This window comes from Glycine max, chromosome 13 (genome assembly GCF_000004515.6).
Source record: "Glycine max cultivar Williams 82 chromosome 13, Glycine_max_v4.0, whole genome shotgun sequence".
Classification (NCBI taxonomy): domain Eukaryota; kingdom Viridiplantae; phylum Streptophyta; class Magnoliopsida; order Fabales; family Fabaceae; genus Glycine; species Glycine max.
In genome coordinates this window covers 44,231,432-44,291,520 of record NC_038249.2, presented here as the reverse complement: position 1 = coordinate 44,291,520, position 60,089 = coordinate 44,231,432, and the positions used below count along the sequence as shown (strand labels likewise).

Sequence of the window (60,089 nt, the reverse complement as noted above, 5' to 3'; positions counted from 1 at the left end):
CTAGGGAGTGTAGAAGTCGGTAGACTATCGATCAATTGGAACCTTATTTAAGGATGTACCGTATAAGAGACCCTTATATACACATTGTGGCACCTGTTATGACAAAAAGGACTTTTCATGAATAGCATTGGTATAAAAATATATTATAAAGAATAAATAACGATTTCAATTTCTAAAAGTGTATAGCTTTGATGTCGCTTTTATGTGTGTAAATATTTTTAGATCGTATAATTTTATTAATAATCATGTATAAATAATATAATAAATTTATTACTAGATAGTTTAAATATAAAATGATTTTTCATTAGTATATTTAAAAAAATAAAAAAGTTGAAATGAGACCTAAGACTCTCATCTAATTGACTTTTGTGGTAGTCATTACTCTAACAATAACTGGCATCAGAATCAATGATTTGATTTGATAATTAACTTAAATGAGTAAGTTGACCTTAATAGATCTATGAACATGAGATCTCTTATAATAAAAATAGTTGTGACAGGCGAGTCCATGCATGAAGGTCAGGAAGTGGGTTGTAAGCATTGCAACGACACAAGGTAATATAACATGTTGAAAACAACAACTAGGCAAGCCAGAACAATAATGATTAAGCTCTAAGGGTCATCATGAAATACTCATGAATAAAAATGACTTCTCCTTCGATGGGAGACTATCATGTGAAAGACTCACACTTGAGGAGGAGTTTGTTAAAATACAAGTGTAAGATGAAATCCCACATCATATAGAAATTAGAAGATTGAACATCATATAAGTGAAGGAAAGACCATAAACATAAATTTTAAGATTTTGAGTTAAAATGTAATATCAGATTCATGTTTTTTTTTTCGTAAATACACATTTTCTCTCCTACTTTTTCCCAATCTACACTACTTTGTAATTCAATCTCCAATATACATTACTTGGGACTTTCTCTCTCCTTTTTATTTTTTTTAATTTAAGATATTATAAAATATAAATATTATATTATATAATTTTTTAATTGGTTTTAAAATTACTTATTTATTAAATTAAATTTTATAATTTTGTTTTTTATTTCTGTAAAGAAAAAATATACAGATAAAGAAAAACAAAAAAATGGATAAAATTAAAGTACAAATTTTTAGTTACTTCGTATGTACTTTTGTAATTAAATTTATGTGTTGTTGATATTTTTTTTATTATGATCGTTAATTAAAAAAAATAAAAAAATAGTTAGTAATATTAAAATAAACTAAAAAACACAGTAAAAATAATAATTGATATATCTATCTTATACAATAAACATAAAATTTCAAAGAGTGGTAACTGCTATACTGAAAATATTTATTGAAAATATATTTAAATAAAAATAATTAAAAATATCTTTAAAAATATTTATTTAACAGTTATTTTTTACTTAAGTGACAAGAATTGATATTTTTATTATTTATGACTTGCAGATATGGAAAAAAAATTAAAATATCCAAAAGATACTATAACTCTTAAATATGAGTTATTTTTTATAATAAAAATATATTGAAAATATCTTTAAAGATATTTAATTAGCAGTTATTTTTTGCTTAAATGATATGAATTGATATTTTTCTTATCTATGACTTGCAAATATGAAAAGAAAAGAAAAAAAATCTAAAAGATATAAAATAATATAAATAACCACTCATGCACAAAAACTTTTGGACACATCCCATTTCTTTTGCTTGCGCGTCACATTGCACAAAACTTTTTTTCGCGTAACTCAAACTGCAAACATTTAAAAAAACCACTCATGTTGGCTAGCGAGAATCTATTTTATATATTCTTTAAATTTTACTTTCAATCAAATTTTATAACGTAATAGATTGATTGAATGGTCACAAGTTATGCATATACTGAGAAGATGCACTGACGACATCTTAGGAATATCCGTGCCAATAAGACAAGTGCAACTAAATGGATCAATTACCCAAACAAAATTGGGTACAATGCTTCGATGAGGAAAAATATTGGAGACATATGACTATCAATTTGTCTGAGTCTGTTAATTCCATGTTAAAAAAATATAAGACATTTGGAGACGTATTTCAAAACCGCACACCTCTTTGCTATTAGAGATCAACAAACTCAGGCAATGATCAACGTCGGGTCACATTATTCTGAAGTCGTCTCTGATGCAATGAATAGCGGTCAACAAGAATCTAATACATACATTGTAAATGAATTCGACAGACACAATCACACTTTTATTATAACAGAGACTCGATCCCCACTTCAAACACCCAGACTACCTATAAGGTTTATAGTAATGTTATAATCTCAAAAGTGTGATTGTGGTGAATATTAGGCTAAACACTTACCATGTTCTCATGTCATGACTGTCTGTAAATTTATCAATATTGATCATATGAACCATGTGTCGATGTTATTCACTTTACAACACATCTTGCACGTCTACGAGAATTCCTTTGGTTTACTGCCACCCGAATCAATGTGGCAAGAATATGAATGAGATCAATGGGATCCTAATCCAAGGAGAAAGAGGACGGCAAATGGTCGTCCCGTTTCAAATCGAATTCCTACTAAGATGGACGAAGAAAAAAATGAACGAGAAAGTAGAAAAAAACGTGAAATTTGCCGGCAACATGGTCATAACAAAAACAATTGTCCTAACATATCTACATCTTAAGTTTTTCCTTAGCCAAGTGTAATTGTTTAAGCATTTTATTGACAATGCAATATAATGTTATTCTATAAATAATTTGTTAAACAAAAAATCTTATCATTTTTAATTAAATCTAATGACATAAACAAACTACTTATATTTAGTATTCTAATTATATTAAAAATAATTATATTATAAAATTCAGATTTTAAATAAAAATATTTACCTAAAAAATATGTTAAGTAAATTAAATAATAAAACAAAATAAATATATTTAATAATATCATTATATTTAAAAAAATTAAAAAACAAAACTATAAAATTTAATTTAATAAATAAATAATTTTAAAACCAATTAAAATTTTTATATAATATAATATTTATATTTTATAATATTTTAAATTAAAAAAAATCTCAAATAAAATATATTGAAAATTAAATTATAAAGTAGAGTACAGATTGAAAAATTTGTATAAATTTTTTTTATTTACCCATAAACATTGTTTAATTACTTCAAATATTGTTGTATCTTTGTAGCTAGGTCAGTTAGCTAAAGTCTACAATATGCACCATCTGCATCACCTGTCTTATTTTCTCGATTCTTGTGGCAGCAATGAAATTGGAAAGCTAAAAGGATTGTTTGTCCATATCTCTTTCCATTAACAATGATGATAAGTTTAACAGGACTTTAAGTATTTTTTTTAAAGAAAAAAATTGTAAGAAAGTAGAGCATAGCAACCAGTAGTATAAAAAATGAGAGAGAATTGCAACATGATCCGAAAATGGGAAATTAAGCCTATCAAAATACTATAAATGATCTGAAAAGTAAATGCCTTTGAAACATATAGTAGTTCCCTATGCGGAAGAGATGGTCAAAGATCTGGGTATAATTATAAAGCACCCCTAAAAAAAATATTAAAATATTTTTTCAGTTTTTTAGACAATTTTTTTTTCATGAATGCTACTTGGAGTAACCAATTAAAGTCCGAATCAATCAAACTAATTGTTCTGACAATTATTAAATTAATGATTGTTCTGATTTTAAAAGATTTTCTTTCAAATTAGTTGATATTTGTATCTTTGTAATCAACATATGTGTTCGAACTTGAAAGGATTAATTAGTAGATATTCTCTTTCTTATCTTAAATATATATATATATATATATATATTATATAACACATTAATTTAATTAATTATATTTAATTGTATCAATTTTAATTAAAAAATATTTTTTTATTTTATCATTCATTGAAATTTGATATCAAAAATAAAAATCATTCAAACTAATACCTTAATTAAATAAAAAATATTTTAGAGATAATAACATTAAATAAAATAAAGTTTCAAGAATTTTTTTTATATTTGAGGCAAAGATAAAAAAATGTAATTTTTTTTCTTGTATTTAAAACCAAAAGATGTACTTGAGAGTTGAGATAGTGAGTTTCACGTTATAACTTAAAGCAATCCGAAGGTCTCATCCATTGAGATATCTTTTCAAGTACGACCTTATAGGATTAAAAAATGTAGAAAATATAAATATTTTTTGACCGCAGAAAATATAAATGTCATTAATTCGACTGTTAATCATTAACACCATCTATCTATCCATGCTATCAATCTTCAATGTTGTCGTTTTTGTTTCTGGACTTCATGGAAAGGTTGAATGTCTTCTTACACTAATTTTTAGTGTGAATGTTACTTGACCTTTTTTTTTGGACTCGTATTTTTCAGTCGGATGGCTCAAAAACATCTTCAGTTTATATTGTGTTTAATGCTTGAGTAAAGATTAATAATCGGTAGAAATTCCACTTACATTTTTTCTCTTGACTATATTGAAATTGTATCTCTTTATTTTCTGACACTTGATAAATAAAAGATTTTTGCATTTTTGGGAGTTAACCAGTGTTTTATCTTGAGTGATACCCGCCGGAAGAGTTAACCCTCGTACCGAAAATGTTCCAATAAAATTCTTATAATCGAAAATTGTTGATGGGGGTTGAGTAGCTGGAAACAATCATGCTACATTATATTCATTCATTATCAACCTGACGATAAATTAAATTTACAAATGTTATCTAATCATCTTCCCGCTTTCTTTTAGTGGGAAATGACAAGCAGCTCAAATGAGCATAAATATCAACAGGTAGAAAAGAAAGTGGGTTGAGGAAAGATACAGATTAAAACACCTAAAGGCTCATCAAAAACACCCAAGAGAAAAAAGACGATGCCTTTGATCTCTTTCTCTTGGAAGTAATGTTTTTGTTTAGAAAGAAAGGAAAGAGGAAGCCAAGAAAAAGGATAAGAGGAGGAGGGAAAACAGAGCGCCGTACAATCATAGATTGATTGACCTACGTATAAACTTGAAAAGGGATGACCTATTTGCTTTGCGACTTATATACAGAGAAGAAGAGTTTATTAATGAAGGGTGATATAGCCTCAAGCAACGCCTTTGGACACTCCTCGTGGGGTAGATGGCCACATCCGGATATTGCAACCAGTCTCTGCACGTCAAATGGCCAAGACAAATATCAGCAAACTTTTAAAATTAAAATTGTCAAAGGAAGAAAGAAACCACTCCTATGAAGCACACCCTACCAAGCATGAATAAATAGACAATACTTACAGAATTTACAAATTTGCAGGCCATTGCTTGACAATATTTCATTGAGACAAGTGAATCTTCAGCACCGGCTATGACCAACACGGGAATGTCTTTTACAGCTTGTAGCAACAAGTCTGCATTTATTGCAGAAAGGAAGGTTTCCGATGACAATTTACCAATCTCGTGCAGTGCTTCATCCCATCCTTCTACATATAGTGGAGCCTAAACATTTATTTAAGAACAATTACAAATAACACAAGTCAATAAAATATTTCTCCAGAAGTGATAACAAAAGCGTAAGTGCCCTTTGCCAATTGAATTTCGTGGGTTAATTATATGGCATTTATCTCTACATTAAATTATAATTTTACATTCCACACAATTAATTATTTCTGCAGTTTGAAACTTACAAAGGAAAGAGCAGCTCCTATTCATATCTACATGTACCTTACCTTAAGGTACAAACATACCTTATATAGAGTCAAAACTTCTGTTGTCAGTTTGGTAGCATCATACCACGAACGCCGATTCACCACGTGGGTGATTTCTGTTCTTAGTAGTGGACGAACCAAATGTTTCTTTCCAAGTGAAGTATGCAGAAGGATTCTAGCAAAGGATGGAACTACTTCCCTTGACAAGCTAACATTTAACAATACAACCCCTTTCACTGTAACCTGAATGACACAAAACAAGCGTAACAACTTGATCAGATGTGAAACGCACATTAAACACAAAAATATAACCTTAAACATTAACAATTAGCTTGATCAGGCAGCTTTATGGAATGTGAGTAACATGACCAATGTAAGTGACAGCTTTACATATACAAAAATAAATATATTTACCATGGAATCCAGTTTATCTGTCTTGATCATTCTGTTGCATAATTAGCAACATGAGACATAATAGGTGTCTATATATGAATATGTATGCACATTTTGATATTACACATATCACGGATTCTACATGCCTAGTGATCATACGCATATCATGACAAAAATAAACTATTAGGACTACAAGAATAATATCATATTGCTTACTTTTCTTAACATAGTGTTGTTTGGATGGAAAAATTAAGGGAATCTCTGCTATTACAATACACACCAACTAACTTCTTTAGTTAATTAGACATGCTTTACAGGTATAGATAAAAGCTAAGCTGCACAATGCAGCTAATCGCATTGATGAAGTTATCTAATTAACATAAGAAAGAAAGCAGAAAGAAATACTCACGTTGAAAGAATTCATTGATGTTTGAACCCTCTTTGCAGCCATCAGAGCAAGCAACCCTCCATCATCATGACCAATTAGCACAACTGAAGAAAATCCAATCTCGGAACAGAAAGACAAAAGCAGATCAACCTGGAAACACACAGGTCAATCAGAAATGTGATTCAGATAAAACCCAGATAAAAAAACTAAACACAAGTGATTTTATAAATGCAAAGACAGTCAGTTGGATAATGGTGAGTCCCACATTGAGTAGAATAGGAAGTTTGATATGGTACTAAAGTCATGAGACTCCCCACCTAATGAATTAGCCTTTTGGGTTAGGCTATCTCATGTATTTAGGTGCTTTTATTCAGAGTTGAGCTATGGAAAAGGCTACCTGTGGACTAGATTAAGGTGTAATACTCAAATACTAATAGGTGAGTAAAGTTCCTAAAGTGTTGATAGGGTGAAGGCCACTGTTGGCTCTTTAAAGGAGGTGACAATGTTGAGTACCAGACTGAACCTGGTAAGAAGTTCATGTGGTACTTAAGTCATGAAGCTCCACCTAACAGACTAGATTCCTAGGCTAGGGCTTTCGTTGTGTGCTTAAGTCATAACATATTCCAGAATCTCCTCCAAAGGGAACTGGTACACACAACTAGAAACAATAAAATATTGAATGACTTCTATAACAACTCATACTAAGGATTCAGAGTAATCACCTGACTTTCAAGTTTATAAGGATTAGGCAGTTCTTTTTTCTCCCAGTCCTCCTGACTCAGTCTTGAAGTCAATCCCCAACCAGGCCTATCAAATGCAGCAACTGTGCAATTACTCTGCCGAGCTAGAGGTCCCATTACATGTCGCCAAGAGAAGACACCTCCACCAAACCCATGTATTAAAACAATACCTACTTGGCCAATGTCCTCTGAATTTTGCTCCAACTCTGATTTATATGTTTCCTCATCTTCATGAATTTCATCTAGATGCAAAACAGGGATATCTTCAGTAAGATGGGGAGAAGTTACTGGACCATCTAAAAGAGGAGCATACAAAGATGAGCCATGGAATTGATTGCTATAGCTCCTGTAGAGTTGCTGATGGACTTTTGGAGGTATAAAAGTCAATTGTCTATTTAATTTTGACAACCCCCCAGCCATTGATGAAGTGGAGCAAAATGCTGAGGATATGTTAAGTGGAGGTGAACCAGGTAGGCTGAGCTTGTAATGGAGAGTAAGACCTTGGCAGGGGATGAATAAGCTCTCCGGGTCTGCAAGTATTCTGATTGGCAGTTCTTCATCATGAGCTGCTCCAAAAGGCCTCCTTTTCATTTCACTGTCACTTTTTGGGGTTCTCCCCTCAGAGGGAACAGGAGACCGAGGGACCTTCTGATAGCCAGTAAAAACATTTTTGCATGAAAGGACCTGCTTAATTAGACAGAAACAAACAAATAGTATGTGTGTCATCAAAGTAATTACAACTGACCAATTTAAGCTTCTTCATGAATTCAGAAATTTTCTTTAAAATGGAGGGAAATATTCCCACCACCTAATTCCAAAGAATTCAGGGCAAGACCGAGATGATACTACGTGGCTGGAAAACCATTGCAAACTTACCGCTTCAGGGTCAACTCGATGAAACATGAGTTTCCTCCTTGCTCTAAAGCTGGTTCTGTAGGCAACCACAATATGGCCTAGAGCAAACGCAACTGACGAGAGGAACAAGACAGGCATTCCCCATGACTTCTTTAAATGAAGTCTCTGCCTTGTAGGGGAAACCGTAGCTTCTGCTTCAATCTGGGAATTTACAGTGAAAACACAAGCTTTGACTGAAAGGAGAACAATTGAAACAAAGGAAGACAGAGTCACAGTTCCAAGGTAAGGACCATGTGATAGAGCAGGACCATCACAAATGGAATAAACACCTGCATTCATTCAATCACACAAACAAACAAACAAAAATTCCAAAGTTAGAACGAAACTTTTTTAAATATACAAAAAAAACTAGGCTTATTAACACACAGACAGAGACGGTCCAACTATTGCTCCTCATACAGAGAATACAAATTGAAAAGAATATAAGAAATCATTCTGTGATAAATTCCAGCCAAACGGTATAAGAGAGGAGATAGTTCTGCTTTAATTTTAAGGAATACGAGAAATGATTTCAGAAAAAAATCTAATGAGCAGAAATATATATATAAAATAAAAAGGAACGAACAAAAGGTTGGTAGCCAAATTAAGCAACGTATCCTCCACCTTCAACATCATAAAAAGGACGAGAAAAAACGAGATGTTCCAACAAAGTAATACCAAGAGCAGAATGAATGATTCCTTCAAGAGAAAGACCATCATCATTGTGCCACGTCATAATGCAAGTAAAAAAGGCGAGGAATAACGGATCATACAGATAATGATGAAGGATCTTATGACCGAAACGAGAGGAATATCCGTCAAGGAGCTCTTGAAAGCGTAACGTCGTAAATGCTCCTTGAAGCCGTAGCACTTGACGCATGAGAAGCTCGAAATCAAAACGCAAGGGACGAGCACGTCCACAACGGCGACGAGCACCGGCAGCGACGTCACAAGCAGCGACGCCACCAATGCCGCCACGAAGAATACCGTCCGAACAAACCTCCGAAGCTTCTCCAAGCACTGCCCTCCCCTAGCGGCCATCATCGCAATTCAAACGACAGAAAAATAGGGATCCGCCAGCCGGTAACGGTAACGGTTCCCGGTTTCGCTGGGCGGTTACGTCGCGTCGTTTTCTTCTTCTTCTTTTTTAAGAAAAATAATAATAATAATCGATTAATTAAATTAGTTGAGAGAGATCTCCGAATTCGAAATCCAACTGAAACCCTAGCTTAGCTAAATTCAACAAAGTGTTATCCGGCGGCGGCTCAAGGCCCATTCCCGGCGCCGGAAGTTCGGTGTTGCCGACACGATTGCGTGCGAGAAAAAAATAACGACATGAAATAAACGACGCTAGGGTTTCAGTGGGAAAAACGAGCAGAGGGAGAAAGAAAGAGAGAGAACGATGAAAAGCCCTCTCTCTGGTTTTTCACGAGTTTTGAAATCCCCTTCTTTCTTTGCCTTTCGCCTTCTCCAACCTTTTCTTTTTCTTCCTTTCTCTTCCCTCTCCCCTTCTTTTTGTTTTCCTCCTTCTCGTTTTTTTTTCCCCTTAATTTCTTTAATTTTGCCAGTAAATAAATATTTCTTTAACATAATTAATTAGTTCATTATAATCACTTGCGATGTTGGCGGACAAAAAATCATCATTGATTAATTAATTGAAACCTTATTAAAAGAGATCGACTTCAATACAAACTAATTTGCTAGTAATCAAATTTTATACTATAAATGTAAACTTTATTTATAAATAATATAATTAGGTATATTTTTTCTATTTCATAACGCATTTTTAAAAAATACATTAGATACAAATAATATTATCAAATTCTTTTTAAATATATATTTTTTATTTTCTTTGGTTGTTTAATTAATATTAAATATGATAATCAAATACATGATAGTATTGTTTATATCTATGTATTTTAAATAAAATAAAACAAAAGAAAGAAAAAAGATTTAAAAGTTAAAAAATATAAGAAAAAAAAACAACTAATTTAAAAGTAGTGGATGTAGTTGTTAAAAAATAAAAATAAACCAACGAAGGATAAAATTATCTAAAAAATGTGTACACCAAATGGATAATCTTCATTATTAATAGTTAGAGATATTCATTGTGATAAAATAATGATAAATTATTATTGAATTAATATTTTATTAACTTTTTAAGATTTTTTAGATTCAAAGTTTTGAACCTTTTTATTATTATATTTTTAATTTTCAATATAAAATTTCCATGAATGTTTTAAATCTATATTTATATTTCACATCACGTATATTTATAAACTCATGCATACTTAAAAAATATCATGCATGACACCAGATTTTTACTGGTCCGGTTTTCTCATAAATTTTAAATAAGTTTAATTAGTGATTTTAGTTCTTATATTTTAATTAATTTTTCAGTTTAGACCTCTATTTAAAAGTCATATGCTTTAATTTATGTATTTAGGTTTGACAAATCTTCTTACTAATGAGAATCTTGCTAAACTAATTAAGATTAGAGAAAAAATTTATCTTCTATCATAAATATAAAGATATAAAAATGTCCATTAAAATTAATAATTATTTATCATATGATAAGATATATAATATAATTTCTTAATTATACTATTTAAAAAAAAATAAGATTTAGATCCGATTTCACCTCTATCATTATCAAAGTTCAAGGTAAACTAATTTTAATTTAACAAATATTTCGATACATGCTCTTATTTCCAGTTTTCTATGTGGAGGAGGTTTTGTCAAATTTCGGTATAAACAATTTATATATGAACAATTTTTCTCTGTTTGGTAAAATAAACCATTTGGTAAAGAAAGCAAAAACAATGTAAAACCACCGCAAAATAAAGGCATAAGAGCTAACTAAAACTTAAAAAAAAATATAGGAAATAAAACAAAGTTTTAAATATAAAAGTTAATGAATGTATAACAACCAAATAATCAATTAAACCTTTCAAATATATCAGTAGATTGTTATATTAAAAAATCATTCTATTGTGGATGAAAGTTAAATTATTTTATTCATATATTGCGGTTCATTTATCATGATCATTCTTTGATTAGTAGGAGGCGATACTTGAACTAAATTATCATTAAAAATATGTTTAATTAAATTCAATTTTTCTTTGAAATAAAATAAAACCATTGCTCCTTCATAGTCTTATAAGCTTTGACCCAATTCGATATTTAACATAAACTAAGGGTTACCAAAAACATTGCTTAGATGCATGCCGCAAAAACAAATTAATAGCGCAAAAATTGTAGGCGAAGAACGGTGGAGAAGTCAATTTGTAAACTTTTTTAAATAATGCAAAAATACAAACGGCGATGTTCTTGAGCCCTGAAACGGTCTCTTCTAATTTTTAATTTGAATATAACAAGTACTTGGCCACGCATGCATGTTAACAAAGGTTTTGAAATTTTTAAATTTGTCACTGTTGTCATTTTACGGGATGCAGTAATAATTTATTCATTTTTTATTTAGACCTAAATTGCGTTGCGTTGGTAGCTAAGGTATGTTTGTTGAAGTTGTCTAAGTTCATTATTTTAAAAAGAAAATAAATCTCACTCCGATACGAAATTACAAAAGTTATCGTATTAAATATAAAATAATTATATTTCCAGCATGCTTGAAGAAAAATAATTATATTAAATATGAATATAAAATGAAAATGTTGAGGCTCAAATTTAAATTAAATAAGTTTGAGCTTATCAATAATTATAAAAGAAATTATGCACCCATAATATAAATATTCATCCAATTACACATCATGACACATTAATAATGCAAGATAGTGACAAGGATTGGTCCACTTGATGCAAATCTAATTGTGTTCATAGTTTACGTATGAAAAGAACGAATTATTTAATGGAATAACACCTATTTAAAAAAAATTTATGTGTAAAATTTCTTTAGAACATAAATAATCACACATTGAAGGTGAAATTAATCTCTAATTCAATGAGTGGGAAGATATTCATTATCTTTAACTTAGAATAAAAAATATATAAAATAATTTAATATTATTAAGTATAATAAAAATGTTAACTTTTATAATAATTAAATATATCAACAAATTCCATCAAAAAAATATGTATTAACAAATAATTTCTGATACCCGAAGAAAGAAAAATCTAATTTGTTAGCAATATTAAAAAAATACACTAACAAAAATATAACCATTAAACTCTTTTGATATTTATTATAAGATTAAAATTAAAAATATAATTTAATTATTTTTATAAGATTTAATTTATAATTTTTTATGTAACAATTACTTTTTTACAAAATATCGTTCATTAACATCAGTTATAAAATGATATGATAGTAAAAATAAATAATTTATTAATGTTTGTTAATTTTACATAGGGTTAGTTTAAGAAAAAAAATAAATCAAGATAAATTTATTTAATACTCTGAACTAAATTATTCCATATGTGTGAATTAATTAATTAAATCTGATAATAAAAAATGTAGAAATAAAGAGGGACAGGGAGTCCTCCAAGATGGTAACGGTTATAGGGACCAAAAATCAAACAATAGGGCGAAGCGGAGCCCACCAACTATGAGTCACCGTCACCACCACTCAGTCACAGCTTGTTCCGTTGCATTTCCTCTTTCTTCTCTCTCATCCTATGCTCCATAAAACAACAACAACAATATAGGAATTTCATTCTTGTCACTTAGCCCATGGATTCAAACATTATTAAACTTGAATGCTGAAGCTGTCCCTTGGTTACTACTTCAACGGCCTTTTTGCAACAATAATTAATAACATTCGAATTTTGTTTTAAGAATAAATAATACAAGTTTTTTTTTTTATTATTGTTATCTATCTGTAAACTGTCATGGATATTTATAATAAGAAAAACAAACTGACATTTCTATCAAAATTTTTAACGTCAAAATAAGAGAATAATTTTATACTTGTGTAATATTTTTTTGGTACATATAATAAATAACAGGAATGAAGATTTATTCTTTTGTATAGTATAATAAGTTTATTAAATTTGTTAACATTCAAATAAGAGAGAAGGGGATGCCTTTGTTTTTCAGAAACAACTAATTTATTAACATCCTTATTTTTAATATGAACGTTAGAACTTATTTGGAGTGCTTTTAAAAATTATATGATCAAATTGAAATAATTTAATAATTAGAAACTAAATCCAGTTTTTTTATTTTAAAAAAAGGTGACTAAAACTGTAATTTAGTTTTTTTATTTTTTATTTTTATGTACACACGCATGATTTGTAAGATGAATACTTGTACTATTTTCGGTTTATGGGTATGTTTTTAAAAGAAATTGTTTTGCTTACAAGTATTAGAATTCTACCTGAGTGTCACGTGTTAACTTTTTTACTTTGGTCTGCTCGCATGCGCGTTCTCTCAGGTATTAACTTTTCTTTCCATTTATTTTTCAATTCTCAGTATAGCTCATGAACATTACCTAAGGTTTTTCTTTATACACATTTGGGTGCCTAGAGGAAACTTTTATTCTTTAATGTTAAAGTATAGTTCCATTCTGCTACTCAGTTTTTCCTGATTATTTTTTATTTACACCATCCTGTGTTAATAAGAAATTGGTTAATTTAACTTCCCTTAATTTTTAATTATAATATTTTTCCTTAATTTTATAAATCTATAATTTTATTTCTCTAATAGATTATTAACTAATAATTATGATTATTAAAGATATTAAATTAATTATAAGTTAAATAAAATTTTACAAATCATTAAAAAACTTTAACATAAGGTTATTATTTAATGTGTTATTATCGGTGAAATTACATCTAACAGTAGAGATAAAAGAATTATTTGCGAAGAAGAAAAACAATATATTGTTATGAAAAATTAAGATTCATAATTTTTTGTTTCATTTTTAAATAATTAATAATTTTAATTAATTTATAATTAATTTAATAATTTAATTGATCATAATTATTTGTCAATAATTGATAGAGAAACCAAAATCATGAATTTATAAGATTAAAGAGATCAAATATTATAATTCAAATCTAAAAAAACCAAAATTATAAATTTAAAAATTAAAAGATAAAAATTATAATTTAACCTAATAAATAAATCATGGGTTAGTAGGGACTGATGATACTACTAGTATCTTTTATTTTAAAATAATACTCTTTTTTTCTGATAAAAAAAACGATAACAGTGTGTTTCAGTGTAAATTTAATTTTAAATGACATCAATCTTACAAAACTAATTGAAGTTGAATGCACAATAATTTATATCTCAATAATTATATTCTAAAAATAAGTTTATAACAAAACATAATATAAAATTATGAATATAACTTTTAAAATTATGATTACAAAATAAAAAATTATCATACATGATTACATTACATGTGATTAGATAAAATAAAAATTCAGAAAAATGATAATATAAGAAAAGGACGCAATCGAAATATATATAAATTAAATATTATTATATTCGTATCTTATTTTTCTCTTTATTTATTTACTAATGATTCAAAGAAAAGTGTAGAAAGTGAAAAGTTATCGCTTTATTTATTTCCGTATGAAAAATGGAGTTGGACTTGGACCCCATTTTGCATTCTTAGGCACATCACAGCATATAGCAAGTACCAAGATGTTTGTCAGGATAGGAGGCAATTATTAGTTTATTTTATATGCTCATACATAACATGAAAATAGAACAAATCATGAGGAATTGGTTTGCACGTTTCGCTGCCCAAATAAACACCATGGCATGTGTGATTCCACACTCTCATCTCTCCATCATCATGTGATGTGTCCAAAGATAATCGATTTTGGTAATATATTTTAGTTAATTTTTTATTTTTTTATTAATTAAAAATTTCATTTATTTATTTAATAAATAAACTTTTAAGTAATTTTTAATTTTTTTAAAACAATATTTATTTGAAATAATATTTTCAAGAAACCGACTTTTAATTTTTTTTATATTTTATTTTACTTTTGATATATATTTTTTTCTTATTTTATTTAAATAAATCATAATTTTATTATTTTTTTATCATGTTATATCTTTTAATTACTTCAATCATTAATTTTATTAAATATTTCTATTTTAATAAATTGATTTTTTTAACTTTTAACTTTTAATTAACAATAAATTTTTCAATTTTTAACTACTAACTAATTTTTTAAGTTAGTTTTGTGATAGATATCTTTTTATATGCTTAAGCCATAAATTTATCAATAGTATTTTTATTCATTTTTCTTTTTAAAATAGATGATTCGCTTTGAAAGTATGTAATCCAATTTGTTTGTGGTTGGGTGCGGTGCTGCGACTCCGTGTTCTCCTCCTCTTTACTTTCCTGTTTGATGACAGAATCCACACATGACACATGTAATGTAATCAAACACTGTTTTTCCGTTATAAAAACTGAAGAATCTCTTTTCTGCGGTAACATAATAGTGGCAACTTGGGAATCTACCTTTTACTTTCTCAATAGGCTATAAGAGTACTGTACTGACACTGTGCTCAATAATGGAATTGGAACTGGGTAAGTCCCTGGTATAAGCTCAGTGTCCATTTGTTAAATATATAACATATCTAACACAGTTTTAATGTAAAATTTGTTATTATAATTTATTTATTACATTTTTCAGTTATGTTTATCAGTTTAACACGAGTCTTGTAATTGTAAACTTATGTATCTAATTAAAATTGATATATTACATTAATAAATCATGTCAGTTCAATTTCATTTCATATATTACTTATTTACGATTAAATAAGTTATTCTATCAGAATTCTGGATGAGATGATTAAGATATTTTTTTCTCATAAACCCTGTTAGCAAGTTGCAAACCTCGAAAATAACGACGACACTGATTTGATATTTGATGCAATTTGTGTCGTATTTTTTTTTCCTCTCTCAATTATTAAAGTAATTGAAGTACTTTATATTCTCAGCATGAATTGATTTTGTTGATCATATTGGGCCATTTCATACTTTCTTTGTCTATACTAATACTATAAATTATATTATCACTCTTCAAATTGTACACTGTTAAATTTAGAAAGAAAGGGAAAAAAAATATATACATAGAAAGAATTTGGTAAAGTGAAAATAGGAATATATTTTAAGAGTTGTTTAACATTAAAATAATAAAAGAAAACGAAGATGTTTTCTTCTTAAATAGATAAATATATACCTATTAATAATACTAATAATAATAAAAATAAATTTTAGATAAAAAATAAAGTTATTTTAAGAAAGATGTAAAAAAATATCAGTTATCTCGTGTATTCAGCCACAGAAATTTACAAAAGAGTCGATATTGGATTTTAAAAATTAAAAAAATAAGCCTTCCAAAATAAATTTACATCATCATTCAATAATAGCTACTTATTTATCATGGTAGGATAAGTTTGTTGGTTTTTATCATGGTTATATTAAAACTCATATCAATAATAATAATATGTGAATGTTGATAAACTTATTTTATATCATAATGATTAAACTATTTTACTTTTATGGACCCAAATTGTATATAATTATTTTAAAACATCTTTAATACGAATTCTTGAGCTCAATAATTTATTTTCATCAAATCTACTATTATTTTCACCCAATAATTTTCTATGTTGAGTTCCAAGAGAAAAAACTTTCAAGAACTCCACTTTTATAGAAAATATTATTTTTTAATGTCATTTGAGAGAAAATAGAGGCTATATTTTTTTTGCTATGCAAGTAAAATCCAAAAACTCAAATTAGATTCTACCATTGGAATAAAAATGACAAAAATTATTGTATTCCATGTGATGTCATAGAATCCACAAAACATGATCCAAGAACCCAAAATGGATTCTTTTGCTAAAGATATTCTTACAATTGCACCCAAGGACCTAAATAAGATTTGATTACACAAAAAATTTGATTTATATAAAAAAAACTTAAATTCACTCTAAGTCTCTATAGTTTTGGGAATGTATAATTTTGATTCCTATAAAAATGTTATTGCACTTTTAATCCTCAATAATTATAAAAAGTGAACAATTTTAGTACAATATTAATATGTTATATAAAATTAAACATTAAATGTTATTATGATTATGATCGTGATTGATAACATGCATTATTAACTTATTTATATAAGGAATTAATAAGAACAAAATGTTTATACATCGATAGTATACAAAATTTTACAAATTCATATAATTATAATACATCATGTATGATAAGTTTATTAACTTTTAACATAATTATCTTAAAGTAATTTAAAAGGTGATTTATAATTGGATGACAATGTAATTTTTTTTAGACTATCGATGCATACACACTAATTATAAACTCAATTAATAATATCATAAAATATATGTAAAATTTTCTCTAATACATTTTAAAAATTATTTCTTTCAAATATTTTTACAATTTAAAATATTAAATAAAATTAAATTCTTTAATTTTAATATTATTAATTCCTTATGTAAAGAATATAGTCCTCACATAAGTTATCAATTATAGTCGCACTCACATCAACAATTTCTGTCTAATTTTGAATGGTAAAATAATGATAGATTAAAATTGCTCAATTTAAAAAATTTTAAATATCAAATATGAAATTAAATTATCATAAAAACCAAGATTTTCACCACAAGAATCAAAAGTGAATCTAAAAAAGAAGTTTCAATTTTTAAGCTTTCTTGGTCTAGTTATACAAGCAAAATATATTGATTTTATAGGAATGAATTATGTCTATAACCTGATGCTTAAATGATATCATAGTCTAACACAACAATTATTGTCAGATCTATATTGTCACTCTACTAAACAACTATCGAACCAACCATAAATATATATTCTTATAAATTTTATGTTTATATATCCCATCTTAAAATCCTCAAGAAGTTAATTTTGTAAGATTTAATTAAACCCGAAACTCACAATTCTAAGATAAAAAAATGTACTAAAGAACTTATCATTACCCACACAATTTTGCTCAATCAATCAAACTATATGCATTGGTGGGGAGGCGCAAGATGTGAAACTAGACAGCAAGCAGCAATTTTCGTTGACTCTATCTTTTTTTATGCTGTAATAATTGGTTGAGAGGAAGGAAAAAATGTGAATAATAGTAATTTTTGAATGAGGGAGTCGAAAAGAAAAAGAGAAAAATCTTTTTTAGATTTTTTTCTAATTTAAATTTCAAATTTTGTATTGTCTTTTACCTTTATCAAATACAAAATACCGTGATCCTTTCTTTTTTTTTTAAAAAAAAGTACTACGATCCGGAACAATTACATATGGTTTCAATTCAAAGTCTCTAAATCATTAATGTAAGTAAATAAAATGTTATGATGTATCAATTTTAACTCAATAAAACGAATAAATATTATAACCCAACAACTTAGTTCTAATACAGTTGTAAGTACGTACGGTTATAATTTGCTCGGTATGGGGTGGGTAGGGCCGTGCAATATGAAATATAGAATCTGTGGCTTTACGTATTCTACTTCCAAAGTTGATTATTCTAAAATCTCCTGGAATCAAGCAAATTATTTGCAGTAGTTATAAAGTATAAAATATGTGTCAAAATTAAGAAAAGAAATAAACCAAGCCAATAAAGTACTACAAGAAAATCTTGAGCTGGTGTCAGAATGAGGCCATTTTTCAACTCTCTCCATTACTTTTCCACTTCCAATGCCCAAAGTTTCAAACCTGAAAAATATTTTAACATCTAATCAAACTACTAGCATACAAACAAAAGTGAGTTGTACTGCCTGTACAGTTGTTATAATCTAATTAACGATATATATAGCGAGACAGATAGATAAAGTGTGGAATAATCCCCGTCTCTCTAGCAATAATTGTCGAAACAATGGAAGGATCTTTGTCCATCGCATTATTACATACAAACAATGAAGCAATGATACCCTTAAACATTTTCCTATCAGTTAACTATACTAATCTATGTTTTCTCTTTCCTTTTGAAGGTAAGCAAGAAGCTTAATTACACCGCAGGTAACACGCACATACCTTAGACTAGTAAGTATGTGTATGTGTAATGTGTTGGCATGGTCCCCTTTGTTATATTATATGCTTTACAGCAACCAAGTGCCACCATTTCTCAAGTATATATGCAAGTACTCCGACCTATTTGGATTGTTGTGCTTTCAACCCCTTGTATTATTGAATTTTTCATAATAATGTTCTTAGTAAAGACACTAACAATAAAACAATTCCAACACAAAGTCCAGGCCAGCTTTATCTTGTTCAGGAAATAATGATGACGACGTGCCTCATTTTCTGCAATATATTTTGGTTATTTATTTATTTAAATAATTATAAGACCTTCAAAAAAATCAACTTTAAAGTATCTAAATTATAAGAAGAAAAAAACTTATAATTAGGCAAACGTTGAGAGATATTATTTGGTTCTGTCCCCCATAGATAAAACATATATAAAGCAAGTCCAAGTAATTAACTTTATTTTTTATATTTTTTTGTCACTTTAGAATAGTCAAAATAGCTCTTGCATTTAGAACTAGCTAGTTCAGGTTGAAAAAACGAGAATTCTAGAAGATGACAAAGTTTAAGCATCTCAGTATTGTCTATTTGACGATAAATTATGTGCCACAAGACAGCGTAAGTCAGAAGACCAGCATCTTATTTGTTTTTTCAAACTTTGATGAGTTATAATCAGATTTCCTGCCAAAGTCAAGCCTATTTTAATAACTCGATTTAACCCCCTCCCCCCTACACATGATACATGGCTTCACATTTGAACAATTTACTTATATTATAACATTTTTTATTTTGTTGGTTCTAATTTCAATTTCAACGGCATTATAAATTAAAATGTAATTTTGCGCGTGAAAAGTTATACAATTTTTTTACTCTCTTCGTTCCTTGAATCTATCAAGAAATCCGTTGAGTGTATATATATTTTAAAACCTGTAGCTAAACACTTATGATATATACTTTTTTTTTTTTACAAGGACTTATGATATATAGTACTTGATACGACATTGATCGCTCTCAAGTCTAATATAGTTAAAATCACTGGCTTTCAGAGTGAAAAGTAACATAGTAATTACCACCCTCTTTTATACTTCTATTATAAAATGGATTTTTTCAAGTAGCTCGTTAAATACCTTAATTTATTTTATATCGATCGCATGTTAGGAAATATATTTAAGTTTGAAGAAACATCTTTCAAATGTAAAAATTATAACTATTAGGAGACATTAGTTTTACGGATTAATTTGTTTATTTTTGGAAATATTATTCTTAAAAATACAACATTATAATAACTTTTACTCACAAAGAGGACTTTATGTCACATGTAAAAAAACTTTTCCAACTCCCTCTTGCAAAAATAAATAATGCGTGAACACAAGAATGTGACTTTTTCAAAAATAAAATATATTTGTCAATATATTACATTATTTTCTAACAAATGCAGAAATAAATTTTCCAATCTCATGAAAAAAAATATCTGTGAAACAAACTTTTCCTTAATTTTGGAGAATTATATATCTGAAACATGAGAAATCACATAAAAAAAAGTGTGAAACAAAACATGCTAAACATTACTCCTGAAAGACACGAGTCATTTTCCAACTTTATTGCTTTCAAGGAACTTGCATATCGCCCTAGGTCCTGACTATCATATAGGAACGACCAAGTAAGAAACTAGAAAGTGTCGAATTCATCTACCAAATAGTAAAACACTAGCTATCATAAAGACAAAGACTTGGTGCTTAGTGTATGTGAGCAGCGGACGGAATTCATGGCCATGTCATAGGGTCGGTTGTACGGGTCGGGTCGGTTGTACGAAATCCTCTATTTTGATATATATATATATATATATATATATATATATATAGATAAGAAAAATATATAAAAGTATGAAATTAACTAAAATGATTTTACTCAATTAACATAAAAGAATTCATGTGAGTAAAAAGGTCACATTCGCTTTAATATTATCAGATAAAATTTATTAAAAAAAAATACAGCTCAAAACAAGGTCGTCAGAGTTTAGAAAAGAAATTTTGTTAAATCAATGAGGTAAAATAAAATAAAATAATATCATGTAATTAAAATAAAAACTCATCCTTAGTGTCACATCCTATGTGTTCCAAAGTTCTCTAGTGTGAGATTTTTTAAAGTCATTCACCTAGTCATTTGCTCCCACGAACACAAGGTTCAAAATCATCACAGGATCCAAACACACAGAGAGTGAGTTATCATATTTTTAAAAAAAATACAAATAAACACAGACGTGATCAAAATAAATTATAGAAGTATTTATAATATAATTCAACTTAATACAATCTACGTCACTTCACTACTTTATCATTTAAAATTCATTTTTCAATCATCAATCACACTACACATGAATCACACACTCGGTTTAAGACGAAATAACACTCATCAATTTCATAATAAACAATTAGCAAGCGTTATGCAACAATTATACCAAGACTCAAGCCTTGTAATGTGACATTATGTCAATGAAAAATCACACTGGGGCGCTTAGGAGTACGTAACAAGACACCCCACACAATAGGTATGTCAAGTCACTCACTGAGTAAAATCATAAGGTGACCAGTCAGACTCACTCTGTTTTGCGAGAATGCTCCAATCATATGAGGTCAACATAGGCTTAAAGGAGCACTCAAACCGAGTGTCTTCATCCTCAAGACCTAGATTCCGAAAAATTTGTTAGGGCTTTACCTTCCTGATTCAGGTCCAACCCCTAAAGCAATTTTTGCACGCAGACACTGCTCATGAATTATACAATACTCACCATCTCACACTCGTGTTTCAAACATATTACACTATAATTTAACACTTTAGGTTCCTAACTTGGAATCTTACACTTCTCCTTTTGCGCATAAATATTTTTCTCAAGGTAAACACCAGTCGGGTTATTCTATAATTCACAGCTCACAACACAAGTATTGTCACATCAAGTGTTAACCACACAATTATTCACAACCAAATATCATGTCCATAATTTAACATCTCATAATGTCACAATCCACCATCACATGTTTATATGTATCTCACAAATTAACACATGTTTAACTTTGCACTTATACTCAATCTCAATAATAATATTATAATCTCAAAGCAACATGTTATCTCACAATTCATCACATATTCAATTTATCACTTGTGCACAATTTTAATCACAATTTCATGATCTCAATATAACTATTTATCATGCTAATCTTATAAAAAACACAAACAAATTATACAAAAATGCTTTTCACAACACGGGGAGTAAAACCCCTCAAATAATTTCACATAATCATACTGGAAAAATTATGATACAATAAACATTTCAAAATAAACCTCAATTTGATCCTCTAAGGATCCCTACACATGTTCATTCTAATCCCAATTGCGATAAACTCATCCCTTACCTCTAAGTGGACTCATGTATGTAGTCCAGAAGTGATAATGACATCTCTAGAAGTTCCCTAATATTCCTCAATTTTGTTTCTTTATTTGCTCTGTTAGGATTTTCAAAAGTTAGAGAGAATAAGAAGAGATTGTAGCCTCCATTTCACTGTCAATGTGCGAGACTAATTTCTCTCTTCCAAAACATTATTTGGCAAATTCTAACAGTGAGAATGTGTAAAAATTGGTTCCAAAGATGATGTTCAAATTTCACAATGATCCAACGGTAAACAAATATGAAATCATAGTTTTAGCGGGACAAATTTTGAGTGTCTATAAGAAAAGAGATAGCTTAGTGCGAGAGACATCCCTTCCATCATAGACATTATCTCAAAAATTCCAATGGTGGGTGTGTGAAAATAAGTTCCGAACCTCGTGTTCAAATTTTACAACAATCCAACAGTTAACGAGTCTGGAATTATTATTTTATCAAGACAAGTTTGAGTGTATATGAGAAAAGAGAGAGGAGAGAAGGGAAAACAAATTTAAGAGAAACAAGAAGCATAGAGATGTATCGCCAGTCTGAAAGTTGACCCAATATATCCTTATTTATAATCAGCCTATTATTTATTTATTTGTTTTATAAAAAGAATTTTATTTTATTAAAAAAATAAAATAAAATTCTTTTTATAAAACAAATAAATAAATAATAGGCTGATTATAAATGAATAAATATTTTTTTTTATTTTCTTTCAAATCATTATTTTAATTAATAAATTTATTTCTTCTTATTTAACTATAAAAACTTTATCATTTTTCTAAAACTTTATTTATTTTTAAATAATTTTTTTACTTTATTTTACGGAAAAAAATGGATGTTACAGGTTGTATATTAAACTAAGCATTAATGTTTTTTTTGTGTTGAGGATTTGATAGTTGGAAACGTTTTCGTCATCATTTTATGGTTTGGGTTGTAGTCTAATGCAGTGATGAGATGCTAAATTGTGGCCCAAACAGAAGAATTTCCTAAAAGATGAGGTTGGAAAGAGGAAGGGAAGGTAATTACTAATTAGAGAAGTAATGGGCCAATTAAGACTGCTACTCAGTACCCTCCCCAATTGCCTGTTTTGCTTTTATATGCAACTATGTGTAAGGTATAGATATAGTGTGGATCTTTGAATTCCTTATTCAAGAGGTATAATTTTGAGATTGTACATAAGTATTATTCATTAAAGAACATAGTAGTGTTCTTTAAATAAGAAAGAAAGAAGAAAAAAGCATAGTAGTATATTTCTTCTGATTTTTTTAAAATAAAACAATTATAATAGTATATTGTTTTGTTTTTGTTTCCAAATATCTTTTGGTTATAAATTTTGTCACGTTTGTTCTGTGATGGAAATGTTAATTAATGTATGCTGAAAGTTTCTGTCTCAAATGTTTTTTTTCTTTTTCTTATAAAGATGATAATACATTGATATTGAACATGAAAGGAAAAAAGATGAGGGTGAGATATCTAAATGTGTCATGCTGCTATATGTATGCTAGAGGCTTTCGGGGAGTTTGTGCTGCCAAATTCTTTGGACTTGACATATCAACTTTATTTAAAGTTGGACACTAACTCGTTCCATTGAGGTTTCCATTAATAAAATTATATACTACTATATAAGTTCCCATTTTTAAGACTTTTTTTTTTACATACAAAACATTTAAATTAAGTTTTTACATAAAGAATTTAACAGTATTGTATCTCTCTATCGGCACCCAAACTCTAAACAATAGAGCCGAAGCCCAACTAGCAATGGCCCAATCAAACTCAATAGTCTACCCAAGAAAATAGTCAGTTGCTATATCCAGTCCCCTTATATACTAATACTTTCCATTCTTCTCAAATTTTCCCCTAACTACCCTTAAAACACACTCCTCCGTCTCTTTCTTTTCCAAAATATGTACACCCCCTTCCGTATAACTCTTTCAACAACCTAAGGACATGGCAGCACAAAACTAAGTCCTGCACTGCTAGCACATCTGCACAAGTTAATTATCCCTTGAACAAAGCAACAAGTTTTTGCTATTCATGGTAGATGTGGCATAACTCTTCAAAGAGGTGTCTATTTGCTCAAATACAAAAAAATGATTCACATGCATTTGGAGCTATGTCGGTTGAAGATGGAAAGGATGTAGGTGGTGCGTGATGAGCTAAGATAAAGGGTATCTCAAAGCCCAACAGCATAGAAGATTCTTTTATTCTGTATATGGTCCTCGACCGATTAGTTCACCTTTGTTTAATGAGTGAGAGAAAGAGTTATGCGGAAGGAGGGGAGTGTGCACATTTTTTTTGGAAAATAATTAAATTAGGGCAGAAAGAGATGGGGGAGTGTGTTATACTGGATAATTTGGAAAAAAAAAATGAGAAAGGAGAGTGTATTAGTATATAAGGGAATGTGGATATAACAATTACCAATAAATATGGGACAACTTTGTTGTGGGCATACCTACCTAATAAGGAACTCCACCAAAATGGTAGTGTAAATGAGTTCTCCCTCCCCCGTTTATAATCTAAGTATAAATGAGTTTAAATGTGAATTATTACATGTTCATGAATTAAATATTCAATTAAGTTCATTTACTTAGAGAAATAAATAAGGTTACTTTAAAGTTTGACTAAAATATTTAAATGAATATCCCAAGTTTATTTTTTATGGCTGAATATCCCAAAGATTTTAGGATTATTGTAATAAATATGTTGTATCAGTTTTAATCAAGGTTGTCAATTTATTTCCCCCAGCATAAAATAAAATCAAGGTTATCAATTTTAACCATTTATTATAATGAAAGGCTAAGATTTGCATACTTTAGTACCCTCTAAAGTATATGCAGCACTTTAGAGAAATTTTATCATTAAAAATTGATTGAAAACAAAATATAGTTAATCACACACACAAAACTTAAATGGTTAAAGAAAATTTAAACACATTCTCTCGCGTGCAGAATTCAAATTTGTGTATATCCGTTTTCCATATTATGCTACTATGCTTTGAACGGTTTCGTTTCCTATAAAAGAAAAAGTACCTGTATTGAAAAATATAATAATAAGACTATGACTCAATTCCACGTTTACTATGAATCAAATATTATCCATCATTTTCAAAATTTATCCATCAACGTATTGTGTTTTTCCTTAACAAAAAAACAAAAATACTTATGGTTTAAAACTTTAAATAGAAGTTACGGAAAATATATTTTTCCAAGTTTTCTCATGAAACATCACGGTAAAATATAAGTTAAAATGTAATTTTCATATCTTTATTTTTATATCTGTTATTTTAGTTTGTTTTAGTTGAGATATTTTATTTTTTATTTTTAAAAATTATATGATTTTAGTTTCTTATTTTTTAACCGAAAGATTTTGATTTTCACTTTTAAAAATTTATGATTTTAGGTAGGGGCGTGAAAAATCCACTTTGGACTTAAATGGATTGTAGCCAAACTAGTTTTTACTTGTACTAGTTCACCAAAAAAGTGTATTGTTTTAGAAATCAATTTGATTAATCAAATTGCTTCTATAAAATTGGTTCGGTTGATCAAACTAATTTTCACATATTTTTTTATTTAAAAAAACAATATCAGTTTGAAATTAATTTGATTTTTAGAATGAGTTCAATTCTAAACTAGTTTTCAAATCATCTTGATTATTTGGGTATAAAACCAATCTGGTTAAAACAATTCGAAATTAATTTGATTTATTTTTTTTCTTAAACTAGTTTTTGCACACCTTTAATTTTAATCTTTTTGGTCAATTTCAAAGATTGATTTATATGTATTTTGCTAATGTTGATTAACACATGTTTATTAACCTAATAACAAATGTTTTTGTTATTTAATTGCTAATGAGCTTAAATTATATATAAAAATGATTTTAAAAACACACAATCAACATTTTAAATTGGTCGGGGATTAAGGCCACAATTTTTTTTTAAAATGAGGAATGAAATGTCTTAATTAAAAAATAGTGAGACTAAAATCGTGAATTTTTGAAAGTAAAGAATAAAACATCTCAATAAAAAAAAAACAAAGGAATTAAAATCAAGAATTTTAAAAAATAAAGATAAAAATTACAATGTAACCTAGAATATATTATATACTAATGTTTTGTCTTTGAATAAAAAATCATTAGTTAAACTCCTATTAAAATATTTTTTTATTTCATTTAATCACTTGACAGTAAGTGTCATATCAACACACATAAGGATCACAACAACATTAATATATCACATCAAAATCAATATTTAACTTTAAATGATCAACAACAAACTCATGATTTGAAAATTTTAATTATGAATAATAGAAAAATTAAAATGGTAGATTTAAAATTATAAGAGACAAAAATTACAATTTAACTTTTTAAAAAACTAACATTCTTTTAAAAAAATGTAAAAATTAAATATTTTCTATAGATATTCGACAGGCTTTGTATAGGTAAAATACAAACTAATATTTCTAGATAGTAATTTAGAAATACTAGTGCCAACTAAGAAAATAAGTGACAAATGTTTATTTAAGGTAAATACTGTCCAAGTAAATATTTTTAGATAGTAGTTAAGAAAATATTTTTTAATAAAAACATATTTTGTTATACTTTAATTTTTATACATTACTTATTTTTTGAGGTCAAATTCAAACTTTTTTTAAAAAATTTAAAGCATTTTTGTAAAAAATAATAATTAAAAAACATTTAATGACTTATCATTAACAAAAAACTTTCTTAAAATCGGCCGTATTCATTCATGAACCAGTTAAGAAGTTCCAAGTCCAACGTTCGTGAATAGCAGATGCTACTTTGGAGATTTTTTTTGGAGAAGAAGCTACCTACGTAAATGGTAAATTCTTGCAAATAATGCTGTTCTATTTTTGTCATTTAAAAGAATTCATGACATTATGAAAATAGATCAGTACTGTGATTTTTTTTAATGTGAAAAAAGAAGCATATTGGATAACCAGCTTGGCAGTTTTGATTACTTGATTGTATTTTCAATCAACTTTTCATCTTACATGTATGAAAGAAAGATCCTATATATGAATGCTCTTTTCTTCCCTTATTCCTTGACCGTTTCCCATGCACTTTTTTCTTACCTTTCCTTCCCATTTTCACTTATACAGTTACCATATTTGTTCCCTCACTCCCAGTCGTGTGTTAACCCATTGTTCTTGTTTTTATTTTCCTTTCTGCATAAAAATCTTTTCTTCGTTAGTTATAGTTTACTATTGTTGTCTTCATCAGACAAGAGAGAAAAGATATTTTATTAGTATCTGCTGCCCTTTCATTCCCCCCAAGAAAGATATATATAAATCTTCTCCTTCTCCACTCTGCGCTCCAGCCACCTTATCTCTCTATTTCTTTGTTCTTCAACTATCCCAAGGGAACTGAGAGAGAGAGAGAGAGAGAGAAGTCATGGACGCTGTTCTTCAAACCAGAGGCCTTCTCTCTCTCCCCGCAAACCCCGTTAACAGAATCTCACTCTTTAACCCTTCACAAGGTTTAAAGCACAGATTTTTCTCTCCAAAGCCAAAAAACCTTTCTGGGTCTTCTCTTTCCTCCAATGGGTTCCCAAAACTCTCACCAAGACCCAACAATGTCTTTGCCCAAAGGGACCAAAACAAAAACTTGTTCTTGTGCAGGGCTGAGGCTGCTGCAGCCTCCTTTGGGGAACCAGAAAGTGAGAAACAAAAGTTTTTGGGTATTGAAGTTGCCACCTTGAAGAAGATTGTGCCTCTGGGGATGATGTTCTTTTGCATCCTCTTCAACTATACAATCTTAAGGGACACAAAAGATGTGTTGGTTGTGACGGCCAGAGGAAGCAGTGCTGAGATTATACCGTTTCTCAAAACCTGGGTGAACCTTCCCATGGCCATTGGGTTCATGTTATTGTACACAAAGTTGGCTAATGTGTTGTCCAAGCAGGCTCTCTTCTACTCTATTATTCTTCCCTTCATTGCCTTCTTTGGGGCCTTTGGTTTTGTTTTGTACCCTCTCAGCAACTATATTCACCCTGAGGCTTTTGCGGATAAGCTTCTCAACATCCTTGGCCCACGGTTCCTTGGTCCTCTTGCAATTATGAGAATATGGAGCTTCTGTTTGTTCTATGTCATGGCTGAATTGTGGGGGAGTGTGGTCATTTCAGTGCTGTTTTGGGGGTTTGCCAATCAGGTTGTTTCATTGTTTGAACTTTGAGCTTACTTTGTTAGTTGGTAATTTGTTTCTAGCTTGAATTTTGTTATAGTATGTGTTGGTGTCGTTATCAGCTTATCATTTTTTAATTGTGGTATCATGAACATGGCATCTTTTGATATCATCATCACTCATTTGTATTGTTTTACTTTTCAGCTATTCGTTTTTGTCATATTCATTTGTATTCTGCCTCTTTCTCTATAGCTTAGCCGCTGAGCTTTTGATGAGTCCCTTATATGTTACTATTATTTCTTGTTTGTTTAATTCATGATAGTTACATGCTTGTTTCACTTGTGATAATATGAATACAAATCTTATCTGGATAAGATTCAATCATGTGATGGCAGGGCAAGGTGTTGCATGCTCTAATTTTATATTTTAAATTCCAATTTTGAACTGCTTTATGTGAATTCTAATGAATATAAGGTGTAAAGATGAATATGATGCTAACATGATATGTGGTTCTTCTGCTGCTGCTTTGTGAAGGAGAATGCTAATATTGACTCTTTTTTTATTTCTTTCCAGATTACTACCATTGATGAAGCAAAAAGATTCTATCCTCTATTTGGACTTGGGGCCAATGTAGCCCTTGTGTTCTCTGGTCGGACAGTGAAATACTTTTCTAATCTGAGGAGTACTTTAGGTCCTGGAGTTGATGGTTGGGCCATCTCTCTGAAAGCAATGATGAGCATAGTTGTGGGCATGGGATTTGCAATCTGTTTCCTGTATTGGTGGGTGAACAATTATGTTCCTCTTCCTACACGTAGCAAGAAGAAGAAGGTACTTTTTTTTGTGAGACAGATATACTGTTATGCATATAGTTTTTCTACATCAGGCTGGTTGAAGCATGCCCATTCTGTTGTTTCCACTGTTTACATTTTTCTATTTTATACTTGAGTCTACTAATTTAGTTGTTGAGACAGCTGAAAGCAAAGTAATACAGCTTTCGTCGGTTTTTTGTAATGTGTCATTTGGTGTTAAATGGTACAGGGAGCTTAAAAAACTCTTTCAACATGATATTTAGATGAGGATTGAGGAGTCATTTCTGTAGTGTGATTGACTCATTTCTTTGTGTGCATGAAATTCTACTCGCTATTTATTTGGTATCCCCCCATTATTATAAATATGTCAGGACATATGAATTCTATTTTTTTTTTTTTTAACTAATGTTTGAAATAGCTTTAACTAACATTTCATCTTGTTATGGATTTTTCCAGGAGAAGCCCAAGATGGGAACAATGGAGAGCATTAAGTTCTTGGTGTCTTCAAAATATATAAGGGATCTTGCCACTTTAGTGGTTGCATATGGAATTAGCATTAATCTTGTTGAGGTTACATGGAAATCAAAGCTCAAAGCTCAGGTAATGTAAAACCTTCTTGCCTTTGGTTTTACTACTGGACATTTCACTGTGCTCTCTCTCTCAACCTCTGCAATTTGTGCAGTTTCCAAGCCCCAACGAGTACTCATCTTTTATGGGAGACTTCTCAACTGCAACTGGAATTGCTACATTCATAATGATGCTTCTAAGTCAATTTATATTTGACAAATATGGGTGGGGAGTTGCTGCCAAGATCACCCCCACCGTCCTGCTTTTGACAGGAGTTGGTTTCTTTTCTCTTATATTATTTGGTGGCCCAATTGCTCCTGTTATTGCAAAGTTTGGAATGACTCCACTGCTAGCTGCTGTATATGTGGGTGCCATGCAGAACATATTCAGCAAGAGTGCTAAGTACAGTTTATTCGATCCATGCAAAGAAATGGCCTACATACCCTTGGATGAGGATACCAAGGTTTGGATTTTTATCTGCTACAATCACAGTTGTGCAAACTTGACCATGCAATCATGTATAGATACTGTTTAAGATAAATTTGATCATGACCATCTATTTATGGTTTTATGATCAAAGGTTAATTTTTCTCATGAGAATATGCTCTCACCTGATAAGCTCTCTCTCTATATAATGATGCACTTGTAACCCCTTATAATTGACTTGTGTGTTAAATTCCTTTTGCTGTAGGTCAAGGGGAAGGCAGCCATTGATGTTGTGTGCAACCCATTGGGGAAATCTGGAGGAGCTCTAATTCAGCAGTTCATGATCTTAACTTTTGGTTCACTAGCTAACTCAACTCCGTACCTAGGAGGGGTCCTTCTGGTGATTGTTCTTGCCTGGTTATCAGCAGCCAAGTCGCTTGATACACAGTTTACTGCCTTGCGTCGAGAAGAAGAACTTGAGAAAGAGATGGAGAGAGCAGCAGCTGTTAAGATACCAGTGGTGGCCAAGGATGAGGATGGAAATGGTTCTCTTAAAAGTGTTCCACTGTTAAATCCAACAGCTGGTGACTCCTCAAGTACATTGAATTGAACTCAACTTGCAGTATTTCAAGCTTAAACTACATTGAATTGCAAGGCAGGAGGAGTAAGCCAAAACTCATGAGATTTGTTAGCTTAAACTATTTGTTGTAGGTCATTATCTCGTCTGAGTTTGATTGTCACTTTTTTTCAAGTCTTTTTATTGTTACTTTTGTTCTCACAGATAAATGATTTTATTCTCTCAATATGAAGCTTTCCTATTTTGTAGCACATTTTAAATTTTTTTTTGAAAGAATGAACACATTTGTAATTTTTGTTTCAAATAAATATGTTCAATGGTTACAAGGAGCTCTGTCACCACGTTGTTTTTCCAACCACAATGCTCAAGTACGAGACTTTGCTTAAGAGGATGGAATGCAATGTGACTCCAACCAATGACTTGTTCGATCCAATGCCCTTTCATTGTCAAGTTGAGGACTAAATCTTAATATGGGTTTCATCTGTTGAGGCCCAAAGCCCAAAATATAGTGTCCATTTTGAATCCAGCTGAGATAACAAATGTCCAAGCTGCCACAGAAGCTACACAGGCAGGAATAGAATCCTGCCATGGAAAAATGAACACGTTTGCAAGCAAATAATTTTGGGACCAGGCACCCCAATTAAATAATATCATTATATTTTGGTATTGTAAATGATTTCAAATTAAAAATAATAAATTGAAAATGGTCCATAGTAATCAGAGGTACAGATGTCAGCTTCGAAAGGAACAAAATATGGGGGGGTTCACGAGCTTGGAATGCAAAAACAAACTTTGGCATTTACATAGGCCCTTCTCAGGTTTCCGTTTCTTTCACTTTCCATCATTTCGTGCCAAGTGCCAACTGCCATGCACAATCCTAAGCGCATGATCACTTACATAGGCTGTGATGTAAATGTGGCGTTATAAAGTGAACAAACATGCTCCAAATTTTTGTTTGTATATCCTTTCCTTTGCTCATGTAAATGGAACAAGTCCAAATCCCTCACGCAATACATAATATACACAGAAAACAAACGAGTCCTTTTCAAGTTTGATGTTGTGTTATAATTACTTTTGTTGTATATGCTGGCTTCAAAATTGAACGAGCGACATGAATGAGTACTTATCTCTCTTCTCTCGCTAGCTGTTTATAACCAAGACACTAACTAGGTAACATAGAATTGAGAAGTAATGGAAATGAAGAAGCCGTGTTGTGAAGAGTCAGAGACAATTGTTGGATCCTGGGAATGTTGGTTCGACGATGCATGCATCGTTGACATGGATTACTTTGTGAAGACCCTTTCAAGCATCAAACAGAAAGGTGTTCGTGCAGACTTGATTGGTTCCATCATCACTCATTATGCCTCCATATGGCTCCCTGACCTCTCTTCCTCTGCTGAAAATGGTGTCACCACTCACTTCCAATCCCCCGAAAGCGTCACAAATTCATGGATGAAGAAGAGGTTCTTTGTGGAAACCTTGGTGAGTGTTCTGCCTCCTGAGAAGGATTCTGTCCCATGCAACTTCCTCCTTCGCCTTCTCAGAACCGCCAACATGGTTCGTGTTGACGCCACTTATAGAGGTGAGCTTGAGAACCGGATTTCGTGGCAGCTAGACCAAGCTTCTCTCAAAGAGCTCATGATACCCTCCTTCAGCCACACGTGTGGGACACTCTTGGATGTTGAGCTAGTCCTCAGGTTGGTTAAGAGGTTTATGAGTTTGGACCGTGATGGTGCTGCTTTGGTTAAGGTGGCCAAGTTGGTTGATTGCTACCTCGCTGAGGCTGCTGTGGATGCCAATTTGACCTTGTCTGAGTTCATTGCACTTGCTGGAGCTCTTCCAAGTCATTCAAGAGCCACGGATGATGGCTTGTACCGAGCCATTGACACGTATCTAAAAGTATGTCTTCTCATTTTAGTTTCAAATTACTTGATCGACAAAACTTAGATGCAGTTTCATCTGTGCTTTTAGTACTATTCTCCACTCAGAATTGGACTTTCACCTCCATAATCTGCACAATAAAAGTTTGCATTAAAGGTCAATATAGATTATCAAGGTAAAACTCCAATTCTAATGGGTGAACAGTACTAAAAACATCAGTGGAATTGTATTTAAGTTTTGTCCTTGCTTGATTTAGTAAAGGTATTTTGTTATCCAACAGTACTAAAAAACATCAATGAGAGAACAGTAGTTCTTTGTTATTCATGCCTAGTTTATGTATTAAAGACAAGGAGAGAGGGGATGAATTAAGGAGCTTCATTCTGGAAATCCTGAAAAATGCTTCTCGTGTTGTCACCAGCATGAGATTCTTTAGAGTGGGAATGGGTGAAGTGAAACTGAAATAACGTAAATGTCTTTATGTGGGACCACTGGATCATAGCTGTGATTAGTTTTTATTCAACATTTGGCTTTTCTCTTGTCCCACATTCTGATGCATGTAAAAGGTTATGCAACTATTTTACTGAAATGGAACGTAATTAATGATCTCTTGAGTATAGGAATTAGGAAACTCTTTCTAGTTTAAACGTTAAAGCTTGGCATTTCCTCCTGATAGCTATGTATATTTATTACTTGTTGCTACTCTAAAAAGTAGCCTCCTAAATGGAGGTAACCCGTTACGTACAAGTAGGCTATATATTAGTAGTTAGTCTTCCCCCAGTTATTTGAATAATACAATCTTGTTTCTGTTTATGATTAGAACTTCATTTTACTATTAAAAGATGCATAAACCCTTTTTGACACTAGAGAGGGTACTGGATGGTGATAGGCATGTTACTAGTTATTGCTCAAAATTTGTTCTGATCTTGATGTGCCAAACAATAGTCCTAGATTAGATACCGTTTGAAGACTTACCGAGTTGAGAAACATAATTCTGGCACCATTTGTTGCAAGAGTAAGAGCCTCTTAAGCTATGATTTTGAAACTCTAACTTTAGTTGTGTTGTAGGCACATCCAGATGTGTCAAAGCAAGAAAGGAAGGGCCTGTGTAGGCTGCTTGATAGCCGGAAACTCACAACGGAGGCCTCACTTCATGCAGCTCAGAATGAACGGTTGCCTGTGAGAGCTGTGATTCAGGTGCTCTTCTCCGAACAAACCAAACTCAACCGCCACATAGATTGGAGTGGCTCCTTCAGTAGCTTGAGGAGCCCCAATGGAGGCCTTGACCCACCAGGACGATGCCTTTCAAAGCGTGAAACAAATGCTCAGCAAATGGAGATAAGGAAGCTGAAGGAAGATGTTTACAGGCTGCAAAGCCAGTTCAATGCCATGCAAGGGCAGATGGAGAGAATGGCGGCGAAGAAGAAGGGCTTATTCAAATGGAGGAAGTTTGGAATGCCTACGTTTAGCAGAAATGTAGGAGAGGTGGAGAAAATTGAAGAAGAAGAGGAAGAGGAGGAGGCTGAAAGGGAAGTTGGATTTGGAAGACAAACACCTATGGACATGAAAACCAGTCTGGTCAAAAGGACTCCCCACAAGTGGAGGAAATCCATGTCCTGAAACAGAAACTATAACCGATATAATTTGTGTTATTTTGTTATATTATACAAGTTCGTTTTTTTGGAGTTAGACTCGAGAAATAATGTAAGATATAACTCTGTCGTATTTGGAATAAATTCAATAAAGATGTGCGTATACCATCATAGTTCTATATTCAGTTGTGACTGCATAAATTAAGGTATGCCAAGTAAAAGATAAGAATGCAAGACCAAGCCCCAAAAATGGATAGATTTGATTTGCCGAAGGAAAGTGTAATAATTTGCAATCTCTTTTGAATGTTTCCTAATTTTTAAAGCACAAGGTTAATTTTATTTGAGAGTTAAATTTAGTGGACACAAGGTTTTGCTTCATGTCAAGCTGCAGCAATATTCAATAATGCTTTTTCTGCTTTGAGTCAGGTTTGATAAACAATATGTGTAGACACATTGGAACAACGACTCAAAGACCATTTCTGTTTGTAATTCACTAATTCAAATAAATAAAGTGAATGATATGAATAAGGAAGTTACTATTAGCAAATAGCAAATGCAGGAATTCAAATTTCTAGAACAAAGTTTGCGCTAAGCAGGAAAATAGAAGTAAAAGAAACGTAAATGCCTACAGCAAAAACAAGGTGTTATCACTTATCAAATATTTGATAACTTCAAAATTTTATACACAAATGAAACAATGGAATGTCTACATTTCACACACTTTTTTTCTCTCCTTTTTTTGGATTATAAATTTCACTCACTTCATTCAGCTAACATCACTCAAATTGTAAAATAGTCAAGATACACAAGGTACAAATGCATCATGCATAGCCTCAAATGCATGCCTATTCATAATTTTACAGCTTTCTTGATTGTCTTGATGGATGACTTCAAGAAACTGTTTGATGCTGCAAGATCAGCATCATCACTTGCCATTGGCTTCTTTCGAATGTAGTCCACACCTTTTTTGATCCCAAGAAGCAAAGATGGAGATGATGGAATTCGCCTCAAGGTCCTAGCACTCTCTGATCTAGGAAGTTTTTTTTCCTTTTTATGTTGTTCCTTTCTTTCCATCCCTTCAACATTAAGAGTGCAATTAGCACCTATGCAAGCTTCTCCAGAGTAATTTTTGTATCCTGTCGGCATAACACTTCTAGCTTCGTTTTCTATTCTATCCTCTTTCTCTGTCCATCCGTTCCTGTTTTGAAGAAGTTGCAGCTGGTTCTCTTTATAATCAGAATCTGAAACTTTTGAGATCTTCAACTCCTTTTGTGGGAACTTCTGATTCAGTTGTTGGATTATTTTTTCTTCAGTTCCACAAGAAGCATTTTCACTTGTTTCTAGTGGATCAGTTCTTTCTTGTTGTTGACCATTCTCTAAAAGCATTTGAAGCCACTTCTCCACATTCCCTCTTCCACGTTGCTTTCTGGTTTCTTCATCTTCCTCAGTTGCTGTCTTATGAAGACCTGAGAATGAAATGCCATAACTCCTCTTGCCTTCGCTGATTTTGAGCTTCTGAAGTCTTTGCTCAATTGAGTTTTCTTCATCCAATGCAACACTTGATTTGGTATGCTCTTCAAGCTTCTCTTCTAGGTCATTATTATCTGGCATTTTCATCTTCTCTTCTTTTTCTTCCTGCTTTTGCTCTTCTTCGTTTGCAGATAAGTCAACTTCGGATGACCTTTGTTCCTCCTCTAAAAACACTCCGAGCTCCTTGTGCAAAGGTGTTCTTGGTATAGGCCCAGGCAAATAAAGAGCAGGTTTACTGTCTCTCTCTTCATAGGTGGCATCATCTATTCTCGACCTCTTCCTTCCTTGCTCCCATTCAGGTCTAATCTGTTTCTCTATGTCATCTCTTTGTTTGTATTTCTTGTGAAGATCTTTCTCTGCAGCATCACAAATTTCCCTCTGGGCTTCAAGTCTAGCCATTAGTGCATTACTTGCAGCCTGGTTCAATCTTACCTGTTCCTTATAAATGACACTCCTGCAACAAAACCAAATTCTAAAAACTAGTTGTTGAAGTTCAAAGAAAACATTTTTTAAGTATTTGAGAGTGTTTAATAGGGCATAGTTAATGCTCTTCACCAAGAAAATGTAAAGAGAAACATTAGAATTAAATACACTCTCAAACATCATTTCAATTTTGGTTATTGGGACTTACTGGTGCATAGAATCTCTAATCATCTTCTCTAGCATAGTCCTGTAAGAAGATTGAGCCTCAGCCAACCGTCTGCACTTTTCTGCCTTCCTTCTACGTTTTATAAGTGCCATTTCCAGGTCTTGAATAGCGAGTTTTTCTTCCTCATTTTTGAGCTTCATTTCATTCACTTCATCATCTATCTTCTGTATTTCAGCCTGCATTTTTGTAGTTTCCTCTCTTTGCTTCAGGGAATCTCTAGCCATGACAATTGCTTGGTAGGGGTTTTTCACAAAGTCTGGATCTTCATTTTCTTTCAGGAAATTGCCATTTCTTTTCCTTGCAGCTACTAAAAAGAGTTTCAATATAAAATCAATCTCTATCTTCAAATCAATTAACAAATTCAAAAACTTGGCATGATAATCATCAACTGCCACCAACCTATTGCAGGAGACATGGGCCTTGGCTTCCTATTGTAATCAAGTTGTCTCAAAACTAATGCATCGCAAGGTTCCCTTCGAGATTCAACAATTGCAGCAGGAGCTAGGCCAACCTCTTCTTTCAATGGGAAAAAGTGTTGTGGAAAAGAATGAGAATCCACTATTTGTGAAGCATTCAATTCTTGATTTTCTCCTTCATAGAACAAAAATGAAAAGGCCCTGTGTCTGCAATTTGCAAATACAAATATCATAACCCTCTCACTCTGACGTCCACGAAAAATTGAGGAACGACAAAAATCAACAAAAAAAAAAACGTGCCTGAAGTCTGAGTTTGAAGAAGCAAAAACAGACAGGAACTGGTTCACAGAGATCCCCAATTGGAAATCCCACCATGGCACCAAGAATTCCAGCTTGTTTTTCTTCCTCTTACAGGCTTGCCGCTGTAATATCCTTAGATTGCTAAGAACAGTCAAACCTCCCCCTGCATTGTCACCCCCAAAGGAGCAAAATCATACCTTGTAATACACACATACCAATTGAATTATACTTGCACACATTCTTAAAAGTTAGAAAAATTACTTGAACAAGGAAACCAGTGATCAACATCCCAAGCCAGAGGAGAAGCTGAGTCCGCATGATAATAGAGCACATTGCCATAACCATCCACCCGAATCACCGCAGGGTCAAAGCCAGCATTCCTAAGATATGCCAAAGAATTAATAATAACATAACACAAAAAATGCATCAGAAATCAGAATTAATAAAAAAGTCTCATAATCTTCCAAATAGAAAAGCCTACCCAAGATGGCGGAGCTGCTTCCACAAGACACTGACAAAGATTTTGGGCTTGCTGGTCGCCTTAGCTTTGGGATCAATAATCGGAAACATCTCATCCAAATCCCTAGCTCTCTCAGCCTAAAACAGAAACAGCAACACAAAGTGGAAAAATTGGTTCACTCAGAAATGATTTTAATAAGTGAAACGAGAAGTGAAAGAGAGAAAGATCCAATTTGTTTGTTTACCTCATCTTCTGGCAAAACATAAGGGATGAAGGTAAAGGGAGGGCCATGGCTGTAGGGACTGAAACCGCGGTCGCGACAGAGTTTAGCGAAGGCTTTAGGGTAGCCAAGGTTTTCATTGACAGCCATCTCCTCTGGGAGGAATCCATAATCTTCAGCTTCTGCCATTACCGTTCGTTGTTGCAGTTGTGGGGGAGGAGGAGGAGCGTGTTTTTGTTCTTGTTCAAGTAAGGAAGACCCAACGGTCGAATTGTTTTTAACTTTCTATAAGGTTTCAAATTGAAATAATTAATTCCAAGTTTGGTGTTACTGTTACATGTAATGTAATAAATTTGACCTGCGAGGAGGGTCAGGATATCTGGGTAACGGCTACATGGGACATGCCATACTCAAGCTATCTGGTTTTTTTATTTATTATTATGATCCAGGTGTTCACCCAACCCAAACTATGTGGCATAGAGAGGTTTGGGATTAAGAAGAAACAAACAAAAAGTAGAATAAAGTGGAGGAAGATTAGTTCTTGTTACTTGTTGTGGATTAACGTCTTGGCAAAATTTGAAAATCAGAAAGTAGGAAATGATTTTGTGACAAATCTATTTCGTTTCCACAACAAATTGGGGGCACTTTTGCAAAAAAAAAAGCTACCAAAAAGTCTCTTTTATTTCAAAGTACACTCCAAGAAAAGAAATAAAATTGTAGATATTGTGCCCAAGGGTATTGACGTACAAATGTAGATATTGACTAGGCTATGTGTGGTGGGAGGTAACTTTATCCTATGTTGATATGTTGATGATTAGTGGGGTAAGGTGCATAAAGTTGGTTTCCATCTCGATTTTTTTTTTGGGCCTATATTCTCCTTGTGTCAAAAGTCTCAATTGAAGAGACATGTTCTCAGTGGTTAACGGTACTTAAGTTGAAAATTTGGCTCATGGATTTAGTTGGGTTTTTCTTTTGGTCTTGAACTTTTTATGCTCTTAGTGGGTTAAGCGTACTTAAGTTTTCCATCATGCCACCATATGATGCCGGGAAATCTTCAATCAATTGAAGTTTTTGGGTAACAGGTGTTATCATGCACATTGCCCATTTGAAGAAATCAGTCCCTGCCCCTGACAATGGAAATTACTCCATATGGTACTCTTTTTTGAACAGGACGATACATGTGATCGGAATCCATACTTTTTTGACCCAACCATTCAGCCATTCAACCCCCTTTCAAGGGGATGCCTCTATCAGTATTTGATTGATCGTTTTCTTTCACCATCCCATCACAGTCACCTCTATATTTGTCTTTTTCATCTGTTATTTTTTGGAAAAAATGTTATAATTTATTTGTCATTTTAAATTTTCAAGATATATTTTCTTAATATTTATAAAATGTTATAATAATAATATTAGAAAGATAAATGATATATTAGTGTTTGTATTTAGTGTTTGAGTAAGTCTCAAATAAGATCATTTTCAAATGTTAATAAAAAAAGATCATTTTCAAATGAAGATATTTTTTTTTTGTTTAGGTTGCATATATTATCCACTAAAAGTAATCTTGTTCAAGTTGGATGTAAAAGCCATACTTTGGGCTCAGCCTAGAAAACTTTAGCCCAGTTCACATGATTTGTTGTTTAGCCCATGAAAGCATGTGTTGAACTATGTCGTATTAGACATTTTGTTTCATTATTTCAATGAAGCTATGTAATTGTCGCTTGCGGCTTGCTGCAACCGTTGTTAAACCTTTGAACATAGTTAACATTACGTATGAGATAATCATGACAATATCAAACATTTCTTGTTAACGTTCATTAACATATTTTCAAATTCACTACTTCGTGGTTTTATGCTAGCCAATAAAATGGGTGACACACTGCACGCAATGTTTTGCATTTCATCAATTGCCATCTTCCCAAGGCAATAAATATCCTCGTATTCATTTCTTTAAGGTTTTAGCTTGTCCACGTTTCAAATTTTTAAGTTACCAACCATTTTTTTTCTTCTTTTTTTTTTTGGCTTTACCAACCTTTTTCATTATGCTGGCAATCATGCATAATTATATTTGAATGATTTTTCCTCGTAGACGTACACCGGGAGGAAAAATTCAACTAGTGCTAGATTATGCAGGTAAACGGATGATGTTAGTGGAATTGTAAAACCTTGTAGGTGAGAATATAGAACTGAAAGGATCTGTGAATTAAGCTCAAACCTCATTCATTTTCCTGTATCTCAGTCTCTCATACTTCACCATTGCATTTATCAGGATGATATTGCTTTTGGGTCCTCCAAGTTCTGGAAAAACCACACTCCTTTTGGCTCTGGCAGGAAAGCTTGATCCAGATCTTAAGGTGAAAAGTTATAATTGACTTTCTATTTCAATAAGCTATATCCAACTTAAGTGTGTGCTGTAGGTTTCTGGGCACGTTACTTATAACGGGCATGGAATGAATGAATTTGTACCCCAGAGAACTGATGCCTATATTAGCCGGCATGATTTTCATATTGGAGAAATGACTGTGAGGGAAAACCTTGGCTTTCTCTGCAAGGTGCCAAAGGGTTGGATCGCGTTATGGTTAGTCAACTTTTACCTTGAAAAAGGCTTTCCTTTCATCTCACGCTGTTAATGAAAGTGATAACTTTCACTTATGTAATCCGAGCATGACATAGTATTTTTTTTTGGCCATAGACTTGCTATCTGAACTGTCAAGAAGAGAGATAGCAACGAATATTAAGCCTGACCCTAATATTGATATCTACATGAAGGTAAATATGCACCTTTAAAGTGCGTTTTTATGTCAGATGCTTCCATTAAAAAATCTGCTTAGGAAAGATTATCAGTGTTTACTTTGCAAGTAAAATCTGCTTAGGAAAAAAACATTTTAGTTATTTAAGAGTGCTAATCTCTGTTAGTCAAGGGATATTTTTAATTAAATAAAGGCTACAATATTCATTTGATTTTAATATACCATCTTCACCATCCTCTCCTCCCGCTAAATTGACTGAAATTTCATTGGTGACGTACAAGTAGTCTTTTCATCTTATTGGCTTCTGATGATACCAGGCGGTAGCATCTGTTGGCCAGGAAGCAAACCAGATGGTGACAGAATATGTACTTAAGGTCATTGATATGATATCTCCATTATTCTTCAAAGTGTTCTGACATTGCTCCAACTTCACAAATACTTTCTTAATTGCACCCAACTACTTGTTGATTTGTATTTTACAGATCTTGGGGCTGGAAATGTGTGCTGATATTGTGGTAGGGGATGAAATGTTGCGTGGTATATCTGGTGGACAAACGAAGTGTGTTACCACAGGTGGTGATCCAATTCCAACTGCTTGTCCCTGCAAGTGATTCATTCCAATTCAGTTTCTACATTCTATATTCATATTTTGTATGCATTATTTGCAGGGGAGATGTTGGTTGGTCCAACAAATGCACTATTCATGGATGTAATATCTTCTGGCTTGGACAGCTCCACAACTGTTCAAATTATCAAGTGTCTCAGACAAATTGTTCACATTCTAGATGGAATAGCGGTTATCTCATTATTGCAACCAGAGCCAGAGACATATGAACTCTTTGATGACATTAGCCTCCTCTCTGATGGTCAAATAGTATACCAAGGACCTCGTGAATTCGTCCTTGAATTTTTTGAATCTAAGGGTTTCAGATGTCCTGAGAGGAAAGCCATCTTCCTTCAAGAAGTTAGTAAATCAATTTTTACCTTATCTCATACAGATTATGGAATTGAAAGTAAAAATATGTATCTGTGCATGAAATCAGAATATCAGATATATCTATATTCCATGACATGTGACTTCAAGGAAGGATCAGCAGTTCCGTTTGATAAGAGAAAGAACCACCCAGCAGCATTAACTACTATGAAGTACGGGGTAAACAAGAAGGAGCTTTTGAAAGCTAACTTCTCTAGGGAGTATTTACTAATGAAGAGGAATGCATTGGTTTACATCTTCAAGCTATCTCAAGTTAGTTTTAGTTCGCGTTTAAATGCAATTATGTTTGATTATTACATGATTTTAATGTGCGATTTTTCTCCTTCCTTCCACCACTAGCTTGCACTGATGGTAGTGTTAGCAATGACAGGATTCCTGCGAACTGAAATGCACAAGGATTCTGTGGATAAAGGGGGAGTTTACACCGGTGCTCTTTTTTTCTCTATAGTAATGATCTTGTTTAACGGAATGACTGATATTTTTATGATGGTAGTCGTTAACTCGTTTAGCAAGTGCACCAAATGCCCAAGTAGTAAGGAAAGAAGTAAAGAGTGGTGTAAAATAAGTAAAAGAATGGTAATAAACAGCAGCTAATGATAAAGAAAATAATAGAAAACAAAATAACTAATTAGAGAATTCAATAGAATGAGAATGTTAGGACTTAACTTGTCTTGTTTGCTTAGGATATATGATTTTTGGATTTTTCTTTATTAATTAGGTGAATTTATCCTACCCACATCTATTTGATTATTTGTCTCTGATGCCTGATGATAAGTCTATTTTACCTACCTATCTCTCAAATGCTTTTACAAAGATTCACTAAATAAAATGTATGAAGCTTTGATTCTAGATGTATACTTTAATGCATGGGCATAATGTTATCATTCTATGTTTAACAATGATTTCATTATATCTTTTTTTTTTGTTCTATTAAAAGTTATCATTTGTAGAGCGTCTAACCTCCTAAAACTGATATATATGCATATTTTTTTTATATTTTTTTTATTAAGAATTACCCTCTTTCTAGGGTCTAAAATAAAAATAAAAAAAGACAATAAGATAAAAAACACTAACCAGGGGTTTAACTTTGGACTTGGGAAGACTTACTCTGAGTGTGTGGCATTAGATGTGAGATGCTGCTCTTGATGTAGGTTTTTCAAAACAATATCTTCTGTTGTTACTACTTGGCCAGATGGCTTCTGCATTGTTTCGTACTATTTCGGCGATTGGTAGGAATATGATTATTGCTAACACGTTTGGATCATTTGCAATTGTCACACTCTGACGTTGGGCGGTTTCATATTGTCAAGAGGTACAATACAATTATTCGATAGATGTAACAAATGTTTCTAGTTTTCATATTTTTCGAAACTTACATGGTGTGATTTGCCTTTTGTTTTCTCTTGAAATAGAGGATGTTAAGAAATGGTGGATATGGGGTTACTGGATTTCACCTATAATGTATGAGCAGAATGCTATGATGGTCAATGAGTTCCTCGGAGGCAGAGTTGGAGCCATGTAATTTCTTGAATTATCAAACTTAAAATGTTTTACAGTTTCCAATGAGTTTGCTAGAACATCTATTTTCAATTTTAGGTTCTTCCTAATTCAACCGAATCACTAGAAGTTGAGGCTCTTGAGTCCCGTGGGTTCTTCACACATGCATCCTGGTATTGGATAGGGGCTGGGGCATTGCTCGGATTTGTTGTTCTATTGAACATCACATTCACTCTTGCTCTCACTTATCTAAACCGTGAGTATCTCACCCCATACAATACACCTTTCATATTCATGCAGTAATGATACTATTACTTATTCTATGTTGATGTTAATAATTGAGCAGCACTTGAGAAGCCACGGGCTGTCATCTTCAATGAATCTCATGGCAATAGGCATAAAGACAGAACTCTAGACGATATTGGATTATCACTCAGATTCACAGGGAATGCCCCAAGTAGCAACATATAGATAGGAGACTTATTTTATGTGTATGACTTGCATACGCACAAGCATGTTTGTGCTTCTCCTTTATAATTCATATCGAGTCTTTCAGATTTTGAAAAACCTTTCCATTGTCATGCTGGAAACTTAAAGGAACAGAAAGAATGTCTTCCAGGTCTGCATCAGTGAGGCCAAAGGCTGTTGTTGAGTCAAGCCACAGAAGGAAAAGAGGAATGTTCTTCCATTTGAATCAAATTCACTTACCTTTGATGGAATCACTAACTCCATAGACATGCCACAGGTGATTGATTTCCATGAAAACACTGTGGAGATTGGACTTGAAAAGCACTTTAAAACAGAATCCCTTTTGATTTCAACTTGCAGGAAATGAAGAACCAGGGTGTAATTGAGGACAGGTTGGTCCTTCTGAAGGGTGCTAGTGGTGCATTTAGGCCAGGTGTTCTCACAGCTCTGATGGGTGTGAGTGGAGCAGGTAAAACAACTTTGATGGATGTGTTGGCTGGAAGGAAAACTGGAGGGTACACTGAGGGGAGTATCACAATTTCAGGGTACCCTAAAAATCAAGAAACATATGCTCGAATCTCTGGCTACTGTGAGCAGAATGATATCCACTCTCCTCATGTTACAATCTATGAATCCTTGCTCTACTCAGCGTGTCTTCGTCTATCACGTGAAGTCAATTCTGAAACCAGAAAGGATAGCTTATAAAGTCCTATACTAACTGATCATAAGTCCAAGAGTTATTTATCTTTGCTGTTGGATCTGAAATGATTACAGATGTTCATTGAGGAGGTTATGGAGCTGGTAGAGTTGAACTTACTGAGGGAAGCTTTGGTTGGTTTACCTGGTGTGAGTGGTCTCTCCACTGAACAGCACAAGAGACTAACTATAGCAGTTGAGCTAATGGCTAATCCCTCCATAATATTCATGGGTGAGCCAACATGTGGCTTAGATGCAAGAGGTGCTGCAATAGTTACGAGGACAGTTAGAAACATAGTGGACACAGGAAGAACAATTCTTTGTACCATCCATCAACCAAGCATAGACATATTTGAAGCTTTTGATGAGGTAAGTTCTGCTCTTGATCATATAATACTGAGTTTTCTCACTTTTCTTATTTGACTTGCCATACTACTTGAGCATAATAAACCAAAAATTGATTTCAGCTTTTCCTACTAAAGCGAGGAGGACGAGAAATATATGTTGGGCCATAGGGTCGCCATTCTAACCACCTCATTGAGTATTGAGGTAAGAACTAAGACGTGTCTGAAAAAATCAAATGACATAACCCTGCAGCTTGGATGTTGGAAATTACAACTTCGGCACGGGAAATGGATTTGAACGTTGACTTTGCTTAGACAAAAATACAGAACTAAATAGGTAAGTTGATTTGTAGTGTTCTAGTGTTACTCAACATCCTTATTTAGTCAAATATATATATATATATATATATAATTTTATTTTTAAATATCTTACAAGGATATTATTTCAAATTAGTGCTGAAAAATATTTATGTATGTCATATGTTAGGAGGAACAAAGCACTTGCAGCAGAATTGAGCAAGCATGCTCCAGGTTCCAAGGAACTTCATTTTCCTACACAATATGCACAGCCATTTTTCGTTCAATGCAAGGCCTGCCAATGGAAACAACACTGGCGCAACCCTCCATATACTGTAGTGAAATTTTTGTTCACTACATTCGTAGCATTGATGTTTGGGACAATGTTCTGGGACCTAGGATTCAGAACGTGAGTTACTATTGCTTAATGTATAGTAATTAAAAAGAGTATTGCTATATCCCTTTACAAATTTTATAAAGAAGGCATTAAATAACAAAAATTAAACGTATTTAGTGTCTTGGAAACAATTAGGAAGATTTAGAATTATTCAATTAAAAAAACATGCATTAGTTGTATTAAACTAAACAAACCCTCATTCCCCTGGAAATTGATCCCGTGCAGAAGAAGGAAACAAGATCTGTTTAATGCTATTGGTTCCATGTACAATGCCATTATCTTCCTTGGGATCCAGAATGCCTTTTTTGTGCAACCAGTGGTCGCCATTGAACGAACAGTCTTTTATAGAGAAAGAGCAGCTGGAATGTATTCAGCCATCCCCTACGCCCTTGCTCAGGTAATTATTTTAACTTCTAGAAGCATTGTTTAGTATTTTATGTCATTTTTATATCTCAATCTTATTAATGCACCTTTTACTTCTTAGGTTGTAATAGAGCTACCATATATTTTTGTCCAAGCTGTAACATATGGCATCATAGTTTATGCAATGATCGGATTCGAATTGACTGCTTCGAAATTCTTTTGGTATCTGTTCTTCATGTACTTCACATTTTTATACTTCACCTTTTATGGCATGATGACTGTGGCTGTAACACCAAACCAACACATTGCTTCCATTGTGGCTACTGCATTCTATGGAGTTTCGAACCTGTTTTCGGGATTTGTTGTCTCACGACCTGTAAGTCATGAAATTTATAAATGTAATGAGAAATGCATGTGAGGAAATTCAGCAGATGTACATATATACTGATGCTTAGTTTTATATTCCTGTGTGGTGGAGATGGTACTATTGGGCATGTCCTGTGGCTTGGAGCTTATACGGTTTGGTTGCATCTCAGTTTGGGGATGTAACAAGTGCAGTTGAGTTAAATGAGACAGTGAAAGAGTTTTTTAGAAGATACTTTGGTTATAGAGATGATTTTGTAGGAGTTGCTGCAGGTGTAGTTGTTGGGTTTGCATTGCTATTTGCTACTATCTTTGCTTTTTCTGTAAAGGTCTTCAATTTTGAAAGGCGATAGAATAGAATACATACATGCTTTCAACTTTCAAGTGAATGAATGTATAAGTCACTGGTGTTAACAGTAAAGGAAAAAAAAAATATATAATTTACAACGTGGATTTATTAGTGTTGGTTTGAATTAGACGAGGACCCCTTTGTAAGAATTGAACTCAAGGTGGCTTACTATGCTTCTAAGTTTGGACTTCAACAGTTTGTCCAACCAGGTTCAATGTCCCTGATATATCAATAGAGGACATTGACCCCATCTTCTTATTTATATGGATACACTTGACATTGTTATTGTTATCTAATGTAGTATTCAGTGAAGCTTCTTTTTAGGGTGGAGTGGGATTTTGGTGATATTTATTCGGGAAACAAAAAAGTTAAAAAAATATTCTGAATAACAACAAAACTAAATTGCAAATTGCAACAATCAGCACGTTGCAAATTACATGTCACTCTTGCTAGCTCATCAGCCTTTGAAAAAGGTTCAAAAGAGGGGGCATAGACACTATGCACAAATCAATTCCTACTTTCCCCGTCCCACCTTCTCACCTTAATTAGTTTATGTTGTTTAGATCAAAATTCATAATGTCATCGAAGATAGTCTAGTCTCCCTTAAGTGTATTTTAAATAAATAAATAAATAAAATCCCTATCCATACCTCACGAGTTAGGCCAAAACCAAAAACATGATTATATTCAATGTGTATAAAATATTTAAGGACAATTTGTTAAATGGTTACATACAATTTAAAAACTTGATGGGTATAGGAGTATAAAGTATTGAAGACAATATTATCAAAATAATTAATACTAGTATAAAAATTTAATAATAAATAAGCCATCTAGAAGGAAAGGATCATAAATTTTCAACATGGTCATTGGTCAAGCCACCGAATCGGAAAAATAAATTTAGATGGGAAACCAACAAAAGAGAATCAGTCCAACGTCAATTTATTGATCGCGTAGACTGTAGGTTAGAGTACTAAACGAAAGGATAAGTCTTGCAATGCTAATTTCTAAACAAACAAATTTTTAGGCTGCTTTCCTGTATGGGTTGCTTTATTGCATCCAGAAGCCTACAACTTGTTTCAACTTTGATTGGATAAATACTTTTAAAATCACACAGTATGATGCCTTTATGATCACGAGATTCATGAATGCCACCCAATCCTACTAACAAGAATGAAAAAGAAATATTAAATAACTTTTTTTTTTATTTTTATATTTAGCAAATAGGAAGACTAATAGCAAGATTTAGAATTATTGAAAAATATATTTTCTGTTTCATAGGTTTCGTTAAAAAGTAAGTATTAATTATTCTTTAAATACTACTCTTTATTAGTATTTCACTTAAATTCTAAATTTTTTGATATGGTTAAATTTATCATATATAAAATTATTTATCATAATAATTTGTATAATTAATAATTTTATTTAAAAAAAATACACTGTGTAAAAAGATAGAGAAAATTTAATGTAGTAGAAGTTTACTTAAACAGAACATCTCATGATTGTTACGGGAAAATTTTCATATCCAAAGATATTGAAAATATATTTAAATTAACTTTAATCCCATAGTTGATGCAGTTTTTGAGAAATAATGGAGGCTTTGAGTTTGCGCTATCAAGTTTGGAGAAAAATAAAAACTACTAACAAATCCCATTGGTTTAGAATTGACTCCTATGGTTGAAATCATAGCTTGATAATAGATAACACTTGTCTTAATCTTAATTATTACTATTAGAGAGGGGTTTGAGTTTGTGTTTAATTTGGAGCATTAAAAATATTAAAAGGAAAAAATGATCTGTCTGGACTATGTCGTAATAATCGCGTAATAAATATCTAGAAGTTGAATTATTGGTCCAAAGTTCCTTTCAAGTAGGACTTGCAAAACGGATTGGATTTGTCGGTCAATCTATTTTGATCCGTTATTTTGGTCGGTCAAATTAGGTTTTTAAAACTCGTTCCGTTTTGATTGCTGTTAAATGAGTTGAGAGAAAAGTAAAATAGGCCAACCTTGAATCCGTTTTTTATTAAAAAAATAATTTAATATTTATTTTAGTATTATATATATTTGTTAATTTTGAATTAATTTATTTTTTGTCTAAATAAACTATTATTCAAAATTTAAAGTAATAAATTCAAAATTTTTAATAATTATTTATTATTTATAAAAAAAATTAATTAAAATATATTTATAATTTTATTTATAATATTTTAGCTTATGTGGAGCAACAGACCAACATGTTAACCTGATAAAATGGACGGACTAATCAAAGTGGATTTTCTATCACCCCAACTTTCAAGGCAGGGAAGAACCGATCAATTTTACCGACCTGTGTTATGAATTGTCAGGGTTTTTCGGAAATGAAGACTTAATCAAAAACTATACACGCGGCGAAATTTCAACTTTCAAGCATTTTATTTTCTTTGGTTAAAGCTTTAAAAAAATGGAAATTTCTGTCACCGACGTTCCTGCTTATGTAATTTATAGTTGATTTTAACTACTTTTCATCAAAATAATAATAATCTCAAAGGATTATCTTGTGTCGCTAACATGCACTGTATTTGATTTTAACACGGTGTCATGTCTTGCATCTTTCAATTTAATATAAAAATTGCATTTTATACTTTAATTTACAGCCGTAAAGGTCAAGCTCCAAAGTCTTAACTAGATATTTTTTTTTTTGTAGATATCCTAATCTTTTGTTTTTTGTTTTCTCATTTTAATGTTCCTTCTCAATTATTTTTGCTGAATTATGATTAAGGTTTATTAACTACTACTATTACGAATCATTCTTCCAACACGATCGAGTGGGCTTAGACGCCTTATTTGAATCCAATAATTACGGAACAATAATATTGCTCTTTTTCTTATAACTTTTTTTGGGGGTTATTTTTATATAGTTCTGGTAGCCGTAGGTTATACTGCTCGCTACTAATTGACAACTAAATTACATCAGGTGAAAGTTACACTTTCATGACCCGTGGTTACTAATTACAGTAATAACTAATAGTTGAATAAGATTTTCTGTAATATTTTTTCCTATAAGTTCAACATATGTTGTCCGTTACACCTATTGAATACTATTTTATATAATAATTTTAAAATAACATTAATTATTCATTATGGCATAATATATTTAATTGAGAGAATAGAATATCTAGAATATAATATTAAAATAACAGAACCATTGACACGGATGCGATTCCTCTTGTTTGAATGACAATGGGATTCGAAGAGTGAAAGTTTATTTATTTATTTATTTATTTTCCGATCTCGTAGTTTTTCTTATTAAGGAAGAAAAATAAATAAATGGTGGCGCCATTATTATTTTAATTGAAGAATTGACTCATGACTCATCAAAATCGCCGCCTGTATTTGACGTCAAAGGTATAAATAGAGAGACATGTTGTTCCATTCCATACTCATTGGCACCATCACCGCAATAGAAACCCCGAATACACATTACACATTACACATTCATTTAATTCTTTAGCACAGAGAAGAAGAAACAAGGTGGATCTGAATGGAGGGAAGTGATATATACAGAGCAAGTAACAGTTTACGAAGAAGTTCCACGGCTTGGAGAAACAGTGGCGTGGAGGTATTCTCAAGGTCTTCACGTGAAGAGGATGACGAAGAAGCTCTGAAATGGGCTGCACTTGAGAAGCTCCCTACCTACAACCGTCTCAGGAAAGGCTTGCTCACAGCTTCCCATGGCGTCGCCAATGAAATCGATGTCTCTGATCTCGGCACCCAAGAGAGGCACAAACTTCTTGAGAGGTTGGTCAAAGTAGCTGAAGAGGACAACGAGAGGTTCCTCCTCAAGCTCAAGGAGCGTATTGATAGGTATATACATATTACTCACTTCTTCCATCACTATACTAATAACCTTTTTTTGACTCTCATCCCTTTTTTTTTTTATTTCCTGTTTTATATTATAGAGTTGGACTTGATATTCCAACAATTGAAGTTCGATATGAGCACCTTAATATTGAGGCAGAGGCTTTTGTCGGAAGTAGAGCTTTGCCCTCTTTCATCAACTCTGTTACTAATATCATAGAGGTACGTCCCCAAGGGCTGCTTCTACATTTGTTCAAATCTTGTTTTCTTTTGTTTTTCCATTTAGTCTCATGGTCTTTCTCTACTTTGGAATTTCAGGGATTTTTCAATCTTCTCCATATTACCACAAGCAAAAAGAAACACGTGACCATTCTTAAAGATGTTAGCGGCATTATTAAACCTCGCAGGATGACACTGCTTTTGGGTCCTCCAAGTTCAGGAAAAACCACACTCCTTTTGGCCTTATCAGGAAAGCTTGATAAAACTCTTAAGGTATCTGGGAGAGTGACTTACAATGGGCATGAATTGAACGAGTTTGTGCCACAGAGAACTGCTGCTTACATCAGCCAACATGATCTTCATATTGGAGAAATGACTGTCAGGGAAACCTTGGCTTTCTCAGCAAGGTGCCAAGGGGTTGGATCACGTTATGGTTAGTCCATCTTTTCAATATCTAATTTAACTTGTATATAGCTTAAGCATGACTGATCATCATTTTTGGGATCCACAGACATGCTATCCGAGTTGTCTAGAAGAGAGAAAGCCGCAAATATCAAGCCTGACCCAGATCTTGATGTCTACATGAAGGTGAGAAAATGAAGCTCCTATTAATCTTTATTTTAGTAAAATAAGAAAATCCAACAACATTATTATTAATTGTCTTTGCATCTGATTATCTTTTGATATAACAGGCAACTGCAACTGAAGGTCAGGAGTCAAGCATAGTAACAGATTATACACTGAAGGTAATGCTTTAACAAGGTTCAGTTTAATTGCGTGATGACATGCGCTAGAGTTTGTTGTATTCAACTAGTTTACTGTATATTGCAGATTTTGGGATTGGATATATGTGCTGATACTATGGTGGGAGATGAAATGTTGCGTGGGATCTCTGGAGGACAGAGGAAGCGTGTTACTACAGGAGAGATGTTGGTTGGACCAGCAAATGCCTTATTCATGGATGAAATCTCTACCGGGTTGGACAGTTCCACAACATTTCAGATTGTGAACTCTCTCAGGCAATATGTCCATATTCTAAATGGAACTGCTGTTATATCTTTGCTCCAGCCTGCACCCGAGACTTACGACCTTTTTGACGACATTATCTTAATCTCTGATGGCCAAGTTGTATACCACGGTCCCCGTGAATATGTGCTGGACTTCTTTGAATCTATGGGTTTCAGATGTCCTGAGAGGAAAGGTGTTGCTGACTTCCTTCAAGAAGTGACTTCCAAAAAAGATCAAGCACAGTACTGGGCGCGCAGAGATCAACCATACAGATTTGTCAAGGTTACTCAATTTGCTGAGGCATTTCAATCATTCCATATTGGTAGGAAACTTGGAGAGGAGCTTGTAGTTCCATTTGACAAGACTAAGAGCCACCCTGCAGCATTAACCACTAAGAAGTATGGTATCAACAAGAAGGAGTTGTTAAAGGCTAACCTCTCAAGGGAGTATTTGCTTATGAAAAGGAACTCATTTGTTTACATCTTCAAGCTATGTCAGGTTGGTTCTAGACTTTCTACCTTGGTTTATATCAATAGAAACTATATACTATTGTTATTTATATGTTGATTATTTTACGCACTATTCATTTTGCTCTTGATGCTTTTCAGCTTTCCATCATGGCGTTAATGACAATGACACTGTTTTTGCGAACCGAGTTGCATCGTAACAATATGGATGATGCGGGTCTTTATTCTGGTGCTCTATTTTTTACCTTAATAATGATCATGTTTAACGGAATGGCTGAGATTTCTATGACCATTGCTAAGCTTCCTGTATTCTACAAGCAACGGGACCTTCTATTTTATCCCTCTTGGGCATATGCTATTCCTTCATGGATTCTCAAGATTCCTGTTACTCTACTGGAAGTTGCTGTTTGGGTATTCCTCACCTACTATGTTATTGGATTTGATCCAAATGTTGGGAGGTAAAGAAACTGCTTTTAACTGTTTAGGGCATATGAATGTTACCGCTTCTACTAATTTGCATGTTACTAATGATTTGAGTTCTTGAATTTTGTGCAGGTTCTTCAAGCAGTATCTCATTCTACTGTTTATTGGCCAGATGGCTTCTGCGCTATTTCGAGCTATTGCAGCACTGGGTAGAAACATGATTGTTTCCAACACATTTGGAGCCTTTGCAGTTCTCACGTTTCTTACATTGGGTGGTTACGTTATGTCAAAAAGTAAGTTCAATTAACATAAACATGTGACAAAAAAATTGTTGCATTTCTATCTTATTGAACAAACCTAAGCTAATTCTTCTGCATTTCATTGCCAATGAAACAGATGATATCAAAAACTGGTGGATTTGGGGCTACTGGATTTCACCTTTAATGTATGGGCAGAATGCTTTGATGGTCAATGAATTTCTTTCAAACAGTTGGCACAACGTAATTTCTTGAACTTGCAACATCAGAATTTGCATACTTTGGTCAACAGAAGTGCGATTCTAATTTTTTTTGCTCTCCAATTACAGACTAGCCGCAATTTAGGAGTTGAATATCTGGAGTCTCGTGGGTTCCCCTCAAGTTCATATTGGTATTGGTTAGGCTTAGGGGCAATGGCTGGATTTGTGTTGCTTTTCAACGTGATGTTTTCTGCTGCACTCGAGATCCTTGGCCGTGAGTACTTTTCACATCATTTGTACTTTAATTTTTTTTTCCAGAAAAGCAATGCAAGGTTTTATTGATAAGTATGCATCTGAATGTGCATGCAGCATTTGATAAGCCACAAGCAACAATAACCGAAGAAGAATCACCTAATGAAGGAACCGTAGCAGAAGTTGAATTACCTCGCATAGGTGAGCTATGTTACAATTATGAATCACTCATGAATAGTCAATGCCAAGCATACTTGTTGAGTAGCAACAATTCATAATATACCTCAAGATATTGAACATTTTTTCAAATGTCTTGCAGAAAGTTCAGGAAGAGGTGATTCTGTTGTGGAGTCCAGCCATGGAAAGAAAAAAGGAATGGTTCTTCCTTTTGAGCCACATTCTATCACCTTTGATGAAGTCATATACTCTGTTGACATGCCACAGGTAAATCACATTCAAAGTCATAAATTTATCATTTGGATTTCTAACAGTGTTTCTATTTGAAATCCACTTCAGCCAGAAGCAATTTGCGTTTCTAACTCACTAGATTTCAACTGGCAGGAAATGAAGGAACAGGGTGTACAAGAGGACAGATTGGTGCTTTTGAAGGGTGTTAGTGGTGCATTCAGGCCTGGTGTTCTCACAGCTTTGATGGGTGTAAGTGGAGCTGGTAAGACTACTTTGATGGATGTTCTGGCTGGTAGGAAAACCGGAGGATATATTGATGGAAGCATCAAAATTTCTGGGTACCCTAAGAAGCAAGAAACATTTGCTCGTATCTCTGGCTACTGTGAGCAAAATGATATCCACTCACCTCATGTTACAGTTTACGAATCCTTGCTCTACTCTGCATGGCTTCGTTTACCTTCAGGTGTTGATTCCAAAACCAGAAAGGTTAGTTAGTGTGAACTACAAACAGTAAAACATGTTTAAGCTGGTCATTGATATAGCTCGATTTCTCTCCTTAGAGGCTAATTGTTCAAACTTTTTGGATATGAAAAATGGTTGCAGATGTTCATTGAGGAAGTCATGGAACTGGTGGAGCTGAACCCATTAAGGAACTCACTGGTTGGATTGCCCGGTGTGAGTGGTCTCTCAACTGAACAACGAAAGAGACTGACTATTGCAGTTGAATTAGTGGCTAACCCGTCCATAATTTTCATGGATGAGCCTACTTCTGGGTTAGATGCAAGAGCTGCTGCAATTGTTATGAGAACAGTCAGGAATACTGTGGACACTGGAAGAACCGTTGTTTGCACCATCCATCAGCCTAGCATTGACATATTTGAAGCATTCGATGAGGTGAGTGACAATAATGATAGATGAAGCTGTGTCTTGTTTAGTTTCTTTCTCCACTAGACTCGAATCTAACATGATATTTTTTGTGTGATTCCAGCTATTCCTAATGAAGCGTGGAGGACAAGAAATATATGTTGGGCCATTGGGTCGCCACTCTACTCATTTGATCAAGTATTTTGAGGTAAGATCATACTTAAGTTCAATATTATTAAGTGAACGACTGTAGTTCTTGAGAACAAATACTAAGATTTTCCAATAATTTCCCTGTCCAGAGCATTGGAGGGGTGAGCAAAATCAAAGACGGATATAACCCGGCTACTTGGATGTTGGAAGTTACAACTTCAGCACAAGAACTTAGTTTGGGTGTTGATTTTACTGACTTGTACAAGAATTCTGATCTATATAGGTAATGCATGCGGATATGAATTTATTAACTAATATAGCTATTGTCATGTTTGTTTTCTTGATTTTCAAAATGCTTAAATGAGTTTTTTCACGGTTTTTCAGGAGAAACAAGCAGCTTATACAAGAACTGGGTCAACCTGCTCCCGGTTCAAAGGATCTTTATTTCCCTACTCAATACTCTCAGTCATTCTTGGTCCAATGCCAAGCTTGCTTATGGAAACAACGTTGGTCATATTGGCGTAATCCACCATACACTGCTGTGAGGTTTTTCTTCACTACTTTCATAGCCCTGATGTTCGGAACAATGTTCTGGGACCTCGGAAGTAGACGGTAAGTAAAAGATTAGCGAAGGTTTATAATAAATTCTTATTACTCACCAAACTGAAATAATACCTATGGTTAAAAAAAATTAAACCTAGATTAATAGTAAGGTGACTCCAAAGATCCATATGTTGAATAAATTGAGATCTATAATAATTTCTATAAGACGAAAAATATATTGTCACGTTTTCTAAATTCCACTTGCTTTTGGTGATTTTACAGTACAACAAGAGGAGACCTGTTGAATGCTCTAGGTTCAATGTATTCTGCTGTTCTCTTCCTTGGAATACAAAATGCTTCCTCTGTACAGCCAGTGGTAGCAGTTGAAAGAACTGTCTTTTATAGAGAAAAAGCTGCCGGAATGTATTCTGCCTTACCCTATGCATTTGCACAGGTAACTTACATCATTATTTATTTTAGACATTATTAGTACTTTAGTTTGCACACACGGATCATGTTAACTAACTCCCTACTTTTTGTTACAGGTTCTGGTAGAGATACCATATATCTTCGCTCAAGCTGTGACATACGGTTTAATTGTTTATGCCATGATCGGATTTGACTGGACTGCAGAGAAATTCTTTTGGTATCTATTTTTCAGTTTCTTCTCATTGTTGTACTTTACTTTCTACGGCATGATGGCTGTGGGAGTGACGCCAAACCACCATGTTGCTGCCATTGTGGCTGCTGCATTTTATGCAATTTGGAATCTCTTCTCAGGATTTATCGTCGTAAGACCTGTAAGTTGTTGCACCACCCTTTGAATAAATAGTTAAATGGTACATGGTTTCAATGGATGTATGTATATTTATGTTTATTGTCCTTTTCCCTTTTCAACAGAAAATGCCCGTGTGGTGGAGATGGTACTATTGGGCATGTCCTGTGGCTTGGACCTTGTATGGATTGATTGCATCTCAGTTTGGAGATATAACTGAAAGAATGCCGGGTGAAGATAACAAGATGGTGAAAGAATTCATAGAAGACTATTTTGGTTTCAAACATGACTTCGTTGGAATTTGTGCTGTTGTGGTTGCTGGCATCGCCGTTGCCTTTGCATTAATCTTTGGTGCTGCAATCAAGACCTTTAACTTCCAAAAGAGATAGATGGATAGATTGAACTCTTTCTCCAACGTCAAAGATTCTTTATATTTTCTCCCTTTTTCTTTTTTTCTTCTTGTTTTTGTTTTCCCTTTAAGCTTATAATATTTGTATCTATCATTTAATCATTTGTGCAAAACCAGCCCGTTTGAAGGCTGTCCTTTATAAATGTATGATGAATTTCAAAAGAAAGATTTTTGATACTTACCACATAAGCATAATGATGTACATCCCATAAATAAATCAAAAACGTATTCTATTACGAGTTGATAAGATTTATAAATCACTATGGCTTTGTGATATTAATATTGATCACTATAGATAAGATTGTTTTGCTAAATTTTAGAGGACTAGGATAAATTTTATAGGACTAGATAGCACAAAAAGATTCATCCCACACATTTGTTTTAAATAATAGTGGGAGGACAACACAAAACAAGGGCTACAGAACTGGAGAAAAGCTCCCTAAAAAATAAAAATAAAAAATGGAGAAAAGTATAAAAATTTGTAACTTCGACCGACTAGGCCTTTTGTCACTGCCACCATGCCTTTTGTCACTACCACCATGGGCAGATAACAAATAAGGTAGAATGATCTTTTTAACATATTTTTTTAAAGATAAATAGTCATTTTTTATCTTTAAATGTGTAATTTGTTGATAAATACATCCTTTAAAAGAAAATATAAAATTTAGTTCCAGAAAATATAAAAAATGCGATAAATATATCTGACAGTTAATTTTGGCATTTTTTCTAATGGTTTTGGTATGATCGACATGGGTATGACATTGTTAAAACTTTTTTTTTTTTTAGTAATGTTGATACCAAAATAGTCCTCTATGAAGTCTATCACAAGCTTGTTATCTTCAGTCGACTTTGTTTGTATTGTGTCTCCAAACTGAGATGCAACCAATCCATATAAGGTCCAAGCCACTGGACATGCCCAATAGTACCATCTCCACCAGAAGGGGATGCTGTGTTGAAAATGGAAAAGAACAATAAACATAAATAAATATACATCCATTGAAATCATGCATCTAATGGTGGCGCAACAACTTACAGGTCTTACTACAATAAATCCTGAGAACAGATTCCAAATTGCATAAAATACAGCAGCCACAATGGAAACAACATGGTGGTTTGGTTTCACTCCCACAGCCATCATGCCATAGAAGGTGAAGTACAACAATGTGAAGTACATGAAAAATAGATACCAAAAGAATTTCTCTACAGTCCAGTCAAATCCGGGCATGGCATAAACTATTACACCATATGTCACGGCTTGAACAAAGACATAGGGTAGCTCTTCTAGAATATGTGAAAAAAGTAGGGAATTTGTTAGCATGATCAATGTCTCCAAACTAAGGGATGTTTGATTTGATTATTTTCTGTTTTCATTTTTACTGAAAATAAAAAATGATAATGGAAATATATTTGGTTGGATTTCTGTTTTCATTTTCAGTGAAAATATTTTTCCAAACTAATCAAAAACTGAAAACAATAAAATCTCATTTTTAGTGTTTTTGATTGAAATTAGAAACTTCATTTTGAATAAAATAAAACCGTGATGGCAGGGAATGTAATTTTAAGAAAATTTAAAAATACATTACCTTTTGAAAACGCTGTTTTTATTTTTTGAAAACAGAAAATAAGAAGTCAAATCAAATATGTTTTCATAATTCTAATCTTTTGAAAATGAAAACAGAAAATAAAAATACAAACAAAAAAATAATATAAGTTTTAAGTTGTCACTAACCAAAATAATGCATATTTTACAATATAAACAAATTATGAGCAATTTAATATAAATCATATTTTGTTTCACAACATAAATGTTAAGAAATGATATTGAGAATTTATTTTTGCCAGATATATATTAGGGATAGACAAGGGGTAAGGGATTTCACTTTATCAAGTATCAACACTGACCCAATAATTAATAGTTCTTTATTCTTTTATAAACAACTTCATTCAAATATAACTTTGACTTAAACACGTGAAGTGATCGAGCTTATTCCAAAAGTCATTCGTCCATTAGATGAGAGAGCTTTATAGTTTAAGTATCACATTGAATTCCCTCTTCTCCTTGAAACTCGTGATTAGAGATGAAACTGAGGAATGAGAAGACCTTGGACTTGGAGAATAGCACAAATTAAAAACGGTAAGAAGATTATCCATTATGCCAATGCGAGCAGAGAAAATAACAGCTATGACATAGAAAGTGTTTTCAGCTCTAGGTTATATATATTTTCGTGGTTAACTCTAAATTTATATAATGATTTGCATTTTGCAGGACGTTAAAGTATGCAGTTCCTGCACCTGGAATAAGTCATTTGAGAAAAGTATATCTAAAAAATTGTAGAAGAGTATACGGAATGTAGAGAAATTATTTTTGTAACACAGGTACACAGACAATTAAATAATTTCTCGTTTTTATATTTATATCTCAATAAAACAAAAACAAATGAATCAATGTCCGTCGTGCCAGTTAATTTACCTTTTTTTTTTCTCCTTCCTTAAAAGAATATTTGAATTGAAATAAACATCACATCCAACTGATGAACTGGATTTTTGTTTTGATTGGGCCTGACTTTTTGTAACATTATTTAGTCGTAGGCTCCTCTTTGGCCCATTCAAATGGAACTCGGAAATCACAAAAGATAACAAAAAACGCCGTTGCCGGGGATCGAACCCGGGTCGTCCGCGTGACAGGCGGAAATACTTACCACTATACTACAACGACTTCTTGTGGAAAAATTTTCTTAAAAAGTTTAATATTTCCTATTTTTTACTTTTAATTTTATTATAGTAATGGAATATTCCAATCGCTTTCGTTTGATTCGTGTTGCACTTGGTGATTCGGGTGCATAGAAGAAATGGAATTCCAATATTCCTTGTACGGTCGATTCCAAAATTGGCAAAATTTCAGCACTTTGTCTACCATTTTCCCATCCATGTTTCTCGTTGATGAAATTAGTGTGGCTTTCTTTTTGCTTTTGAGTTTTGACCATATCAGCCACTTTGTCTGCTTTTACTTTACATAGCATTAGATTTGCTTGCCTTGGTTAACTTATACAATTTCATTCCACCCCATTTACGGTATAGGAATAGCTAGACCAGCATGTTGATTTGTTTTTTGGTCTCCATGCAAGAAAATACACTACCCCTAATTTATAGCTTTAATCACTCCACATACTTTTTTAGCTTTTAGCTGTGTGGTCCAGCAGACATTCATTCTAAAATCAGCTTTCAATTAAACCATTTTGTTTGTGATTACTGAAAGTAATAAGCTATGAAGATTTTATATAATATTTTTAATGACGGCATAGGGATTTTAATTCATTTGAGGTGAAAATAAAACTCAAATACTATAATTCATTTAAAGTTTTATTTAAATGTAGATAACATATCAATTTCCTTTGGATTAAGCACAGTTTAGGTTTTAGAGTTCGATCTTCATTATGATAATTCACAAGTCTATTATTATAAGGTAGAGACAAATCTGTCACGTCTACTATTGAATAGTACGCTTAAACGCGGAATACAGAATCGGTGTTAGTACAGCATATCTCCAATACTAATCTTTAGTACGTTAGTTAGATTCTAAATTAAACTATATCTTGTCGCTAACTCTAATCTAGCAAGTAACAATTGAAACAATATATTACCTAGCTAGGTGCAAAGGGATTAATCGGAAGTCTCATATTTTAACATATAAACGCAAACGATA

The 60,089-nt window shown here is 32.5% G+C and overlaps 5 protein-coding genes, 1 non-coding gene and 1 pseudogene across 7 annotated transcripts; 4 read left to right on the top strand and 3 right to left on the bottom strand.

Annotated features, from left to right (window-relative positions):
• Positions 1–4,638: 4,638 nt before the first annotated feature.
• Positions 4,639–9,635, bottom strand: LOC100778891 (uncharacterized). The gene is made up of 7 exons (XM_003543618.5): positions 8,859–9,635; positions 8,068–8,375; positions 7,174–7,875; positions 6,473–6,601; positions 5,710–5,913; positions 5,261–5,461; positions 4,639–5,138 (listed from the first exon to the last, which is right to left on the bottom strand). Exons 1-7 carry the CDS (start codon positions 9,127–9,129, stop codon positions 5,013–5,015), a joined length of 1,941 nt encoding a protein of 646 aa, XP_003543666.1. The 5' UTR covers positions 9,130–9,635; the 3' UTR covers positions 4,639–5,012.
• Positions 9,636–27,561: 17,926 nt separating this feature from the next.
• Positions 27,562–31,237, top strand: LOC100778352 (ADP,ATP carrier protein 1, chloroplastic). The gene is made up of 5 exons (XM_003543617.4): positions 27,562–28,659; positions 29,206–29,460; positions 29,898–30,041; positions 30,124–30,471; positions 30,700–31,237. Exons 1-5 carry the CDS (start codon positions 27,904–27,906, stop codon positions 31,042–31,044), a joined length of 1,848 nt encoding a protein of 615 aa, XP_003543665.1. The 5' UTR covers positions 27,562–27,903; the 3' UTR covers positions 31,045–31,237.
• Positions 31,238–32,161: 924 nt separating this feature from the next.
• Positions 32,162–34,644, top strand: LOC100777820 (root phototropism protein 3-like). Its single transcript, NM_001317528.1, is given in 2 exon segments — positions 32,162–32,910; positions 33,958–34,644. Coding segments are annotated over 2 exon segments (1,260 nt in total). The 5' UTR covers positions 32,162–32,202; the 3' UTR covers positions 34,510–34,644.
• A 498-nt stretch (positions 34,645–35,142) lies between these two features.
• LOC100797659 (golgin subfamily A member 6-like protein 22) lies at positions 35,143–38,462 on the bottom strand. Of its 2 annotated transcripts, none has more exons than XM_041008531.1 (7): positions 38,081–38,462; positions 37,858–37,973; positions 37,638–37,756; positions 37,377–37,539; positions 37,060–37,283; positions 36,643–36,964; positions 35,143–36,465 (listed from the first exon to the last, which is right to left on the bottom strand). In XM_041008531.1, the coding sequence occupies exons 1-7, from the start codon at positions 38,243–38,245 to the stop codon at positions 35,331–35,333; spliced, it is 2,244 nt and encodes a 747-aa protein (XP_040864465.1). In that variant the 5' UTR covers positions 38,246–38,462; the 3' UTR covers positions 35,143–35,330. The 2 variants fall into 2 exon arrangements, with proteins under 2 accessions (XP_040864465.1, XP_006595150.1); XM_006595087.4 differs by having other exon boundaries at positions 36,643–36,967; positions 38,081–38,460.
• Positions 38,463–40,193: 1,731 nt separating this feature from the next.
• Positions 40,194–46,715, top strand: LOC100797113 (pleiotropic drug resistance protein 1-like; annotated as a pseudogene).
• A 3,264-nt stretch (positions 46,716–49,979) lies between these two features.
• On the top strand, positions 49,980–56,548 carry LOC100777295 (pleiotropic drug resistance protein 1). The gene is made up of 20 exons (XM_003543615.4): positions 49,980–50,417; positions 50,513–50,633; positions 50,730–51,063; positions 51,142–51,218; positions 51,323–51,376; positions 51,462–52,136; positions 52,247–52,563; positions 52,661–52,821; positions 52,925–53,028; positions 53,115–53,259; positions 53,355–53,438; positions 53,557–53,681; positions 53,799–54,131; positions 54,249–54,539; positions 54,634–54,717; positions 54,809–54,942; positions 55,044–55,271; positions 55,485–55,656; positions 55,748–56,002; positions 56,103–56,548. The coding sequence occupies exons 1-20, from the start codon at positions 50,095–50,097 to the stop codon at positions 56,364–56,366; spliced, it is 4,281 nt and encodes a 1,426-aa protein (XP_003543663.1). The 5' UTR covers positions 49,980–50,094; the 3' UTR covers positions 56,367–56,548.
• Positions 56,549–59,030: 2,482 nt separating this feature from the next.
• TRNAD-GUC (transfer RNA aspartic acid (anticodon GUC)) lies at positions 59,031–59,102 on the bottom strand. Its single transcript has one exon. It is a non-coding gene; the product is annotated as a tRNA-Asp (tRNA).
• Between the last annotated feature and the right edge of the window lie 987 nt (positions 59,103–60,089).

Bases quoted from the DNA above. Each gene is read 5' to 3' on its own strand.
- LOC100778891 (XM_003543618.5), bottom strand. From the start codon at position 9,129: ATGATGGCCGCTAGGGGAGGGCAGTGCTTGGAGAAGCTTCGGAGGTTT. The intron at 7,876-8,067 runs GTAAGTTTGCAA...CTAATTAAGCAG, and splicing joins ATCGAGTTGACCCTGAAGCG to GTCCTTTCATGCAAAAATGT. The intron at 6,602-7,173 runs GTGATTACTCTG...GTGTGTTTCCAG, and splicing joins CTTATAAACTTGAAAGTCAG to GTTGATCTGCTTTTGTCTTT.
- LOC100778352 (XM_003543617.4), top strand. From the start codon at position 27,904: ATGGACGCTGTTCTTCAAACCAGAGGCCTTCTCTCTCTCCCCGCAAAC. The intron at 29,461-29,897 runs GTACTTTTTTTT...GGATTTTTCCAG, and splicing joins CACGTAGCAAGAAGAAGAAG to GAGAAGCCCAAGATGGGAAC. The intron at 30,042-30,123 runs GTAATGTAAAAC...CAATTTGTGCAG, and splicing joins AATCAAAGCTCAAAGCTCAG to TTTCCAAGCCCCAACGAGTA.
- LOC100797659 (XM_006595087.4), bottom strand. From the start codon at position 38,245: ATGGCAGAAGCTGAAGATTATGGATTCCTCCCAGAGGAGATGGCTGTC. The intron at 37,284-37,376 runs GCACGTTTTTTT...TGCAAATTGCAG, and splicing joins TCTTCAAACTCAGACTTCAG to ACACAGGGCCTTTTCATTTT. The intron at 36,466-36,642 runs GTAAGTCCCAAT...GTTTTGTTGCAG, and splicing joins ATTAGAGATTCTATGCACCA to GAGTGTCATTTATAAGGAAC.
- LOC100777295 (XM_003543615.4), top strand. From the start codon at position 50,095: ATGGAGGGAAGTGATATATACAGAGCAAGTAACAGTTTACGAAGAAGT. The intron at 51,377-51,461 runs GTAATGCTTTAA...TGTATATTGCAG, and splicing joins TAACAGATTATACACTGAAG to ATTTTGGGATTGGATATATG. The intron at 56,003-56,102 runs GTAAGTTGTTGC...CCTTTTCAACAG, and splicing joins GATTTATCGTCGTAAGACCT to AAAATGCCCGTGTGGTGGAG.